Source organism: Homo sapiens, chromosome 8, assembly GCF_000001405.40.
Source record: "Homo sapiens chromosome 8, GRCh38.p14 Primary Assembly".
Taxonomy (NCBI): domain Eukaryota; kingdom Metazoa; phylum Chordata; class Mammalia; order Primates; family Hominidae; genus Homo; species Homo sapiens.
In genome coordinates this window covers 48,780,301-48,852,389 of record NC_000008.11, presented here as the reverse complement: position 1 = coordinate 48,852,389, position 72,089 = coordinate 48,780,301, and the positions used below count along the sequence as shown (strand labels likewise).

The 72,089-nt window shown below is 42.0% G+C and overlaps 1 long non-coding RNA gene across 2 annotated transcripts, besides 4 other annotated features; it reads right to left on the bottom strand.

Moving 5' to 3' along the window:
- Window positions 1–23,812: 23,812 nt before the first annotated feature.
- Window positions 23,813–71,782, bottom strand: LOC105375825 (uncharacterized). 2 transcript variants are annotated; one of them, XR_001745894.2, is made up of 6 exons: window positions 71,517–71,782; window positions 68,950–69,022; window positions 67,568–67,647; window positions 45,499–45,607; window positions 34,243–34,410; window positions 23,813–30,891 (listed from the first exon to the last, which is right to left on the bottom strand). It is a non-coding gene; the product is annotated as an uncharacterized LOC105375825 (long non-coding RNA). The 2 variants fall into 2 exon arrangements; XR_928859.3 differs by lacking the exon at window positions 68,950–69,022.
- Window positions 32,401–33,372: an enhancer, noted in NCBI's record as "H3K4me1 hESC enhancer chr8:49731577-49732548 (GRCh37/hg19 assembly coordinates)". NCBI's record gives its function as "activates a minimal SCP1, AML or CMV promoter by ChIP-STARR-seq in primed H9 embryonic stem cells {active_cell/tissue: H9 hESC(primed)}" and the evidence as "EXISTENCE:reporter gene assay evidence [ECO:0000049][PMID:30033119]".
- Window positions 52,772–53,334: an enhancer, noted in NCBI's record as "NANOG-H3K4me1 hESC enhancer chr8:49711615-49712177 (GRCh37/hg19 assembly coordinates)". NCBI's record gives its function as "activates a minimal SCP1, AML or CMV promoter by ChIP-STARR-seq in naive H9 embryonic stem cells {active_cell/tissue: H9 hESC(naive)}" and the evidence as "EXISTENCE:reporter gene assay evidence [ECO:0000049][PMID:30033119]".
- Window positions 62,825–64,024: an enhancer, noted in NCBI's record as "P300/CBP strongly-dependent group 1 enhancer chr8:49700925-49702124 (GRCh37/hg19 assembly coordinates)". NCBI's record gives its function as "activates an origin of replication core promoter dependent on BRD2, BRD4, P300/CBP, MED14 and CDK7 cofactors, with strong dependence on P300/CBP, by STARR-seq in HCT116 cells {active_cell/tissue: HCT116}" and the evidence as "EXISTENCE:reporter gene assay evidence [ECO:0000049][PMID:35650434]".
- Window positions 63,516–63,615: an enhancer, noted in NCBI's record as "active region_27333". NCBI's record gives its function as "activates an Ori minimal core promoter by ATAC-STARR-seq in GM12878 lymphoblastoid cells {active_cell/tissue: GM12878}" and the evidence as "EXISTENCE:reporter gene assay evidence [ECO:0000049][PMID:35858748]".
- Window positions 71,783–72,089: the final 307 nt, after the last annotated feature.

The window sequence follows — 72,089 nt, the reverse complement described above, 5'->3', positions numbered from 1 at the left end:
AGTTCCACAATGACAGATTCAACCAATCACAAATTGAAAATATTAAAAATATATATATATAAACACAACAATAAATACAAACTAAAACTTATAGAGTTTAATAACTATATAACATTTGCATTGTATTGGGTATTATAAGTCATCTAGAGATTATTTAAATTATATAGGACAATGTGCATAGTTTGTGCAAATACTATGCCATTTTATAGCATCGAGGATTTTGGTATCTGCAAAGGTCCTGGAATCAATACCCAGGGATGCTGAGAAAAGACTGTAATAATATGTATTTATATATACATATTATATATATACATATATATTTATAAAAATATATTTTTATATAATTTATTGTATAAAAATATAAATGCAAGTTTGAATTCAATATTATCACTTACAGGGTCTAAAGATTGACAGCCCAGACTGGACTTTGGAGAAGGCCCTAATTTATTGTATTAATGGAACCTTATTGAATGTGCTTGCAATCCAGTGCCAGTTACCACACAACAACATTTCTTCCTGGGATCATGGTATAGATAACGTTAATACCTAGCCTTTTCTAAGGATTATACTGCACTTCCCATCCTAACAAAAGGATGTTATTATTGTACTCATTGTGTCCATAAAGACATGAGGCACAGATGGGGTTAAGTAACTTGTGTAAGGTTCCACAGCTAAGACAGGAGAAAATGTGCTTATGTCCAGCAACAGAAATGCTAACTCTGTGGGAGGAACTTGAAATGCAATCATCTCCAAGAAAAGCTGTGTTAAAAGACCAGGCATGAGTGGAGACTAGAAGTTGGTTCTGCTCCAGGTTGGTAACCCCAGTTGTCCTCCTGAGTTGCTAAGAGCCCTTTAAGGAGTTCCCAGCTTCAGGTTTTAAGCTTCTATCCACCTCAGGTAAGCTTTTTACCTGAGGATGATGCTGTAATACACATAGGTTCACTTTGAGACTCAGCCTGGGTCAGTTACAATTTTCCTATTAGATTCTGAGTCAATACTAACTGCATGCCAAACACTAAAAGATATTTTGGAAAGGGATTGTTAGTAGTAGGGCATGATTTCCTGAAACAAACACTTTACAATTGGCTATGGCAAGGGATGTAGGGGTCTGCTGAAAACATCCTGTCAAGATAACATTGACTCATCCAGAGCCAGGTGTGAGCTACAACCCCAAATCAAGCTGACCTCTTCTCACGGCTGCCATTGTTTAGGGTGTTTCTTCAGTCCTATGTTAGCAACATAAGTCCTATGTAGGAAGCATGCATAGTTTTTAAATTCCCAAGAAGGAAAACCTGACTTATTTTTCATAAAACATGATTTGTTTATGGAAACTATTTTAGGACCTACCTATAAATTATCAAAACCCTGGGTTAGTGCAAAATTTGAGTTAATGCCAGTGATATAAAATCATTACTTTGAGAAAGTACGTAATTACATGGAACAAGCAATCTGCATATATGATATGCTGAAAGTGAAAATTCAAAAAAATATCTAAATAGCCAAAGTTATCACAAAAACTCAAATCCTAAGACCAACATAGGTATGCCCTTCAAGGCTAGTTGGACAATTGCAGTCTGCAACCCAGTTGTCCAACATATGGATTAGAAGTAAGACACAAATGCTCAGAAGGTCACCTTACATATGTTTGTCCTGCTCTGGTATTAGCTCAAACAATCCAGCCTCTTCCAGATCTTATCTTTTGTTTGTGAAGAGTCAAAATGCCTATTTTAATTTATTTGCTTTGTAGAGAAGGAGGTCTCACTGTGTTGCCTAGGCTAGTCTTGAACTTCTAGTCCCAAGCCATCCTCCCACATTGGCCTCCCAATATTCTGGCCTTAAAGGCATGAGCCACCATGCCTGGCTCTATTGTAAGTTACATATGCTCCAAGTTCTCTTAAATAGATATACATAAATCTTGTCTCTCTCCAGATATACTCAGCTCTTTACGGACAAGAAATATATTCTTTACTCTTCTTAACAGTGAATACAGGGCCTATAGCTGATGTACCAAAAAATGCTTATTTAACTCAACCAATAAAAAGGAGTCTGGGTTCCCTCTATAATCTGAACTAGAGAGTGAATATTATACTGAATACTGGAGACACCAGTTTTATGCTTTGTGGCAGTAATTCCCTGAGGAAGGTTTAATAAAAATAAGCCTTTCACGTATTTCCAGTTAAAGGAACTTGGGTACACACTGGTCACTTTAAGAACCACACAATGAGACTTCCTTTACAGAATGAGAGTCACGGAAGTCTCCTTTTCTTAGATCATTCTAAGAGAATGGTTAGAACGATAGTCCCTCCAGCAAAAAAGGAAAAATGGAACATCACAGAGAATAACACAGACCATGTGCATACGCATACACGCAAACACAGATTTAAAACACCAAACAACACAAGACGATATGTTTAGGCTTTAATGACTGGTACTTACGTAATAAGGTTTTTTAAAATTCTACTCCCACAAAGAGTAAAATCTTTAAAATACTTGTAGTTTTTCAGGATGTGGGTGCTGCAACATTCTCTAGTTAACCTACAACTTGTTCCTTCTAGCAGACTCAACAAGACACATCATGCCTGCCTGGTGGACATCACGCAGTTTAGATTTGCGAAACACTTGATTAGAACAAATGTCTATTCTTTCCCTTTGTATCTCGTGGTTCAGTTAATTATCACTTCTTGGCATGTTGTCTTACTTAGCACTAAAAAAGGAATCATGTGATTTTATTAAATCAGTGAAGGCCAAAATAGGTCCTCTCCTTAGAACTGTAAGCCTTTCTTATCAATATTTAAAAGGAACCATGCAGAGGAATTATAAAATTTTAACATTCTCTCTTATATTGCTCATGTCCAACTGATTGTAAATTATATCTTGTTCCTCAAATAAATGAGAATCTCCTAGCACTCTACAATATCAACAGATAGTTACTAGCTCTCCTGAAGTCAGTGAAGAAAATACATTCCGCAATGTCTATACTCATGGTAACAGATGTCCAACAATTTTGACCAACTTTGCAGTCTACAAAAGAGAGAGAGAGAGAGACAGAAAAAGAGAGAGAGAGAGATGCAGTAATAATTATTACTGTCATTACTTAATTTTAGTTCCTCCCCTTGTAAGATTGTACTTCTGACCCTCTGTTTGGTGGATAAATTCATACAATTGCTCTATCCTACAGATGATGAGTAGAACTGCTAACAAATGGTACTTGGTAACACAAGACTTTGCAGAGTTCTCTCTCCCTCTGACCCACAGCTGGCAACTGTCAAGAAGGTGACAGCTCCCTCAACCTAGTTTCTATGCAACAAAAATAAGCAGAGCCTTGCTGAACTGCAAAGGCATATTTCATGCCTGAGAAAGACTGCTGGTTCCCAGCATGGAGATTTGCGCTGGGAATTGGTTACTGTAGCAGATCACAGCCCATCCTGACTAATGCATGGTGGCACTGGTTTCAGCTGGGATGCAACCCCTTCCTCCTTGACTGGTCAGATGTGGGGCAAGGACAAGGACAGTGCAGGGACCTGCAGAGCAGCTGTGGGGAGTGTCCTCACATCCAATGTAAGCTCTATGCCACTTGGCTAAGAGGGACTGGGCCTCCTTTTATTATCTGAATAAGCATATACTGTTTCCACAATGTAGCCTTAAGTTAAGCCGAGGAGTTTGCTTCTTTGGGATAACATGTCTGCAAGAATTGGGCAGAAGGCTGGTAGCTGCACATCCTTTCAGTCACATAGGAAAGAAACTCAGTGATTGGGATTTCTAATTCCTTCTTCTGGAAGAAAATGAAACCTATCCCTCTCTCTCCAAACAGGACTCCAACACAGCTGCTTCAGAGGAATGGTGACCATGAACATATCCAGAGAAAGACCTCACAACACTCTGTGGTGAGCTATTTAACAATCTTGATAGCCAGTAAATCCTCAATGTCTAACTTAAGTCACTGTGCTATAATTTAAAGCCATTTGCTAGTATGCTAGATTTTATGGAACTTAAAAGTGACCCATATATTATCAGAATCTACTAATTCTATTATATATCTAAATGGCTACATACAAAGTTGGCACAGAAAATTATATAACATGTAGAAAACTAAATAATGGAGAAAAAAGTGAAAGGATAAAAAGAAAAGTAGGAAGAATGAGTTGAATGAGCCCAAAAAGCTGGTGCCATGGGGTCTGTATTTTTGTCAGAGATGGAGCAGACACTGAGCGCTGCAACTTCCAGCAACCAGCACAGCAAGGAAAAGCTCTCCAGGCGTGACTGCCATGGAAACACCCTTGCACAGAGGACTCCCATGTATTCAGCCAGGTGTTGGGAGAGCCTGGACTTCAGATCACATCCCTCACACACAGGAAGGTTTCTCTACCATGGCCCTCAGCACACCCACCCCTCCCCAGACCCACAGAGTAGGGGAATTTCTGGAAGGAAGAGGAATCCCCCCACCTCACAGGGAGCGACTATCCTCACATCAGAGGTTCACTCCCTGATGAGCTCACTCAGGAGCTCTGCAGTCCTGCCTTTTTTTCCTCTGGTGCAGAGACTAATTACAGGGTTATTGGTCCTCCCATTTGATGTACCAGTGGATCAGAAAACAAGACAAACAAAACAAAACATAAGCCAGCTGAGTGCTCAGAATTATCTCACACAACCTCTTCCTGCAATCCTAGAGAAGGCAATGCCTTTAACACACTTGGTGTCCATAAGCCATGCCATGAGTAACTGAATGAAGGAAGGAAGGTTCCGACATTCTCCCTTCACACTCTTCGCCCCAGCATGTGCTTTCTGAAACACTCACTCTCAGATTGAACCCCAGCCAGTGGGTGAAAATGATAGCTATTTGCATGGAAACTTGTGGGGGCTTTGATTTCATTAATCCTATATTATATTGTAGCTTAGTAAGCTATAGATCTTATTAAAGACAACCAGAGACTTCTGGCTATGTAGCATATTCCCTTGCAAGCTGCATTTGTGAAATACAGTTTACAAATTATCAAAAACAATCCATTTGGAAAATTTTCAGCTGCCATTTTGTTTAAAAATGGAGCACTCAAACTAAAATTAAATCTAAATTCAACCCAAACATCTTTTAACAGAGTACTCATGCTCCACCCAAATCAATCAACTTTTTAAGTTGCCATGGAGCAGAGATAAAATATGAAATACTGGGCAAGCAAGTTACAACAGAGCTCTCCCTTGTCCCTGGTATGGAAGATGACACTTCCCTGCTGGCAGCTGGCAGTTGGCACTGACTTAGTTTGGGGTCCCCCAGAAGCAGACCTTAAGACAAGGATTTAAGTTCCTGTAGTTTACTTGGAATGTGATCTCCAGAAACACTGAGGGAGTGGGGAATCGAGACAGGAGAGGAGAGAAAGTTAATAAAAGACCAAATTAACAGGCCACAGCGGGCCACTGGGGTTGACTCACCACAGACCCTGAAGAAGGCAATGTGGACCCATCCCTTTGAGAGGCAAGGAAGCTGAGTGAGTATCCACAGACCCCCTTTTTCCCCTTGTTGAGGGTCCTCTCGGGTGTAACTGCCCTTCAGGCCACCCCGACCAAGTGCAGGCAGCTGCCAGCTCTCCCCACTGAGCAGGGCTAGGCTGAGAGGAGATGGATAGGGTATCCGCAGCCTCTGCTCCAGGCCCTGGGAAGACTCGGACCTGCTGAGATCAAGGCATTGGTTATTTGAGGTTCCCTCATGAATAAAAATTTTGTATGATTTTTTTCTTTCACAGATAGAAAGCAATTTGTAGTTGGCTGTCAATCTCTTTTTTACCCACTACTTCATTTTTGTAACTTAAAAGTCTCCTGTTGAAAAAAATAAATAAGTTAATCTTGATCAAAGTACTCTCCCAAACATCCCCACATTTGAACTGACAGTGTTCTATCTCAGACGCTGTCTTCTATGCCGCAGCTGTTTCCTGAGGGATGCAGGATGCTGCGGGGAAGCTGGTCCATATCTCAGGTATGGGAGGCTGTTTGTGCACCCTATTCACTTGATGGTGCAAGGATCTCTTTTAGGATTCCTGTTGATCTCCTTCAGGAGATACACTTATGTCCTTACATCTGGATTTCGCTTCCTGGCCATGACTGTTTACTCCTCCCCACTAACTTGCTTTCTTACGTAAAACAGCATTAGGGAGTATAAAGATGTGTATGGTATATTTATAGGGCACTTTGCATGCTTATACATGTCAGGTAAAGCAAGAGGACCTTATTATCTCCACAATCAGTTGAAAAGATGAGACGGATAGATGTGAAATTCACTTACAGATAGAGAAGCAGAAGTTCACACAAGTTAAGCAACCCCCCACGCTGGTGCTGAGGCTGTCTGACCACTTGGCTCACCGGGAATGCCTTCCAAACATTTAAGGGAAAAATAACATCAATTTTTGCACAAATGTTCCAAAGAATAGAAATAAAGAGAATAGCAACTGGTTTATTTTCTGAAAGCAGCATATATTTCATGCCAAAATTCGACAAACATGTTACTACAAGGGAAATTTACAGACCAATCTCTCCCATAGACATAGAAGTTAAGATTTTCAACAACATATTAATAACTGTTAATATAAAGCATAATAACTGTACTTTCTTTTTAAAAAAATGATTTTCTTCTCTCTTCAATGTCAAGTTTAGATTTCTCATTGCATCAATGAGCTTGTGATGGATTAATGAATGGTAGTTTCGTTGATGAGAGGAAGCATATTATTAAAACCCATCAATAAATCTCCTATACCTAGTTTTTTGATGCATTTAAATATTACAATCTTCATTCCCTCTGTTTCACCTTCTCCCAAGTCATTGACTAAGGGCATATGTTTGAAAGATATTGCCAATCTTAATTACTTTCTCCATCAGATCATGCAATAAAACTGAATCTGGAAAGAGATTAGAACTCTCACCCTGTGAATAATACACTTGATGCCAGGCACACAGGCCTTAGCTTTTGACTTGAATGAGCTCTTGAAATTCTCTTAGTTTCTTTTTATTATAAACAGCACAATCCATGACAAGTGAATTTTTTTTTTCCACATTCAGATCAAATGTTTACTCAAGTCCCTGAGGCAAGCATTTAGGCCCTACCAATTTCCATGTACTCGCTAATGTGAATTTCTGTCATGGGAGCTTTGTTTTTGACAAACCTCCCAGGTAACTCTTCTCTCCTTTGACCTTGCCCGACTCCACCCTACCTGTCCCACCAACAGGGTGGACAGCATGTCTATCCTTCTTGTCCCGCCATAGTTTACAGATTGAAATGAAGGCCACCTTGGTTGGGTCACTTATCTATAGCTAAGTGTTGATAATGTTAAAATAAAAGCCCAGCTATCTCCCTTTCTCTCACTGCTTTATGGAAACACTTTGATTCTCACTTATTAGTTTGTACATAAATATCTTGCTGATGTTTTTAATATAAAGTGCAACTGTTTTTCAGCAGTAGGAAGTAGAAAGGAAGTAGCGTGCTGAATTAGCCTGAGTTTTCTAATGACGCATGACAATGCCACATTCAAATGAACGAAACAACACCAAATTTTCTGTGAGGCTAATTAGAAGAAACTTAGTATGCTTTGCCCATGGGGACTACACAGGTATGGTGCGTTTGGATCACAGACCTGTATTTTATTATCCATGATCAAAATCTCTGAGGCAGGACTTGTTACCATGAAAACAATATTTTAGATTGCATGTATGTGTGTGTTATCCCCATTGTCCTGTGATTGTAAACCTTTTATTTATAAACATGTACTATTTTGAGATGATCATGGGAAATTCAGTAAGCCATGGGATATATAAACACTTTTTCCCCAAAATTTGATTTTTATTCATTGATTTAATGGGGTTTTTTTTTGTGAAAGATGAACCCTATATATTTTAGGTAACATTTGATAAGGTGATACTCATCTCTGCTGATACACTGGATATAAGTTTCATCCACATCACAGATATTTCCACATGAAGAATGAATATAGAAACACTTCATAATATACATGTTATCCTTACACACAGAAACACATGTGAAATCATGGTAAGCACAGAGAATAAATTTCATATTTGTATTGAGGAAACTACTGAACATTCTAAAATCTAAGGTCACAATTGCTTCTCCAAGAGTAAAACTAATCCACAGAAAATGTTTGCAATATGCATTTGTATAAAATTATTATGTTTCTATGAAACTACCCATTCTAAATAAATCTAGAATTTAACTTTCTCCCATTAAAAATGCCAACAGTATTAGGTACTTTCTAAATTAAATGAATGTCTCAGAAAATCAAAGAAAATATATATATCAAGAGTTATTCTAGAAAAGAAAATAAAAAAGAAGGTGCTAATGTTTCCAGAAAATAAGCATTGTATACAGCCATGGTAATTAAATTAATAGAAGTCTGATGTAACAGTAAACAAAAAAAGCAGTATGGAAAACTCATAGCCTAAACATGTTTGGAAATATTGTATATAATACAGGAATCCTCTCATATTGAAGGGGAAAAATGGAGATTATTTAGTGAATGATGTTGGGATAAGTGAATAGCCAAATTGGAAACAATGCCACCTTCACAACAACACCAACATAATATAGATTAGTCACTCAAACAAAAAGTAAAAATGTAAAAGTTTTTTTACAAAACTTTGGGAGAAACATTGGGAGAATTATTTTATCATTTCAGAGAAGTTAAGGCCTTTAAATCTGTGAAACAAACTTAGAAGCCATAAAAAAATTGATGAATTCAATTACATAAAAATCGTCAATATCAAATTACAATATTAGTTATTTAAAATAGGCAAAAGACAAGCTAGAAAAAATATATTTGAAATTTACGCCATAAAGAAAAGACTAATTTTCGTAACATATAAAAAGATTCTACAAAATAATGCGAAATGAGAAAAGGATATAAACGGTTGACTAAAGATAAAATTCAAATGGTTCTTAAACATATGAAAAGTTCTTCAGTTTCATAATGAGAGACATACAAATAAAAGCTACATGGAAATTTATTTTTTTACCTATGAGATTAACAAACATAAAAATGCTTGATGGTACACAGTTTCAGCAAGCATACGCAGGAGCAGACACTTGCTGGTGAGAATATGAACTGGCCCATCCATCTGGAGAGCAATGACTGACTATATCAGTCCTAAGTAGAACAAACATACCCACTGACCCACAAATTCTACTTTTAGAAATTCATCTTACAGACACATTTGTGCATGTAGGAAATGGAATATGTCAAGGTTACTCATGGAAACACTGGTTGTAGTAGCAAAATATTGGAAATAACCTAAATGACCATCAAGAGGGAATGTTTCAGCCATATGTGGTGGCTCACACCTATAATCTCAGTACTTTGGGAGGCCAAGGCAGGTGGATCACTTGAGGTCAGGAGTTTGAGACCAGCCTGGCCAACATGGTGAAACCCCATCTCTACCAAAAAATACAAAAATTAGCTCAGTGTGGTGGCGTACGCCTGTAATCTTGGCTACTTGAGAGACAGAGGTTGCAGTGAGCTGAAATCTCACCACTGCACTCCAGACTGGGCAACAGAGCAAGACTCCATTTTTAAAAAAAGTGGGGGGAGGGAATGTTTAAATAAATTATGTTATATTCTGAAAATAAAATCCTTTGAAGCCATTGGGATTGGGAAGGCAGGAATGAAACTTTATATACACATCTGGAAGACGCTGAGAAAAGTGAGAAAAGACAAGGTACATAGTAGTACTGGTAGAACGCTTTCACCTGTGTTTAAAGAAGGGAAGATAGGATGCTGAGTGTGTGTGTGCATGTGTCTCCTACATGCACGAAGTGTTTCTGGAGAGACCCACAGACACTGATCAGTGGTATCAGCTGCCTTTGTTGGATCCATTCCATCTGAGTAGATATTGGCTGCTGTTAGCGAGGGGAGAATTTCACTACAACAATTTCTACTGTTTGAATTTCCAAATGTGAACACATGCTTATTCAACAAAGAAGTGCTTTTAAATACATTGGTTTTCAGGAATCTGTGAATAGTTAATTATCTTGTTATAAATCCTGAAACCTGCTTTTAAAAATGAATACTTTTAAAAAATATGCTGCTATTTTATAAACAAAACTACTACTACCAACAAAATAACAAAATAATTACCATCCAACAGCATAGGTCACAGGATAACATAGTCATTTTCTAATTTGGCAACTATTTCATGAAGGCCTACTGTGTACCAGTCATTGCCCTAGCTTTCGAGGTCAACTAGCAGAAGACAAGCCAGACCTCTCATCCTGCAGGTGACAGCATCACCCTGGCTTCCCTGCTGCCTCATTGGCTCCTCCTTTGCAGGGTACTGCTCATCTTCCCAATAAACACTGCAGCACTGAGGACTCATGCTTTGCTCCCAGGGGTACTCTCCCTTGTGATCTCATCTGATCTCAGGCCTTTCACTGCTGCCTATATAGCAGCAAATCCCATTTCCTCCCAGTCCAGCTCTCTCTCCCAAATTCCAGATCCTGACACTGCTTACTGTCTTCACTGGGATGCTGTATGAGCTCTCCAGGGCTGCCATAACAGTGTACCTCAACCTGGGCAGCTGAAGTGACAGGGATGAGTGTCTCATAGTTTTGTGGCTAGAAGCCTGAGATCAAGATGCATCCAGGACTGGTTCCTCCTAACAGTTCTGAAGGAGAAGCTGCTCCATGCCTCTCCCCTGTATTCTGGTGGTTTGCTGGTATCACAGTGTTCCTTGTCCTGCAGAAGCATCACCCCGACCCCTGCCTCCATTCTCAACGGGCTTCTTCCTGCGTGCACGTCCATGTCCAAATCCACCCTTTTATAAGGACTCCTGTCATACTGGATTGGTGACCACCTACTGCAGCAGGAACTCTTCTTAACTAATTACCTTTGCAATGACCCTATTTCCAAATACACTCACGTTCTGAGGTAGTGAAGTACTCAGGGTTAGGACTTCACATACACATTTCTAAAGGACACAGTTTAAAAGCATTTGTTTAATGATGGCAGATGTTTAATGATAACTCTAACTGAATACTCTGGCCCCTGCCCCTGCCCCTGCCAATTTCAGCTGCACTCAGAGTCTCACATCTCCATTGAGGCCATTCTATTCTTCTAGGACAAAACATGTCTTAAAGCTGGTCTTCACTCTTCCTTTAATAGGTAAAAAGGAACAGATGTTTAGATATGCTGAAACACCTAATGATCACTGAATCACTGATTCCATTTTAACGCCACTCTCGAAATGTTTGGGCTGATATAAGAGCACTGCACAGGCAAGAGCTGACTCCACATCCAGTGTGCAATCCCAGAGGCAGGTGGTCCGGGTAGCCTCCTAAAACAACTTCTGTTTAAAAGCTATGTTTTTACAAAGATTCCTTTCATTTTAGTAAATATTTATTGATAGTTTATTCAGCAGACACTGGAAATATAAATAGAGAGAAAACAGACATGGTCCTTTTCCCCACAGAGTCATGTTCTGGTGTCTCCACACTGAGCAGCCTTTAAAAATCTGCCACCATCTGCATGTCTGGCCATGGAGTCTGTCAGTGTGGAGGACAAGATCAGTGATAGAAGGAAATGGAAGGGCTCCATTCAGATCTGTCCATTAACACCAACCCGCCATATCCGCTACAGAAAGGTGGAAAGTGGAAAGGCTGTCTCTCTCAGAGGTTTCATGCGGGCCTGAACATGGGACCTCACAAACGCGGAGAGCCAGAGGAAGGCCCCATCAAAGAGACGCCGCTGACAGAAACGACAGAAGCACGCTGAACTTCAGCTGCGCGAGGGATGGGAGCACCCATCTTACCCAGGAAGATGGGATAACAGCAATAAATGGAAATGGAGTATTTCTTTTTCATCAAGGAAAGACATTATGAAGGAATCATAGGGAGAATGTTAGTATTTATTGCATTAGTTGTGTTTTCCTCTTCCCCCCTCTCCAGCTGTAAAGGCAAGAAGGGTGCAGCTTTGAGCACAAACAGCTAAACCTTTAGGGGGACTTCCTTATGCAGCAGCTCCACAAGCCGGCAGACACGGGCATGCCCCTGAGGTGCAGCTCCAGTGCCAGGGGCTCTGGTGTCCATCCACTCACCTCTCAAAGGATGTGTCTACTCCATGTTGGACTTTTGACTTAAAAGGTTAAGAACAAGAATATTTACCAAGTTTAAGATTTTCAAAGAACGTCCACATGTGCAGTCTTATTTGGTGATGCCCATTTCACTTTTACCATATGAAAAAACTAATGTTGAAAGTATTTAGGTAGATAGGCAGGGCATTGTGGTCATGCTTGTAATCCCAGCACTTTGGGAGGCTGAGGCAGGGGGATTACTTGAGGTCAGGAGTTCAAGACCAGTCTGGCCAACATGGTGAAACCCTGTCTCTATTAAAAATACAAAAATTAGCCAGGCGTGGTAGTGCGTGCCTCTAATCCCAGCTACTCGGGAGGCTGAGGCATGAGAATCGCTTGAACCCGGGCGGCAGAGGCTGCAGTGAACCGAGAATGGACCATTTCACTCCAACCTGGGGGACAGAGTGAGACTCCATCTCAAAAAAAAAAAAAGGTATTTAGGTAGATAATCCTTAGGGTCACAGGTTTGAAGTTTAAAGAACTATGCAATCTGGTTTAGAGTAGCCAGTAATGGCAATATGTAAGGATGACAAGTATGTGCCCTTTCTTCAGCGTTTAAGTGCTCTGCTGATAAGCAGAGTTGCTGTCCACTTTGGCTTGGTGGGAAAAGGCTCTGGCCAGTGTGATGACACCATGACACCATCATAGTGGCTAGCAGGGTGGCACATGCAAGTCCTTTGGGGAACTCAGTAGGGGAAAGTCTTAGCCTTGCCTGAAGAAGAAGCAGGAGATCTGCAGAGGAGCCACTGCTGAGGATGAGTTAAGAGGATGAGTGTTGAGTTGAGTCTGACAGTGACAGAGGAAAGTGACCGAGGTGTTGGGGCAAAGGAGCAGCGGGACACAGTCCAGGAGGGCTGTCTTCTCCCAGCTCTGCATGGATGCTGCTGGGAGAAGCAATGGAGAAGACAGGCAGGCCGGATCTTGTGCCTAGCATTTGTTATGCTGGAGAGCTTGAGGGACCACAGGGGAATTTTATTCAAGGGATAGATATGGGCAGATTTGAGTGGGTTTGCTGTTGTTGTTGTTGTTGTTGTTGTTGTTGTTGTTGTTGTTTTTCAGAGACTAGTATGACATTGGGGGGCACTGAGGGAGATGGCAGCCAATGGAGGAGGGATGTCTAGGGATTTCTAGCCCTCCTATGCCTCTAGCTCAGTTGTTCTCCACTAAGTGTATTTTAGGTGCATTCCTCCCTGAGCTCTAAGGAGCCTTGTCTGTCCATGTGGCCCCAGAGCCCTCCAAATCTTCATTAAACAGAGGTATCGAGAGACTCAGCCTCTCAAAGACGATAATTTCAATCACACAAGAAGTGGAATCTCATTTGATTTTCTAACTCAGCTTGGATTATTTTCTTAATACTTCTGCTGTCTTTCTCCCTCCCCCTTTGTGGTTAGTCATTCATGCTGCTGTGTTTAAATTATACGAATTAAGAATTATTTGGCTCCATTCCATTCTGAGAGCCCTGTGGCAGGGCATTATTTAAAAGCATATATTAGGACTGGTGCCATGATCTGCAAACATGCCTGGCGGTTGGGTTCAGGCTTTTTCATGTTGTAGCTTACAAGGTTAATCACTTTGAAGAGTGCAATGCAAGGAGGAAGTGCCTGGTGGACTGGATCATTTGCACAGGGGTGAACTTCTCCCCACTGACATTTTCAAAGGAACTGCCAAGGCAAGAGAGGATTTGAGAACTGGACCGCTGGACACCTTGACTAATAGCAATAAAATTAAAGGAAAACAACCTTACTGTATGAGCATTATGCTTGGTCTCTGCTATAGTACTACCATGAGCAGTGTTTCTGTAAGGATTTATTTCCTGAACAGCAGTATGCAATTAATCGATAGGTTTGCAAATTGTTAGGAATTCCCTCTAAATCCAAAACTATGAAAAATACCACACGCAATGCAGAATTCCTCTGTAATTAGTGGAGTTCTACATTTCCTGGAGCAGCATAATTTCAGGATTGCTAGGAAGGGATCACCTGTTCCTTGTAGTCTTAAATTTCTTTTGTAAAAATGCGTCCAACTGCAGAAAGGAAGAAATAATGAGTCCCACAAAGCTCAAGTTTGTTTACAGTCTCTAAGTAGCCACATATCTATGGAATACCCAGTGAATATGTTAACAGGGAGATTGAAATAATTCATATGAGGCAGACATACACATCTATTATATAGTCCAATGTAAAGTATTTTCAAGATTAGCAAAATAAATGTTTTCCCCACCCCACAAGGTCACCCTACTCTATAGGATTCAGTGGAAATTGACAATAATCAACCTACCTCTGTGCTATCTTCGATGTGGTGTTGAGGATAATTTTCAAGTTGGAACATTTCATTTACAAATGATTTCTAGGATAACTAATGTTCAAGCCACAATCCACAGTTTATATCTCAGCATAAAATTGGAGGTCAGAGTTGGAAGTTCTTTCTCCCACGGCTCACCTCATATCCTAAATAAGGAACCTCTGTTGCCACGGGAAGTGATGACCAGACCCCTTGTTGATCCACCCTGGACCTGCACTCTTTATAACAAATAAACCCTGTTGTTTTAAGCCATTCAGCTTTTCACATGGTTTGCTCTTAGACCAAAGTTTAGAATATCCTGACAGATACATCCCCACAGTGTAGAGTCATTGAGGGTCTGTGGAAGCTTGGAAGAAGAGTCTATTAGATTAGATAGAGTGGCTGTAGCTTCATTGGTAGCCTTGCTGTACTGTGGGAACAGTGTCTGGGTGCACTGGGGTGAACAGTGTCCTTCGTAAGTGATCAGTGTAAACATGCATCCCTTTCACACCCTTCAAATACTTGGCACTTCTCTCTCCAGGTTGTGGATATTTACTCTCTGCTCTCCACCCCACTGCTGGGCAGTCTGTTATTCCCTGTCATCAAATAGCTACTTAACTAGAAATGGCATCTCTCAGTGTCACCACCATTCCCTCCACACATCTGTCTTTCTCAGCATAGTCTCAACTTCACCCTGTTTCACAACCATTTGCCATCATGCTTCCCCTCAGTGTTATTATACAAGAGATGAACGGACGGTGCATTGCAGGCTGAGAAGTGAGGACCAGCATCCCCATAGCTGCCTGGGTTGCAGGGCTGCAGACACACAGAGACCGCAAGAGGAGGGGATACCATTAAATATTTTCAAGGAGATAGATAAGGTCGTACAATTATTGTTTTTCATATCAATGAACACTCTGAGGTTTGCCAAGGTTGTGAGTTTCCAACTAATCAAAACCTCCCTGAATATTAAAATACACACAATGTAACAATATGGAATTGTATTTGGATAGCTTAAAGTCTGGTACAAAGTAGATGCTCAATAAATATGGAATGCAAGGATGAATTTCCACTCCAGTGTCTGATTACAGTCTTCTGTTATTGTCATCTGAGGTATGATACCCTAAAGAAGAAGTGAACCATCCCTGAAAAGAGGACACTTTACCTTTGGCATCCCCATAGCAAACTGACACACCTAGCAAGCAATAGGTACTCAATGAGTGCTCAATGATTTGAATCAAGGCCTCTCTTACCTTTTTTGCATGTCTGCCTAAAGTAAATACCATATTCCATGCCATTTTGCGCTCAGTATAAAACCATCAGCATGGAGAACCCTCTGCAGGAAGTAACTATTCTGTAAATAAACACCCTTTCTCCACTTTGAATCCAAATTTTCTAAATTTTTGAACCTACAGTGGCTTGAATACTATTGCTCATTTCTTGTTTGATGACAAGATAATGTCGGAGGTTTCATGATAACTCCTATACGCAAAGGACTAGGGAAAAGTCACTCTCCATTACACTTTGGAGAATACATAAAACTCAGTGGCTTTTAAATTAATCATTTACATCTAAGAGAAAATATCGTGGAAAAAAGAGTAGAAAAAAGATAAGCAATTTCCTTATATATTATGCCAATAAAGCATTTTTTAAGAACTAGGATAGAATTATAATCTTTCAACAGAATTTCTAACAGTTCCAAAGAACAAAGGTGATAAAAGTTTCAGTAATTCTGGGCTTAATTGTTCATACCTTTAAAAAGAAAAATAGTAACGGGCCATATGGGGAGGACAGGAAGTAGAGGAAGGTCATTTCTGCAGAAATCAACATAATACTTTTTCATTTCATGAGAGATAATTGGCCAAGCCAACAGCTGCAGGAAAGAAGGCTGTCCTTCTTGCCTGGTAAACAAACTCATTCAAAGCACGGGCTTTTCTCAACCAGGAGCGGATTCTGGCTGTGTGAATCCCACACACAACGGGTGGGGGCCTTCCTGAGGCCGTGAGGACACCTCTCCAAATACTGATTGTTTTTGTGCCTGCACACACAAACACAAGTAACTTCCCGTGTTACTCACCTGCAAGCCACCCTTCCAGTACAGCACGCATCTGATGGTGCCTGTCGTCTGACTCACTCACGCTTGCAAAGGAGGAAATAGAGGCCCAGAAAACTTCCAGGAACAACCAAAGCCATGGAGCAAGTTAGAAGAAGATCTGAGACCACTACCTTTGCTCTCTACACCCCAATTCCTCTCCAGAAAACCTTCTTTCCTTGGGGATAATCCCACCAGTTAACCGACGGCTGTGTGCCTCTTATTTGAGCACTGCTCTCCTTGAACGAACTGAGAGCGCTCTGGCCTAACTTTGCCATCGTCTCAGGATTGCATTAGATGGGGTTGACCGCTGTAACCCTCAAATCCCAGGCTTGGCCAGACCCGGGTTAAAACCAAAATGGCATAGCCACCTTTGACTGTGGAACCAGGTACAAAGCATATAAGGTTTTTAAATGCCTATTTTAAAAACTGTTTCATTTTATGTGTCACATTCTTGGCTCTGAAAAGAAAGTACAGCGAGCCCTCGAGTCAGGGCTGGAGGCCGTGTGTGCAGCCTGTGCAGCGTTCAGCGCACAGCACACTTCAGCAGAGCCAGTTCCAGGGTCAGCATGCTCGAGGGGGCCGCAGAGCAGCTTCCCATTCCCCCTGCGAGAATCACACAGCCTAGAGCCCCGGATCCCATCCCACTTTGCTCCAGAGACAAAGTGTTAGCTCTGTCCAAGGACGTCCCCTCAAAAGCCTGCAGACGCCACGCCCGGGGCCCCCTGCATCCTTCTCAGTGAAGTGTGTCACCGGCTACATGTTAATGCCCATGTGTGAGGGTTACAGTTAATGCCTTTTAAAGCTGCTTTCCCTCCTTAGCAGGCCAGGAAAATGTTCACGCAGCAGGGTGGAGCGCGAGGGAGGCATGGAAATTCTACCTAAGCGTAAAGGCACTTCGAGGAGAGCCTTTGCCTGCCCCTCCCGGACGCTTGCTGCCAGTCGGTCCTCCCCTCGCACCTTCGCTTTTCTTCGTGCCCTTTTACCCTGCCCGGGGGTGCCGCCTGCTCACTGCTCCTCTCTGCTCTGTGCGCCAGTGTCCCTCGCTGCTCTTCCGCGAGCCCACGGCTCCTCTCCTCATCCCTCCTGATGAGGGGCCACCCGCATCTATGCACATGCATGCCAGTCAAGCCTGCTTCTAGAAATTGTGTGTGTATGTGTGTGTGTGTGTGTGTGTGTGTGTGTGTGTGTGTGAGCGCGCGCGCCTCATATCAAAGCAGCAGCCTAATACTCTAAGAGCGACCTCCTGTTGAGTGCAGATTTCAGCCAGGAAGCACTACACATGGTTATTGTGCCCTGCAGTGCGGCTTCTTCCCAAGCCCTGTTCCAGACGCACTTGCACACCGTGGCCCTGGGAGTGAGGCCTCGTCCCATTCCAAGACAGAGCCGGAACATCCAGAGGGACCCGCCGGCCGAATGCACACGGGTTTGGAGGTGGGGGCTGCCCTGTCCCTCCTGGGGTTTGGGGGTGGGGCTGAGGTACCCACATAGGTAGCTCATGAGAAAAGCGCCCCATCCCACCCCACCACACCCCAGGAAGCTGACGATGACCTGCTGGAGAGACAGGCGCTCTCGGAGAGCTCCAGTCATGCTGCGGAACACAGAGGAGGGAGGAACACAGAGGAGAGAGGACCACAGAAGAGGGAGGACGCTGAGTCCAAGGCTGTGCCGGGAAGGCGAGGTGAGCTCTCCTGCTCATGGTTAGGGGACACCAAAGAGTTGAGTTGTGCGACCCTCAACTTATAGATTAGAGAGTGTGAGGGACGAGGCCGCAGGTGGGCAGAGTCGCCTTGTGTGCAGCCACAGAACCTGGCTCTGAACTAGGCCTGCAGGCTCCAGAGCCCGTGTTCTTACTGCAGTGTGAGTAGGGCTCGCAGCCTACTCAAATCGCACTTCCCTCTGGCGTGCAACCTCAGGAGGTCAGGGAGAACTTAAAGGCCCATGAAAGCTGATGATGATGGACTTCTAAAAGAGATCGATTCGATCTCGGATTTTTTTCTCAGCATCCTTTTCCAAAATTTACCAATCAAGCTCTTAATTGTATTCACATGAAGGCTCTAGAAGTGCTCTGGTGATTTTCCAGAATATTTTCTTAGATAAATGGAATGACAGAGGAAATGCAAACCATTGTTCCTTGACTTTTTAGGGAAAAAGAAAGCTCACTCAGCTTCATCATTTAAACGTATTTTTGAATGGGAGGAACTAAATTTATTTTATTGTGTTGCTTAGCTGTGCCTTTAATAAGAACTAGCTTCTTAGATCAGTGAGCATAATTTACATGAAGTGGTGGAAAACTAACCTAACTTTATGTACATTTGGACTATGTGACTGTAAAACTTGTTTAAAGTTAGCTTAGTCATTAAAAATATCATTGAACAAAATGTCTTTTCTCTCTAAACTCCACTGTGCCAAGATGTTCAGCCAGTGTTGCTGAGTAAACAGAGTTAACTCATGCCACTGATCACCTCTGATGAGTGGATTTGCTCTTCACAGATTCCATTTTTCCTTAGAATGCATTGTCCCACGAAGCTTCCCCCTTCAAATCCAGATTTTCTATTTGATCTGTGTAAACATTGCTTGTTGTGTGTAAATGGGCATAAATATTCAGAAAATATATGCCCTGAATGAAGTTCCTGAAGAAAAATTGGTTTACAAAGTGTAATTACATTTCCCTGTTGTCTTAAATTCTTTATTCAGAATTAGAAATCAGAAAAGGAAGAATAAATAAATAAATAAATAAATAAATATGAGATGATATTCATCCATTTAGCCATTCAGCCAACAATGAGTATCTAACATTTGAGAGGTTCTGGGGATAGAAAGATAGATACATCATAATTTCTGCCCTCAGAAGTTCTGCAGTCTAAGGAAGTGAGAGTGTAAACAGGCAATTATAGAGAGTGTGCAATTGCAACAATGGGGGTGATCAATACAGAGCCTGCTCCATGGGAAATGATCATGTCAACAGAGCTTGGAAACAGAAAAGTAGGTAAGGCACTAGGAAAGGCCCCCAAAATGGCACCTTACCAACATGGAGGGATTTGGGAAGTCTTCTTTGGAGAGGTTATGCCAAGCTCAGTTTGTAAGGGTGAATCACAATTAGCCAGGGCAAAAAAGTAAAGAATGAACCACCTACCGGTAGAGAAAAACAGATTAAACAACATTTGGGGGAATTTCAGGCAGCTGGGTGTAGAGTTGAAAATAGGTGAAAGGCACCCCTGTGGCATTGGCCGCATGTAATGGTTTCAGCAGAAAGTATGGGAAGGTCCCAGGGTAGTGTGAGGCAGTGAGGAGGACAGACCGAGGGCACCATCTGAACAGTCAGAGTTCATGTTTGCAGCTGTTACTGTGGATTCAGGAGAAGTGACACAAGTGAAATGAGGCAGCAAAACTACAGATACAAGTGACAGACAGATTGAAGAGCTTTGGAAAGATGTAGAATTTCCTCTAGGTGAGTGTCCAAAGTAGACATTAAAGTATTAATGTAGCTTTTCAGACTTCTGGATGCCAAATAATGAATAGACCCATTCTCCTTGCTTCTGCCACCAAGCACAACTGTGAACCCAGCATGGCACTTGAGGTGACCCCAGGAGGACCCTGGGAGGAGGGGAAGGCAAGTGTGTCCAGAACCCAAGAGGAGTAGCACAGTGCCAGGTCTCAGTCCCCACCCAGCAAGGAAGGCCACAAGTCATGGTTTCCACCCCATCCCAGTACCAGCAGCTCCTCAAATGGTCTTCAGATTGCTCATTCTCTAGATGGAGCAGAGTTCCTCCAACAGCACCAGGGGAGCCACTAGCAGGGGCACATCAGAGCCCCACTAGAAATCCGTACCCAGGGGTCTACTTACCACTAAGCCTGAGATGCCCTTTCCCTGCTGAGACACACAGAAGTGAGGGGTAGAATCAGAAAAGGGGCCTGCCATAGCAAGCAGCTGCTCAGAGAGACTCTGTTGCCAAAGGTCTGGGATTCTCCTGCCCTGACCAGAGGCACTTGGGCAGCCCAGGACACAGGCACACGGATCCCACCACATCCTTCTCCCACCAACAGCCTTCTGGTGGTTGGCTTGGGGAAGCCTTTCCCACTTCCCAGGCCACACGAGCAGCCACGAATGGGAGCCCCCAGGGAACCAGAAAAACCAAGCAGACCAAACAACACAACAAAGACTCTAAAAATTAAGCTGCCATTGGAACCACAGTCCAGAAAAATACCCAAGACTTGTGTACTGAACCTAAACTGGGTGACTTCCTGCTAAAATATAAGATTTAAATAGGGCTCAGTATACAACTGAAAATCACCTGTTATACCAAGAACTAGGAGATTCACAAACTGAATGAAAAAAGCCAATAAACTGATGTCAACAGTGATATTAATCCAATGTTGAAATTGTCTGACAAGGTTTAAAAGCAGCATTATAAAAATGCTTCAATACTCACCTACACATCCTCTTGAAACAAATGAAAATATATGAGATCTCAGCAAAGAAACAGAAGCTATAAAAATAATCAGATGGAAATTATAAAGTGAAAAATGCAATAAAAAATTAAAAATTGCTAGAGAGCTTAAATAACAGAGTAGGAATCATAGAGTACATAATCAATGAACTTAAGGAAATAACAAAGAATTCACCCAATTTGAACAAAAAAAAAGACCAAATAAAAGAATACACTCTTTGATATCTGAGTGACAATAAGAAAAATCTGACACTTTTTGTTACCAGATTATCAGAAAAAGAAAACTGTAGCTGAAAGAGTATATGAATAAATAATAGCTGAAAACTTCACAAATGGGTGAAAGACACAAACCTACACATCGAAGAAGCTGAACAAGTCCCAAACAGTATAAATCCAATGAAATGCATACCAAAACACATCATAATTAAACTTTTGGAAACTAAAATCAAAAATCAAATCTTGGAAGAAGCTAGAGAAAAATGACACATTCCTGTAGGAGAACATGAAGTAAAATGACAGCAGATTTCTCTTTGAAACCATGACAGTCAGAAGGAGGTGAAAGTATTTTTGTGCTCAAGAAAAGAGTTGTGAAATTCTAATTCTATACATGAGAAAACGATATTTTAGGAATTAAAGGAAAATAAAAGCATTCTCATATAAATAAAACAAGAATTTGTTGTTACTAGACCTAGCCTTAATGAATGGCTAAAGGAAGCTATTCAAACACAGAGGAAATGATGACAGAAACAATCTTGGAGAATGAGAAAGGAAGAAGGAACAATGGAAAGATGAAAAATATGGGTACATAACATGAGCTATCCTTTTTCTTGTGAGTTTTATAAATCATAAATTATGACTAGAACAAAACGTATAGCAGCATCTGATATTCAAAGCAGTGATATGTAAAAGTGGGGATGGTAAAGGGTCTAATACAAAAGTGAAGTTTCCACACTTCACTTGGAATAGTAAGATGCTGACACCAGTAAACTGTTATAAGTCACATATGTATATAGTAACCACAACAGAAACCAGTATTAAAACCAAACAGAGATGCAGTTTTATAAACAAACAGTATAAACAAATCAAGATAGAGTCCTGGAAAAAATTTAGCTCACAGGAAGGCAATACAAAATAAGCAGGGGAAGAGAAACCAGCAGAAATAAAGAGAAAATAAAAAATGGAGCGATGAATTTAACTACCAACAAATAAATAATTACCTTAAATATAAATGATCTACTACACCAATTAAAAGACAAAGATTATCAGAGTAGATACAAATACAAGTCCCAATTATATACTACTTAAAAGAAAATATAATCCAATAATATAGGTAGGTTAAAAGCAAAGGATGGAAAGATATGTGCCATATAAACATTAACTTTTAAAAATCAGGAGTTACTATATTAGTATCTAATAAAGTAGACTTCAGAGCAAAAAAAAACTAGAGGCAAAGAGAGACATTAATAAGGATGAAAGGATCAATTCATCAGGAAGACTTAACAACTATAAATATGGACACACACAAAATAAAAACTTTAAGACTTGTAAAGCAAAAACTGTGGAGCTGACAGGAGAAATTGATAAATCCACAACTCTAGTTGGAGACTTCAAAACCTCACTTAGCAACTGATAAACTACTAGGTAGAAAATCAACGTAATCCATAACAAAAAAATTTAATAAGTAGGACCACATCAAAATTTAAAGCTTTTGTTTATAAAAACCCTTGTGAAAGGAATAAAATGATAAGCTACAGACTGGGAGAAAATATTTGCACATAGCCAACAAATAAAAAGTATCCAGAATATTTAACAAATTCTTAAAACTCAATGGTAAAAAGTCAAACAATCCAGTTAGACAATGGGTAAAAGACATGAACACACATATACCTAAAGCAGATTTATAGGTGGTTAAAAAAAGCACATCTAAAAAGATGTAGCCTCATTAGCTCTCAGAGAAATGAAAATGAAAATCATAGTGATGTGTCACCTATCAGAATGGCTAAAATCTGTAATTAGTTCACTAAACTTTTCAGTTAAAATAAAAACAGTTTCAGTCTATAATACCAAAATGAAATTTATAGTTGAAATGTGGAACACCTTGTCAGGGTTATTCCAGAAAGAACCAAGGATAGAAAAATACACAATATCCTAAAGGAAGAAGTTGAGGGAGGAGCAGTCATTTTGCCTTTTGGTGGACGGCTCTGGACGGCAGGGTTTTAAGTGCTCAGCTGAAGGGGACTGTCCTCAGCAATCTCCTTTTTTGGATCAGAACTAGCTAAGTTTCCCTAACAGTATTGAGCCTGGTGAAGAGGTAGAGAGGTCCCTATTTGAGTTGAGTTTATGCCAAGTTATTAAAGGCCATTTTCTGGAAGGCTTCTATTATTGCTTTTCAGAGAAACAGCCAGAGTCACTCGGGTCTTTGAAATGTTGTCAAGGGTCCTACTTTGGACAACATGAGGTTCTGAGCACCAGGTGAGGACGCTGGTCAGGAAAGAGGCCGCAAAGGCCTATTCTACGAAGAACGAGTAAGAACTGGAATTGGAAGTGGAGTCCCCTTGGAGAATTTTTGGCTTTCCTGTTTCTGTAATCTGATGGTTAATAAAACAGGTTGGGGAATAGATAGCAAGAAGACAGTGAGCTCACAAGCATTCACACGCTTGCCTTCCTGGAGTGCTTTGGTCTCCAAACCCAGATCCTCACAAGAACCAAAAAAGAAGACCAAGATATAATTAAATTGGACATAGAGATTTTCTAACATCTTATGAAGAATATCGAGGAAATATTTCAAGCACCAAAAAAACTCTCAAGGCAAATCAGAGTATTTCTTTTCAACCCCCATTTTTCTTTTCCTATTATTAGTCACAGTGCACAAAGATACTTCCAAAACTTTATTTGTATAATGTAGTTGGTTTACCCAAATGTGAGGGCGTCTCATTCAGCATATTTTATCAACCAAAATATGTAAAAGTCTACAATATTTGCACAGAACAGAACCACAGTCTGTGGGAGATATTTCTTCAGTTTTGGGCCTGGCTGTTAAATTTTCTCCCCAATTTTTTCTCATCAATTTTCTGTTTATTGTACCAAGCTCTATCAGTTAATTTCCCATAGATGTAGGTAATGGAGACATTTGTCATAACTTAGTGTCTTCATTATTAAGGAAAATGACAGTGATTGAAGTGAATAGATCTCTCATTCAACTCAGGGGCAATGTCTTCATTTGCAGCAATTCTGATTGCTCTATTCACCTGTCCCAAAAAGGACAACACATCAGAAGGGAACTTAAAAGTGGCCCCAGGAGCTACCTGTGTCAAGATCTACAATGATGCCACCTTGCTGTGGGAGCTAAACTCTAAAGCAGCCTTTACTCCAGATGCACCCTGCTTCCAGGCCCAGGACAGGTTTTTAGACAGCTGAACTAGAAAGTAAGCAGCTGTCTCTAGAATACCAGCAGTCCCATTTGCAGCCCTGAGCCTGCCTCCACTTCGCCTCCGACCACACTGAGTGCTGCCTCTCCTCCCAGTGTCTAATCACTGCCTGCATGCATTCCTGTCTCCTTTGGTTGGAACCCAAATTCCTTTACTGAGAGAAATTACACCATGTTTCACTGTGTCTTCGCAATATCACCCCAAAACTTTTAGCACTGGGAATTTTAAATAAATACCTGCACTCAGAATTTTATATTTTATCCAATTAATTTAGCATACACTTAACTGAGTCTCTTAGAAAAATATTCCTGTGTTATTGCACTTTAAATCGCAATTGTAATGTTTAAATCAAAGCCCCTTTTAAAGAATTTCCGGTGAGCATGTGTGTGTGATATCTTGTGTGTCAGGAACTCCTTCCCTGTCTTTGCTGTCCCGTCAGGCTCACAGGTACCAATAAAATCCTAATAATGTGTCAGTGTTCTTTACAGTCAAAGGAAGGAGAAGGACCAGTGTCATTATCATAAGATCCACAGAGTTGCAAGCCTACTCCATTTCGTGCTTAGGGACACCAGATTTTTTCAACTTTGAACAAAAATGGAGCAATGGAAATGGAATCACACAAGAAGTGACATTTGTTGCGGAATGAGCTAATGACAATGCTTGTCCTGTGTACCCTGAGATATGCATGATTTTTTTCCTTGTAGGGATTTTAAGCAGTTCTGCCTGTTTCTTTTCCTCTGGAGCTTGGTGCTGCTGCCCATGATCACCGTCCTTCTGCACACCCTCCCTTCCTGTACAGTCCCCGCCACCTTAACAAATGCTGTTCAACTTCTTTACAACTGTAAGCTAACAAATAAAAGTATTTAGAGTCACCTCAAGTCTTTTTCAACTACTTTTTAAAAAGGAGAGAGAGGTGGGGGAGGAAGAGATCTGTAAACCTCAGGACAATCGTCTTCCTATTTCTTGGAAATCTGGGATTTGTTCATGAAATACGGAGATCCACCTGAAGTCTCCTGAAGTCTTCCCTGTTGCCCACTGTATCCTCTGACATCCTTCTCTTCTGTCTTTGAATTGCATTGATTATGATTCAGACTATACCCACATTTACAACTGATTTGGAAGTTTTAACTAAACAGAATCTCTGTTCTCAGTTTTCAGAAAAATTATTATTGTATGATATCAAGCAGTGTAGTTAGAATTCTTAAGAAATGAGAGACAAAAGATTCATAAAATCCTTAAAAAAAAAAAAAGAAATAAATGTTAACACCCTTCCACTGTCAAACTGGTATTGATCATTGTGTTAGTCCTACAAACTCAGATTCTCTCAAAATTGAAATAAGCTCCCATCACTTTGTTTCTCTTGATGCTGGAGAGAAATTGTCTAATATTTCTGGACATGGGAGGAAGGAACAGATGTCTGAAGCCCAGAGGGACATGTAATGCTGAGCTTCTCTTTTTAAGTTAACAGGAAAATTACACCACTGGAAAATGACTTCAGCAGCATGCAAGATAGCATCACAGAGATCCAACTTGCTTTAGGAGAAACCAAGGTAAAAATGTTTCCAGAACAGTTTCCTTCATTTTGGATGGGTGTAGGACTGCTATGCCTGCAGTGAAGCAGAAAATAAAGTTAATAATAAGAAAGTTAAAACAAAGATTAAAATGACCCAACAAGGGCATATGGTCCCGAATGTATGTGAATATTTTGCAGATGTGGAGACTCAGATGAGCTGTTCAGGTGACTCAGGCCAATATGGGCTTCCATCCAAAGGCATTTGGACATAACAGTCAGCAGTCACTCTCATGTATCCATGGTGTGCCCACCAATGGGCTAGGCCTTGGATTCCAATATTGCTCAGAAATGAAACACTGCAGGCATCATGCCACATAAACCATACTGCAGAAGTGAAAGTCAGTTCAACAACCTAGCTGCCCATCACATGCCAAACACGTTCCTGGGCACCAGGGCACAAAGGTAAACAATGCTGGCTTCCTACTTTGGAAGAACTCACAGTAAGATTGAGTCCAAAGTAAGCCTGGAGGGTTATGATTGGGTCCCTAGGAAAGAATCAGTGTGGGGACTTCCACAGATACCCTCAGAACTGAAGATCACCTTCTTTTTCTCGCACTTTCCAGAGTAGAAACTAAAAGGAATGTGAAGCTTCAAAACACAGATACACACTTTTTTTCTCTGATAGATCTGAGGGCATCTTTCCACTGCCTTGGAAGTGGACGTGGACATAGCACTTGTACAGGGACCAATCTTAGGGCAGAATAAAGAGCAGGCCTGGGAAGCTCAGCCCAGCCAGTCTGGGGACCACTGACACCCAAGTGTTCACAGTACCAGGAAAGCCTGTCAAGAGGTGGGTGCACCTCATCTCTGGTCAGTTGTCAGGCTGTCCGATGCACAGGAGGATGTTTAGCAGCATCCCACAATGTTTTCCATGATCAGTTGTGACAACCCAAATGTCTCCCAGCAAGGCCAAGTGTGCCCAGGGGTCAGACTCATCCCGGCTGAAAGCCGGCCTGGGGAGGACACCATGGGGACTCGCCTGTCCCTCCCACCCCACTCTGAAGTGAAGAAAAGGCTGTGCCCTGACTGCTGCCAGAAGCCATCTGCCCCTGCAAACTGACCAGCTCCACCTGCCAGGTAGCAACACTGAGGCAGCAGATTGGGCAATAGGAAATGACCTGTGGGCACCCGGGAATGCTGTCCAGTCTCTCCAGTTCCCATTATGTGAGGTGAGGGCATTTCTTGGTCAAGCCAGTTTGTGTAAAGCAACTCCTGTCACTTGCTGGTGAAGCCATATTAAATGAAGAGTGGTAAATCCAAGGAAGGCCATGGCACATGGCATACATGGGTCAGTATCAGCTGGATGGGTCTGCAAAGGCTGGATTCACCCAAGGCCAAGGCTCTCCATCTGTGTGCAGCTTTTGCCAGACTCAATGTTTAGCAGGCAGCGTGTCCCAAACCTCCCCCAACCCCCAACCTGAGTGCCTGGCACTGCTTACAAACCTGCTCCTCTTGGTCTTCCCCATCTCTGTAAATGGCAGCTCCATTCTGCTAGGTGCTCAGGCCACACACACACTTAACTCCTCTCTCTCCCCAGTGCTGCTGTCTCATCTTCAAAATGTATCCAGAATCCTTGGCCCAAGCTCCCGCTTTGGGCCAAACCAACATTGTCTTTGGTTAAGTCTATTCCTAAAGCCCATAAATGTCTCCCTCCACCCACAGAGCAGCTTCAGTGACCCTGCTGAAAACACATGGCACTGAATACAATGTGATATTTCAAATAGACAAGAGAACAAAAAAGAGACACTACTGAAATAACTAGTGAAATCTCAATAACATCTGTAGATGAGTCAGTCATAACCAATGTTAATTTCTTAGTTTTGAAAAATGTACTGTGCTTATGTAAAATATGCACATTAGAGGAAGTCAAGTGAAGGGTTTATAGTAATTTTCCATACTTTGTGTTGTAACTTTTCTGTAAATCTGAAATTAATCCAAAAGGAAAATTTTAAAAATTAAAAAGAATGTTGCATAATGACACTTCTCTGCAGAGAGTTCTCCAGCGCCACCTCATTCATGCGGAATCAAGACCCAGTCCCTTACAGTCATGCCCAAGGCCTCCTGCAGTGTGGCCTCCGTGTCCATTCTGACCATATCCCCCACTGAGGCATGCTGTTCCGGGCACAGTGGCCACTCCTGCACTTCAGTAGCCAGGCTTGCAATTGCACATGATGGTGTCTCTAGCAGCTGCAGGAAAGGAGCTACAGATGAAGAATAGAGAAGGCAAGAGAAGGGAGAGGATGGCTGAGATGTGCGAGATGTGCGAGTGAAGTTGGCTCCCTGTGGAAGCAGGCCTCCCTGTTACAACTGTATACACTGTGGTAGAGGAGGGAATCTGATCTGATTCCACCCTTCCTTTCCCCCTGTTGACAGCAGGAGCTTGCATGTCTGGGTCTTGCATTCAATGACTGTCGAACTGTGTGAACTTTGGCAAACCTCGGCAATTCTAGACCTCCCTTTATTCTCTGTAAATGGTGTGATACCTCATAGGCTGAGGAAGCCAGTGTTGAAAAGTGTGAAGATATGAAGAATGATGTTTCCACTGTTGCTGTCTCTTGTCCCTGTCTTTCTCTGTGTGTGTTGTTTTGTCCTCTCTTAATGGAACGCTCTCTTTCTTTTCCAGTTCCTCCTCTCCCACATGCAGTTAAGCCAAGCATCACTTCTCATGTAGTTATGCTTTTGCTATTCCTAGATATTAGTGGAAGCAAAAGGACAAGAGGAGGAATAGATGGTAGAAACAGTATTTAAGAAGTATTGTGTCCCACCTGCATTTAAATTTTGGAAATAAAACCATATTTTAACAAGTTTGTCATTAAGAAGTCATGGAACCGGAGACAGAAAGCAACAGTCTGGGCTATGTTAGCATTATGGTGGAATCCACAAAACAAGATCCCATCCTCACCATTTTGACAGTGGCTCTGGTGTTCTGTCTTTTCCTAAACAGAAAGGAGATTAGGAGACAAGACAAAGACATGTCTGCAGGCCTCAAAGGAATAGAATTAGAACTCAGAGTCTCCAGGTCACACGTCTGAGTGTAACAAGCTCCCATCACTTCTAGCATGTCTTGTTGGAGATGTAGATGCATGACAAGCAACCCTATGATATCTGGGTTCTGTTCAGAGCTGAATCTTTAGTAAAAGTCACCCCTTATATTCTCTTTTCCCAGAATAAGCTTCACCTGGGGCTCCTCTCCAGCCTGCTCATGTGTTTGTCTTGATGCTGTGGGTCCCAGTCAACATTTCCCTTCACGTTGGTGCATCCTCTTTTGACCCCTAGCTTCCATCCTCTCATCTCCCTCAAGGATTCCCTCACAGCCTTGCAATGCGTGCATGTACCTGCCTGACCCTGGTTCAGCATGTGGCATTGTCTCCTCTTGACTTACGGTGCCTCGAGCCTCAGATAGACCTGAGATCAGTCTAAATAGGAAGCATCTTTCAAAGCAGGGTGTTAGCAACATCTTTGCTTCTATTCCCCACTCATACAAGAGCGCCCAACTCAGCCAGTGGCTCAGAAAGGGGATGTGGAGTCCTGTACCTGAGAAGGTGTCATTCTGCCAGAGGCCACCATGGAAGCACCTCCCAGGATGACTTTTTATTCCCCAGGCAGGTGCCCTGGATTGCCAAGCCACATGTGGGCAGAAGCAGCCTTTTCTCTGAGCTGTGAGGAGAGTCTGTGTGCATCCACTGCAGGAGGAGGACTTCCCCGCCTGGTTCACCAGAGGGTGGGTGAGGCGGATGCAGTGGGACCACCCGACATGTCTTGTCTCAGCCTCAGGCAAGAGGATATAGTCACTTTTCGAGACCACAGACATCTCAGTAATGACCCTTTTTCTTTTCTTAAGAATCCTCAAGTAGGCTTGTTTTCCTTTGTCACAATATCTTTCACATGCATTTTTATACAAAACATACCTAACAATTTCATGTGAAATGATTGAAGAACACCAGCTATATAAGCTTACTTACTTTCAAGGCTAAATGTGCGCAGCCAATGAGAAAAGTCTAGGAGGCACCAAAATCTGTTCTCACTGCTTTTCACTTGTTTTCAAGTCTTATTCTCAAATTACAAGTCTTCCAGGCCCATTTATTTTTAACATTTCTGAAATCAAGATTGACCTGGGAAATCACATGTTATCACTGCTTGAGAGAAAAGTAGGAGCTGTTCCCCGGCCCCTCTGTGATGAGTGATGGGCCGAGGGGTTTCTCTCAGGACACGTGTCTTTCACCTGGGCACCATCTCCCCGCTGTGGGAGGAGGCTCAGCCTCCTGTGGTGCATCCTCAGGTCCAGCAGCCAGCTCTGGTGTCAGGAAGCCTGTCCAGCTTTAGAGCAGGCTGAGAATGCTTAGCCTCCAGATCCAATCTGAAGTTCAAATCAGAGGCTGCTGGTGATCTTTGGTCTTGACTCTCAGGGTGCTCTGGAAGTGGCAGCCCTGATCACATCACGTTTACTGGGTGTTAGTCTGTCTTCACTTTTTTGTTTTGTTTTTGAAAATGGAGCTTGATCACCTTCTCTGAGCTGCTCTTCAGACTGGCCCCCAGGGCATGTCTGCCTGCAGAATAAACAGCCCAGGCAGCTGCAGTCCTGGACCCACCCTGACAGTGCCCATGGGCATCATCTGAGACCACATCACCTTCTGGAATGTGCGGCACCACCTCAAACCTTTCATGCAGGTGACCAGGGGTCCTGGCCTCCTGGGTGCACATTCCTTCATCCACGAAGAAGCAGGTCCAGATTTTCAGGTGGGTCTATCCCTGTTCTCCATGCCATAGCTTGCTCCTAGCCAAGCACCAAGAGAGCGGCATCTTTTACAAGCACCTCAGGTCATTGTGGTACCTGGGGATGAGCTCACCTTGGCGTTACAGGTGGGGGCCTCTTCCATCTGGGCCTTCATTTTCTTTAAAAAATATTTTTAATTTTTTTTCCTTGAAGAGTTAACACTCTTTACAATCAAGCTTCTGAAAAAAAATATAAAACATTAGAAGTAGGATTTTCCCCACAACAATAGTTACTTAATATACCTTTTCAACTTTTAAGATTTACTCTCTTATAATTAAAGATGGACATGGAGATGATGGTAGAAACAAATGAGATGGTTGACCAAGTCATCCCCCCTCCCCCACCCTTGTGCAAGTTTGAACAGATGGCCTGGAAGGGCTCAAGCGAATCTCTCAGCCCAGACAGCTTCCGTTTGCACCAGGACAAAACCTTAAGACCTTTCCTCCTCTGTCATGCTGCAATTGCCATGACCTCTCATAGGGTAGGTTTCTAGGTGTCCCTTCTAATAATCGCCTCCCATTTTTACTGGCATCTTTTTCTTTGAATTGTCTCTTGAACATTCTGCCACTGTGCTTTGTAAGACCCAGAAAACAAAGATACATTGTTGAGAAGTGCAGGGCTCTGAAGACCCAGAAGAGGAGACAGGGAGAGGCAGACTTTAGGAAAGGAAATCTACCTGGAGCAGAAGCGACAGAAGAGGGTGGGGACCTTCAAAACACAAACTAAGATGCATTCCATCAAATCCCCTTCCACGAACTTATTGACAAGGAGTCCTAAGTTGAAAAACTGCTTTTCAAACATTAATGATCATGGTAGAACACATAATAAACAACCAGGTGACTGGCCAGGAGCCACAGGGGAGAAAAGAAACCATTTTCATGACACTTTCAGTGTGGCTCAGCGACAAAAATGACACCTTGAGGTCCAGACCACGGTGCAAAGTGCAACTCAAGACTCCACATCTATCGGGGGCACAGCTTTTCAAAGGCTGCACTCTCCTCTTCCCGCTGTCTTTCTCTCGCCTTCTTTAATATTCCACAAAACTAATTATAATAATGACTTGGATCAAGTCATGCAAAACTTCATGATTCAAGTTCTACTTCCTGAATATAAACCCCTGCCTTGTGCAAGAAAAGAAGGAAATGGATACTCCTTCCCTTTGTTTAACTAATTCACCACCAATAAGTCAAGCAAAACCAAAACAGATTCAGTGTACAGAATATACTAAAAGGATACTGCCTCAAAAGTACAATCATCTTTAAGAGTATATTTTGAAGGAGATTGCCTCTGTTTTCATTTAAAATGCAAACTTGAATTCGAAAGAAAGGCCTAAGATAGAGAAGCACTGCCTAGAGTCCTGGGGAAGAAGCCATCCCAGGACTGGCACTAATCCGTTAGTGCTCCTCCCTGCCAGGCCCCTGTGCTGCTCTCCACCTTGGCTGAGCCCTGGGGCTGTGTCCTCATGCCACGCCCTGCAGTGCCTGCACGTCCTCTGTGCCTATGCTCAGAGCTCCCTGGATGTCTCTGGTTGCTAGTTGCTATTTCTGACATCCCCAACTCCAGCCTCTGCTACTCACCAAGGTCTCAGAGTTCCTCTGAAAACTGCCTACCTTCTGCTCTGGCCTGGAGTTTCCTCCAGTCCTTTCAGCAGCGAGGCCTGATGCTGGAGTCCAGCTCTGCCCAACTCTGTGACAGGCCTCGGTTTCCACATGTGTGAAACTGGACTAACACAAACTCACTGGACCTTGTGGGATTAAATACGTTGTACGGAAAACACCAAGAACAGAGACTTTTGGTAAATGTTCATTCCCTTTTTTCCTATGCCCCTTTCTGGCCCTTTCTTCTCCCAGAGTCCAGGGCCAGCTTTCCTGCCTTCCTAGCTCCATAGCTCCTCTCTCCAGGGTACAAAGCCCTCCAGTCACAATCAGGCGAGCAGAGGGGCTGGGGAAGCCCCTGAGGGCCAGCGCACTAACGCACAGGTGACAAGTGGGGTCTGGACCAAGATCCTGGCCTGACCTGGGCCCAGCCTCCCAGCTGCCGGCCTTTGTTGCCTCCCTCTGTGCAGAAGATTCTGCACCTGGAAAGTGCCTCCACTAACACCAGTGCCTCCTCTCTCCCAGAGTTAGCATCGAAATGGAAGAATAACACGAATTGGGACGCACACTGCAGGTGGCAGGCACTGTACAAATGCAGGAATATTCCTTAGACTGGCTCTTCCCCACACAGTAAGAAAAGCGGCTCTTATGCTGAGGCGGAAAGCAACACTCAGGACTGGGTGGCTCCGGGGCCCGAGCCCAGCCCTCCCCGAGTGAGCAGAGCACATACCAATAACAACCCCCTCTTCCCAGATGCACCCCTGCAGACATCCCAGCGGCAGGCTGCCTGGACAGATTTGAGAACCAAGCAGGGGGTGGTGACTGCCCGGCTCAGCAGCAGGTTCCCAGAGCTTGGATCACCTCCAGGAATCTGGCTCTGACCAGGTGATCTTTCCACCTTATCATAGCATGTTTATCTCTGCCACTATAATCTCATTAAATGCTAAATGAAGCATTTCATTCCACTCAAAACGCCTCAGTAAGGGAAGCCGAGCTTCATTGTATCCCTAACAACTGGGCTGCTATAATTCTTTGGAATAATTTGGTCCTCTTTGGTTCCCTTTGGCACTTTGAGATCACACAACGAAAGAGTCCAAAGCTGTTCATTTAAAAGTGAATATTGTTCCAGCCATCCCAAGCCATTTCCTTTAAAAACAGATCAATAACCTGAAAGAACAGGTTGCACCTTGGCACCTCTGGCCTCTGTGTGCTCCAAACAGCACGTGCAGCCACAGGGGTCAGAAGGGCTCCCGCCTGCCCATCCCCCACCCCGCATCCCCTGGCTGGTGTCCTGCCCACCTGCCCCGTGTCCCCTCAACCCACCACCCCGTTTGGTGCCCTGCTCCCTGCCCCACAGCCACCCACCCCAACCTGCACCCCCCACACCCAGGTGGGTGCCCCCCCACTATCACACATCCCTTGATCTCCTCCATCTGCCCTGCCACCTGCTGGGTCTGTGACCCCTTCCTGTTGCACAGCCCACCTGTCAGTTCCTGACTGCCCCTTCTGTTCTCTCCTCTCCCACTAGGTCATGGCCAGGATCGCTTTCAGGGCTGACTCATCCGCCTCACTGTCTGGCAGTCGCCCCCTGGCCAGGCTCCACTGGGAAGCAGCTTCCACCCACACTCTCTGGACGTCCTGGCAGGTCCTGCTCTGTGGCCCACTCCTGAGCTGCCCTGGCTGGGCTGCCTGACAGGGTGATTTGGTGCTGCTAAGAGAATCCGCCACCTGCTTCAGGCTTGAGCTTCTCAGTCAGCTGTTCACTCCATCTGCTTAGAAACCCGGAGTCTGTTCCCCCTACAATTCTCTCCCTTTGTCACAGTGTCTAATCTCCAACGTCAGAGTCATGGCTCAGGCCCAAATGCAAAACTACTGGATATTTGATGTCCTCTGAAAACAAGAGTATGTAAATGTTGTAGAGTGTTGGGCACCAACCTGCCTGTGCACACCGTGGTCCTCAGAGCTCCCAGAGTGGGGTCTAGGCCTTCCTGTGTTCACTGAGAAGCTGCCCACGAGAAACTCGGATGGTGAGGCTGGTGAGGAAGAAGCTGGCTTGATGCTCTATAGAGAAAGAAAAAGAAGGGGGAAAAGAAGAAAGAAGCCCTGCTGGGCAGAGGTGTAAGGAGCAAAGATGAGTGAGGAGAGAGACAGGAAAAGGATTAAATACAGGGGCTAGGATTATTTTAAAATAAAATACATACATTTCAGGGGATTGCCCCCGTTTCCAATTTAGAGCAAAAAAAATGTATGAAAACATTGAATTTACTGACATAATACTAAGCACTATTTCCATACTCTAATTTTTTAAAAACCATGTAATCAGAGGCTATACTCTTTGGCATCTTTGATAAAGAGTAAACACATGGCTTTATCTTTTTTTTTTTTTTTTTGAGACAGAGTCTCGCTCTGTCACCCAGGAGTGCAGTGGCTCTAACTCGGCTCAGGCTCACTGCAAGTTCCGCCTCCCGGGTTCACGCCATTCTCCTGCCTCAGCCTCCCAAGAAGCTGGGACTACAGGCACCGGCCACCATGCCCGGCTAATTTTTTGTATTTTTAGTAGAGACGGGGTTTCACCGTGTTAGCCAGGATGGTCTCGATCTCCTGACCTCATGATCCACCCGCCTTGGCCTCCCAAAGTGCTGGGATTACAGGCGTAAGCCTCCGTGTCCGGTCCTTTTTTGAGACGGAGTCTCGCTCTGATGCCCAGGCTGGAGTGCAGTGGCATGATCTCGGCTCACTGCAACCTCTGCCTCCCAGGTTCAAGTGATTCTCCTGCCTCAGGCTCCTGAGTAGCTGGGATTACAGGTGCCCACCACCACACCCAGTTCATTTTTGTATTTTTAGTAGAGACAGGGTTTTACCATGTTAGCCAGGCTGGTCTCAAACTCCTAACCTCAGGTGATCCGCCCACCTCGGCCTCCCAAAGTGCTGGGATTACAGCATGAGCCACCATGCCCCGCCATGGCTTTATCTTAAAGGCGAGCTTCCCCATGGCTCACATGCAAGACACAGAGGATTTGCTGTGGTCCCCAAATGTGTGTCTGGGCGCTTCCAGGTGCCCCCAGCAGTAGTGACAGACACAGGGCCGTTACAGTGCAGGCACAGCTGAGGAAAGCATGGCTTCTCCCTTACATGCTGAGTGGACAAATGCCTCTCCAGAATCACAGCACCTGCCAACAACAGTGGTCACATTAGCACCCAGCCCAGAGTCACCCTTTGACTTACTTTAATGGGCTTGCAGAAGCCCAGGGTAATCAATCTCAAGAACAGAGAGAACATGACTGGTTTTCCTCACACCCAGGCAGCAGGCCCGACCCTCGCCCGGTGTGTGAATGTGTCACTGTGTGCAGGCCGCACGCCCCGAACAGCCGGAGGTGGTTGTGTTGCCGCTGCTGTGAGTGAGCAGTCGGCTTTCAGCTGGAGGAGAGAAGGCTCCGGAATGTGTGCAATAGCACAACAGCTGGAAAAGTCATTGAAATATAATACCAGTCCCCAAATAGTCATATTTTATTGTTTGAGACTTATAAACGGTTAAAGAAATGAAATCCACCTTTGGGAAATGATGTTTCTTTAGGTCTCATCATATCCCATTTTCCCCTAAAGGTTAAAACAAATAGTGCTATGCTGATAAATCGTGCTAGTCAGGGCTGAGCAGCCCTGAAGCTCTCCTCTCCAGGCTGTCGGAGCCCACAAGCTCTCCCAGCTCTTGGAAGGGCTCTCTGTAACTTGTCTTTGGAAAGGAAGCAACAGCAAAGAAGGGGGAAGCAACGCAGCTCATGAGAACGCAGTGGCCACCCGTGTTGTGACCATCGCAGCTCCTCTCCTGCTGGCCAGAGCCATGCTGTCTGGACACACCCAGGTGGCCTCCTCTTGGGGAGGTCACTGCCCTGTTGGAGAACAGACTGAGAACTCTGAAGCCTTCATGAATCATGGTGGTCTCCCAGCTCTTAGTCTACCCGACAATCCTCCGTCATTGCAGAAGTATATAACTGATCTTATTACAAATAAATTATTCCATTCCTTCTTTTGTGTATTCATTCAACAAATATTTGTCACATTCCTATCACATGCCATGCACTTTGCCAGGTATGGGCACAAACCCAGTGAACAAAATGACAGGGGCCTGGTCTCTTGTAATCAAGCAGAAGGGAAAACATCACTTTTTTTATTTTATTTACTTATTTTTTGAGACAAATTCTTGCTCTGACGCCCAGGCTGGAGCGCAGTGGCACGATCTCGGCTCACTGCAACCTCCACCTCCCAGGTTCAAGCAATTCTCCTGCCTCAGCCTCCTGAGTAGCTGGGATTACAGGCACGTGCCACCACGTGGGCCCAGCTGATTTTTGTATTTTTAGTAGAGACAGGGTTTCACCATGTTGGTCAGGCTGGTCTCTAACTCCTGGCCTCAAGTGATCCATCCACCTCAGCCTCCCAAAGTGCTGGGATTACGGGTGTGAGCCACCGTACCCGGCAACATAACTTTTTTAATGACCCAGAGATTTATTTATTTACACCTGTGATGAGTGTTTTGAGGAAAATAAGGGTGTTGTGAAAGTGTAAACCACAGGTTCCTCACTTGGCTTGGAGGTCTGGGGATGGCTTCCCTGAACAATGACATTTAAACTGAGACTAGAAGGGGAGGAGGAGGTGTTGACCAGGCCAGGAGGGGGTGGGGTGGGAAGTAAGAAAGCATTCCAGATAGAGAAGCATTGTGCAGACTTAGACTCTGTCTTCATGTAAAGACAGAGACAAGCACAAAAAAAGACCAGCATCACTATCAGGGCCACCAGGCACCACTGGGCAGGGTCCCTGCACAGATGACATAGTCCACACTGGGAACAGAGTCCTGCACAGCCTCACCCTGCAGAATGGAGTGCAGGAAGAGTGAAATGAACATGAAGGCAAGGACTATTGTGCAGGGCCTCCGTGCCCATTCAGAGTGTGTTCAGCTGCAAGGAAGAGAACACCAAGGAAGGGTGGCTTAATCCAATATGAATTTCTTTCTCACACAAAATCATCTAGGTTTGGGCTGCTCCAACAATGCCATCAAAATATCACTCTTTCTGTTTTCTCTTCTCTGCTATCATGAATATATTGACCTTTTTTTCTATGGTATGAAGAGGATTTCTGCACCCCCAGGCACTTCCTCATTCCAGCAAGTAAAAGGGCAAAGGGAACTGGGGAGAGGGTTATGGGCCATGCAGCCAATCTGCTCTTTTTTTCCTCAGGAAACCACAGGTTTTCTGGAAGCAGTATCTACGGACAGTGTCTAAGGAGAAGAACTTCCAAATGGGCTGAGTTGACCAATCAACAGTGCCTGCCACAACACCATTCCATGTTAGAAATCTAGGGTTACAAAATGTGAAGATCTCAAACCATTGCTCACTAATTCAACTCTCAGCATCACATTTCTCATAAATGTACAAGGTTCTTGGAGATGATCAGCATGACTGCGGCCCCTGTATTCTACCTCCACTCTGGTTAGTTGTATTTTTCTTAAGTCGCACAAGAAGGGACTAACTTTCCTTCACCTTTGTACCCCCAGCTTCGAACACTCAGTACATAAGCATCATTCACGGAACAAATTATGCATCAGCTGCCAATAAGTGCCAGGTTCTAGGTGTAGGGTGTTTACTTTGACTCACTCATTGAGGAACTGTCTCAGGGAGGCATATCACTCTCCATAAACATGTCAAACTTACTCAACTCTTTCAAACTAGCAGCTGACTGGTTACAATTCCTCTATGGAAGTGGTATACTGCATTCTTCGTCATTCCCTTAGACTGGGGTTAAAGGAAAAAATAAACCCACATTTCTGCCAAAGCTCACAATCTCATTTTTGTTAGTCTTATGGACTTGTCATAGTTATTTTTCTTCTTTTACACAAATAGCAAAATTGAAATTGGTTCAAGATGGACATGTATCATTAGGCATCATAAGAAACCACATTCCCTAATAAAAACAGGGGATATCAGATCCTCACCTCCCCTACTTGCTCCTGGCCCCTTGATGGATCTGATGAATTTCTCCCAAATGCAGACAAATCTCAATTTCCACCTGTGAACATTCACAGAAAAGTGATGGACAGCTTGACATGGCTGCAAGCCATAGCCTACACAAGAGTGAGTGAAACTGGCTGAGTAGGAAGCATATTTTCTCTTTTTAATAGTCTATAAAATGGAAGTATTTTATGTCTTGAGAAAATATGAAATTATACCAGAGTAATGCAGTAGGAAGTTAGTCTCTGAACTGTTTGACCAATACACTTTACCATTCCCCAGGTGATTTTTCTGTTTCCAATAAGATAGCAATTAAATACACAGTTACGCTGAAAAGATCAAGAATATGCAAGCTATACCTAAAATGAAAATTACAAATCTAAAAGCTAGAATAAAATCAGGTAAAAGCACAGATGAATTAGGTCAAAATGCCGAAACATCAAGGTCAGTAATATCAACAAAGGAAACATATGAAATAAGATTTTTTACTGACATTAGTTGCTATGGTACAAATAGGTAAAAAAAAAATTATTTTAAATCTCACAGTGGTAGCAATAGTAATAACAATCATGACTGTTGTGTGTCCCCTTCCATCATCATGGCAAGCCTACTATGCATTCCAGCAGCCACTGTTTGAAACTCACAGAGTCAGATGACTTGCAGTAAGTTACACAGTTGGTTGATGGGGAGGCAGTTCTTGAAAATGGTTCTTTCCATTACAACACTCATGCTAGACTACATTTCAAAAGAAGAAATATTTTCTTCAACTTTGCTTCTCCTCATATTTCAATAATTGATAATAAAATAATAAATTGAAAATTATAACAAGCCTACAATAATAAAATTTGATTGTTTTTAATGAAAATTAGAATGTCCTTGTCATTGTACAGCACATCATACTTATGAAACCATCCTGATTCAACCTTACCATGAAGAGACAATCTGTTGCAGGAATCCAATCCATTGTAGCTGATACAAATTAATAATTACAAAGTCTAGAAAGATGAGTTATTTGATAAGAAACCTTAAGGAACACAAACATTTGTTAGAAGGAAAAATTGTGTGTGTGTGTGTGTGTGTGTGTGTGTGTTGCTAGATGAGTTTGTAGGGGATGAGCTGATTTAACTTCACATAAATATGACCTAAATAGGTCTTTTTCTAGCCAGACTCTGTAAGTACACTAGTTCTGCAATCTCTTTCCATTTACCCCTCACCTAATAATACTATTCCACATGATTTGAGTAAAGGGGAATATCTGTTTTTTGAAGTTCCTCTTTTTAAAAGCCAGTCTTTCCATTGTCAGGGCCAGCAGTCCATTTTGCCCAGGTAATACAGACCTGGTGTGGTCTCAACCCTGAATCCTAGTTGCAATCTATGGAACTCAAAGGATTCTCCACTCGTGTGCATGTGTGTATATGCAAACACACACACACAATTTCAACAGGACTGAAGTAGAAGTATCTTATGTAAATATTTGGAACTGAAGAAATGCTAGTCTGAAAACACTTTCTAAAGATGTAAAATTAGAGCTAAAAATTATATCTGAAACATACTAAATACATAAAGATAATTGGGAGGCCAGGTGCAGCAGCTCACACCAGTAATCCCAGCACCTCGGGAGGCTGAGATGGACGGATCACTTGAGCCCAAGAGTTCGAGACCAGCCTGGCAAACATGGAGAAACCCTGTCTCTATAGTAAAAAAAAAATAGTAAATAAATAAATAAAATCAAAAGAAAATAAATAAAACAAAAATAAAGATAATTGGGACAACTGTCATATCTAACTCCCTAGCCATATATAGGAGAAAATAATGGTTTCAGTTCTCTTCAACAAGAAAAAATAGTGTAACCTTCAGCAATATAGAGGTGAAATTGAAAACAAATGGCAAAATATATTTCGTTACTTGTATTCAATATTCAACATTGTCTCTATCTAATGATCAGAACAACAATGTAAATTGCTGAACAATTTACAAAGCACGTTCTCATGTACATCCCATTTGATAACATCTGCACAACACAAAGCCTGGGCACAGACGGACAACTGTTGCCATCCCCATTCCACACTGGACAATCTGAGGCTCAGGGAAGTGAAGTGACTCACCCTAAGACCTGCAGAGCTGCGTATTCAGTCCCCTTTCTGTTACATCACACAACATTAAACCAGAAATATACCTTTCTATGAAATTAAAAAGCTTCAGCCATTACATTTCCTGCTTCTCTAACATAGAAAGGAGAATGTATTCCATCTCATACAATCAAAGACAATGGAAGAGTTGAAATAATATGACTCAATTAAGCTCCAGACATTTGCCTTAAGGAATCATGTTTTGAAAGATTTTACTACTGATGAGAATAAGGAATGCTAAAATGTTTAAAGCAAAGACAGACCCATTCACTAACCAAAAGCTCAAACCAAATTGATTCTATCCAACAGTTCAGCTTCATTATATTCCAACTGACAAATGCCTTTCACTTGCATGATGCTCCATAGCCTGAATTAAAGCTATAATTTTTATTTTAGGTCTCTTCAACTTTAGCTGATGTCTGGATTTTATCCCAAATTGAATGCACTCTCTCTAAGGTTTTAAATACACATTTGCCTCCAATTTCTTTCTCTTTTGCCTCCCTTTCTTCCTCCACCTTCTTCTTTTCTCTTCTCTTTTCCACATACCACATTAGCTTCAGGCCAGTAAAATGTTTAAAAGTCAGGTTCCCAGGGAATGCCTTAGGGAGGAATCTACTCCAGCACAGTAACCCAAAAGTGCACCCACGCACCTCGTTAATCCACAAAGCCCCAAAACACTGGATAGATTCCTCGGGCCATAGCTACACCTAGGATCTGAAACGTTTTCCCTCTACCACCAAACAACATCTACGGGAATCACAGGCTTTCCCATCCTATTAAGGAATGAACTCATGTAGACAGATTCATTAGACTCACTGACAAACACCAGAGTAACTCTTGAGAAATACCAACTAAGTGTATTTAATAAAAAGTAGTTATGATGATAATGATGATGAATTCTCAGCACTGTGGCCAGATACTCTGCCAAGCACTTTTCATGTATTTGTATATTTAATTTTGGCAACAACCTCATGAGATTAGTACTATCATTACCCATTTTAACAGATTAAAAAAACTGAAGTTCTGAAAAATAAGTGACTTGCCCAAGCTTATCTTCAAAGTAGTAATGCTAGGATTCACATTCAGTAAATAGAAGAATATTTAAAGAGGCTGGGCGCAGTAGCTCACACCTGTAATCCCAGCACTTTGGGAGGCTGAGGTGGGCAGATCACCTGAGGTCAGGAGTTTGAGACCAGCCTGACCAACATGGTGAAACCCAGTTTCTACTGAAAATAAAAAAAAATAGCCAGGCATAGTGGTGTGTGCCTGTAATCTCAGCTACTCAGGAGGCTGAGGCAGGAGAATCACTTAAACCTGGGAGGCAGAGGTTACAGTGAGCCAAGATCGCACTATTGCACTCCAGCCTGGGCAACAAGAGTGAAACTCTGTCTTCAAAAATGAAGAAGCAGCAGAAGAAGTAGAAAAAGCAGAAGAAGCAGAAGTGGGAGCGGGAGCAGGAGCAGAAGCGGAAGAAGGAGAAGGAGAAGGAGAAGGAAATGGAAGAGATTTAGAGAAAGGAGAGCAATAAGAAGTGGGAAGAAAAAACAACCCATAGTGGAGGGAAGGTGGTTACTAGTCATAACAATTCAGAGGTTATAAATTCAAACCCTTATTCTACAAAATATTAGCAAATCCTCTGAGATTCCAATTCTTTATCTTTCAAGTGAACAGAATAATATTATCTCAAGGGTATTGGTCTTTAGTTTTCTTTGTTGGTACTGCCTGCGTCTGTTTTTGGTATTAGGGTCATTCGTACTAGCTTCATAAAGTGAACTTGGAAGTGTTCATTCCTTCTCTAAGGTATTCCCTTGGAACCTGTCATTAATTCTTTTTTTTTTTTTTGGTAGAATTTTGGTAGAATTCTCAAGCTATCTAGATGGGCCGGGAGATTTCTTTTTTGAGAGATATTATATCTGCAAATTGAATTTCCTGAATAGTCACAGGACTAGTCAAGTATCTATTTCATGTCTACTGAGTTGTGATAGTTCGTGCTCTTCAAGGAATTGTTACATATTATTGAAATTGTCAAATGTATGTGTATTGAGTTGTTTGGCGTATTCCTTTATTATCCTTTTGATGACTACAGGGTCTGAAGTAATAGTCTCTATTTCATTCTCAGGAATTTGTGTCTTCTTTTTTCTTTGTCAGTCTTGCTAAGGATTTATCAATTTTACAATATTTTCAAAGAACCAGCTTTTTGTGTACTTGGTTTTTTTGGTTTTTCTGTTTTAATTTTTATTAATTTCTGCTGTTACCTCTCTTATATTCCTCCTTCTTGCTTTGAGTTTATTTTGCTCTTCTTTTTCTAGATCATTGAGATGGGATCTTAGGTTGTTAATTTAACACCTTTCCGTATCTAATGTAAGCATCTAGTGGTATGAATTTTCCTCTCACCACTGCTTTAGCTGTGTTCAAAAATGTTTGATACGTTGTACTTTCATTTTTCCTCAGTTCAATGTGTTTTTTACTTTCTCTTAGACTTTTTTGGTCTATGAATTATTAAAAAGCATGTTGTTTAGTTTTCTAGTGTCTAGATATTTCCATTATCATTCTGTTGTTTGTTTCTATTTTGATTCCATTGTGGTTATAAAATATTCTGTATCATTTCAGCATTTTTGTAATTACTTAGACTCTTCCTTCTCCACCAAAATATTTTGACAAATGCTCCATGGGTGCTTGAGAAAAAAAAAAATGAGTGTTCTGCTGTTGCTCCGTAAGTGTTGATTAGACCCTGTTTTTCTTGTTGTTGTTGTTTGTTTGTTTTTCTGAGACGGCGTTTTGCTCTTGTTGCCCAGGCTGGAGTGCAATGGCACGATCTCAGCTCACCACAACCTTTGCCTCCCAGGTTCAAGTGATTTTCCTGCCTTAGCCTCCCTAGTAGCTGGGATTATAGGTGCGTGCCACCAGGACAGGCTAATTATTATTATTGTTGTTATTATTATTATTATTATTATTGTATTTTTAGTAGAGATGGGGTTTTGCCATGTTGGCCAGGCTGGTCTCGAACTCCTGACCTCAGGTGATCCACCCTGCCTCAGCCTCTCAAAGTGCTGGGATTACAGGCGTGAGCCACCATGCCAAGCATATGAGAGCCTATTTTGAATTGTTCTATATCATTGCTGATTTTCTATCTAGTTGAGAAAGGGACGGTGAAATCTCAAACTGTAATCGTGGATTTGCCTGTTTCTCCCTTTGGTTCTATCAATTTTTGCTTCACAGTTTTTATGTCTCTGTTGTTTGGTGCATACACAATTAAGATTGACAGGTATTCATGGCAGATTGACTTTTTGTCATATTACAATAACCTTCTCTGCCTCTGATAATTTTCTTGCTTTTGAAGTCTGCTTTATCTAATAATAATATAACTTTTTCATTTCTTTTGATTGATATTTTCATGATGTATCCTTTCTATCATTTTATTTTTAACCTGCCTATATTGTTATATTTGAAGTGAGTTTTTGGTATACAATATATATTTAGGTCATATTTTATAATTTACTGGCCAATTTCAGCTTTTTAATTGATATGTTTAGATCAATTACCTATAATGCAGTTATTGTATGTTAAAACCTAAAGCTGACATTTAATTTTTTTTTCTGTGTGTTCTCATCTTTTGCTTGTCTATTTTTTTTTCTGCCTTTCTGGGGGTGACTTGAACATTTTTTAGAAATCAATTTTGATTTATCTATAGTGGTTTTGAGTATGTCTCTTTACATAGCTTTTTTAGTGGTTCTTTTTTGCATTACATTGTATGATATTACAACTTACTGCTGTCATCATATTACCAGTTTATTGATAAATAGAAACATTATTTCACTGTACTTCTATTTACTGTTCCTTATTACTGCCTTACATATTTCCTCCACATGAATTTAGAATTACATCAGACAATATTACATTTTTTGCTTCGAACATCAAACTAATTTAGAAAACTCAAGATAAAAGGAAACTACATAGTATTTGTTAATGTTTTCCCCTCACTCTGCTCTTGTCTTCCTTTCTCGTATCCCAAGATTTCTTCTTGTATCATTCCCTTTCTACTTAGAGAACTTTCTAGAGCCATTCTTTTAGGATAGGTCTGTTGGTAACATATTCTCCCAGTTTTACTTCCTCTGAATATGTCTTGATTTCCCCATCATTCTTGAAGGAAAGTTTTGGTGGATATAGAATTTGTGGGCAACATTTATTTTTTGTGATGTGCCAAATACAATCACAATCAAACCCCAGCGAGTTATTTTGTGGATATCAACAAACTGATTCTATAGTTTATATGGAGAGGCAAAAGACCCTGAATAGCCAACTCAACGTTAAAGGAGAAGAACAAATTTAGAGGACTACCACAATTCGACTTCAAGACTTCAGTCAAGCTACAGTCATCAAGATGGTGTGGTATTAGTGAAGGAATAGACAAATGGATAAATGGAACAGAAGAGAAAGCCCAGAAATAGACTCACATAAATAGTCACCTGATCTTAGACAAAGGAGCAAAGGCAATACAGTGGAGCAAAGATAGTCCTTTAACAAGTTGTGCTGATTAACTGGACAATCACACACACAAAAAATAATAATAAATCTAGACACAGACCTTATACTCATCACAAAAATTAGCTCAAAATAGAGCATAGGCCTAAATGCAAAACATAAAACTATGAGATTTCTAGAAGATAACAGAAAAAAAAACAGGTAACTTTCACTCTGGCAGTGACTTTTTAGATACGACACCAAAGGTATGATCTACAAAAGAGACAATGATAAGCTCTACTTCATTAAATTTAAAACTTCTGCTCTATTAAAGACTGTCAAGAGAATGAGAACACAGTCCACACACTTCGAGAAAATATTTGCAAACACACACCTAGTAAAGAACTGTTATCCAAAATATACAAAGAAACTTAAAATTCAACAATAATAAGATGAATAACCTGATTTTTAAGTGGGCAAAAAACTGATATGACACCTCACCAAAGAAGATATAGAGATTATAAGTAAGCATGTGAAAAGATGTTCAACAGTATATGTCATTAGGAAACTGCAATTCAAAACAGTGAGATACTGCTACTCACCTATTAGAATGCCCAAAGTCAGAACACTGGCAGCACCAAACGCTGGTGAGGATGTGGAGCAACAGGAACTCTCATTCATTTCTGGCAGGAATTCAAAATGGTATGGCCACTGTGGAAGACAGAGCGGCGGTTTCAGACAAAACTAAATATATTCTTACCACATAAACCAGGAATAGGCCAGGTGTGGTGGCTCATGCCTGTAATCCCAGCATTTTGGGAGGCTGAGGTGGGTGGATCACCTGAGGTTGGGAGTTCAAGATCAGCCTAGCCAACACGGCAAAACCCTGTCTCTACTAAAAATACAAAAATTAGCCAGGCATGGTGGTGGGCGCATGTAATCTCAGCTACTCGGGAGGCTGAGTCACGAGAATCGCTTAAACCTGGGAGGTGGAGGCTGCAACGAGCCAAGATCACGCCACTGCACTCCAGCCTGGGTGACAGAGTGAGACTCCGTCTCAAAAATAAAAAAAATAACAATAAACGAGGACTAACCCTTTGATATTCACCCAAAGGAGTTAAAAAATACGTTAACACAAAAATCCTCACATGGATGTTTATAACAGTTTATTCATAATTGCCAAACCTGGAAACAACCAAGATGTCCTTCAGTAGGTGGATGGATGCATAAGCTGTGGTACAAACAATAAAATACCATTCCATGTTAAAAAGAAATGAGCTATCAAGCCATGAAAAGACGGAGGAAACTTAAATGCGGAACACTAAGTGAAATAAGACAATCTTGAAAGTCTACATACTGTATGATGCCAGCTATACGACATTCTGCAAAAGTTAAAACTGGAGCTAGCAAAAAAATCAGCAGTTGCCAGGGGTTAGGGGGAAGGGAGGAATAAATAGGTGAAGCACAGGGGATTTTAAAACAAAACTACTCTATATGACACTGTAATGACAGATCTATATCATCATACATTTGTCCAATATACAACACCGAGAGGGAACCCTAATGTAAACAATGGACTCCGGGTGATGATGATGTGTCAGTGGAGGTCCCTCAATTGTAACAGATGCTCCACTCTGGTGGGTGAGGCTGATAGTGGAGAAGGCTGTGCATGCCAGGAGACAGGGCATATATGGGAACTCTGTGCCTTCATCTCAATTCTCCTGTGAACCTGAAACTGCTGTGAAAAATTAAGACTATTAGAAACTCAGTTCAACTTATTTGTGTGGGTCTGCTGGTGCCTCTTGATTAGGGGAGGCGAGTCTCGGGTTGTGAGACACAGAGCCTGCTGGCTGTGGCCGGGACCCTCGGGTTGGTCATGCCAGCCCACTCCAGTGTGTCCTCATGGGGCAGGGAGTCTCAGGCTTGTCGGAACGAAGAGGCTTTCCTGGCCCGGGGCTTGTTGTAATGAAATCCTCCTATCGGTATTTCTGGGTGGAGAGGGAATGAAGGAGCTGCACTCCCTGGCCGGTCAAGGAAACCCTTGTTAGTGGTGCTGTGAGAGAGCCCCTCCCATTCCAGGGAGGAATGGGCCCATGTGGGCTGCCGTTTGCTGTAAAGCCCAGGGTCTGGGCTGCCTTCTGTTGATAAAGGAGCTGTAGACATCCTGCTGCCACTTTTTTCCCAAGCCGATTCACCTTTCTTTTACTACCTTCCACTGTTTTCCTTTGGTTACTTCCGCAGTTTATAGGTGAACTTAGTGGGGGAGAACAAAGATAAATGTGTTCACTGCATCCTGTCAGGACCGGAAGCGTATTTCTCCAAGCTTTGAGCACATAGCTGTACTGTACATGCAAAAGAAATTTGTTTTGCTGGATGGCTGGTACATTCTTTACAATGTGCTATTTGAAAAATATTCATACTCATTTCCTTCGTTATTGTAGACATGCATTGGGTTCTATGGGATTTTATTCACCTATGAAATTAAGTCCAAAGATGAGAGGAATGGGGAAAAAAAGTCACAGGTTTAAAGCAGTGCATTGGATTATTTTTCTGGTCCACAATTGCGTCCGACCCAACACTGCTTTACTAGACTGAGAGGCTGCCTTGTAGGGGAGGGTGGAGGGCTGGAGCTGCCTGAGGTGGAGTGGAGAAGACACACAAAACAGTGGTGGGGGCACAGGAGTTTCCCCAGCATAGCATCTACGAAGCCTCCAGGAATACACCCCAACCTGACACCGGGGCACACCTGCGTTGAAATCAGACAGGAATTGCCAGCTTGAAGACGGAAGTCACAAGAGAAGCCCTCAGCTTCAATGATAAAGATTACTTCAAGGCAGAGCAAAGATACTCATCATTTGTTTGGTCCTTCTTACTTTAAAATAACAGTAAAATCTAATCGAGCTTAATGAGCATTTTCTAAGTTTGTAATAAAATATGCTTATTCCTCCCATCTTCACATGTTATATATATTTAAATTAGCTTTATGTAACCTTTTTTAAAGCAAATTATTTTGAAGCACAAGACGAATAAACAAACATCCATACAATATGGATAGATGGCATACTGAGTCACCATAACATCATCACACCATGTTCACCGCCTGAGTCTAACCACTCCCAGGCCCCTGTAAACTGCCAGGCCTCCACCCTCCCTCTCCTCTGAAGGACCTTACTTGTGAGTGGTGAGGGTCACTCACCTGCTGGTATGAATAATTCTCATACATAAGTATGCATCTAAATATTACACTTCATTTTGCTTGCTTATGGACATTCTATAAATGAAATCCCACAAATTTGTTATTTTGTATCTGACTTTTTTTTTTAACTAAACACTATGCTATGTATTCATGTTGTCTTAATTGATCCTTTGCATTTAAGGAAAAGCATGCCCACAAATGGAAAGATGAGATGTGAGCAAGGATCCATGCAACAGAGTGACATAGCATGCAATATTCATGTTAAAGATGTGAAAACACCAAGGGAACAAAACTTGTAAACTTAAACAAATACCTGAATAAAAAAACAGCTTATGAATTGGCACTTAGAGAGTGCCTATGAGAGACAGACTTCTAATTTCTTCTAATTTATATAGTGACTTGATGGGACAGCATCATAAGCCACACTTTTTAGGGCAGAAGATAGAAACCTGGAAAAGCCTGGTCCCCCGCTCCAGGGCAGCGGTCATCTAGTCCAGGTGCACACTTCAAAGCCATGTTCTTACCCACTTAAACTATCATACGCTGTCCTCATAGAATCAAAGGGAACTGAAAAGATAGATCTCCTGCCAGAGGTCAGTGAGGGAAAGGCTGATGAATGATAAACAGAAACCAAAACTCAATTTTTATGTTAATTCAGTCTTCCCCATCAAACTAAATCATTTTGGACAGAACGGGCAAAACAAATATTGTTAAGAGGAAATTTAAGCCCAACAAGACCATAAGAAAAATGTGATTTGCTTCTAACTTTTCTCAATAGTAGTTTGAGCCTCTTGGCCAAAATAAATTATATACCCAAATAGATAAACTGTCTACACTTGTTGAACGAATGGGTGGCCAGGACCACTGCTCCACTGTGGGTCATCATGACTGCCTGTAGACAGGGGAGGAGACTAGAAAGATGACACCAAGAGCAGGAACGTGGGAAGTGAGTGTCCAGTTTGACTACAGACATGAAATCCTGCTGCAGAACTTAGGCAAGAATCCAAGGATGCTGTGCAAGTGCTTAGAAAGGAGACAGTGATCACTCAAGTCACCAGAGGTTTACAAAGAATAAGGAGCTATGCCAACAAGCCTGATTTCCTTTGTTGTCCAGCTGGCAAATCAGGGATACATGGCAAACAGGATTCCAAGAAGGCGTCTATCGGGGTCTCCTTCTGTCCTTTGGCATGTGGGTTGAAGAATGCAGGAGACAACGAGTGATAAATGTGATCAAGGGTACTGTGGAGGGCAGCTTCCAGTGTGAGTTCAGGCCTGTTTTCAGCTCAGGCTTGGCCACTCTTTTCCTTAACCATCTGGAGGAAGGAGTGGAAAGAAAACGTATTAAATTGCTGGGTGACCGGAAGCTGGGTAGGGAATGTAGCAGGCTGGATAGCAAGATGAGGACACCAAAACACCCCAAGTGTCTAGACTGGTGGGCTTCATTAAATCTTTAAATCTTAATAGAGATTTAAAATGCTTTACATTTGGTTAAAAGTTAAGAGAAAAAACAGAAAACAATGTTGCTAATATGTACATAGGGACACAAGGCCCAGCTTCAGCTCTTGGTAAAATATGTTAATGGTTGAATGGAAATTAAATATCAATCAATTTAGCCATGTACCTCCTCCTTGGATATTTCCAAGTCATATCCACTCATCAAGATTGATTCAAAAAGCCTTTTACATCATAAAACTTTTTGTGTCTTCCTGGCCAATGTGATCCTTCTGTCCTTTGTGTTATTAGGACATTTGTTACCATTTTCTTCCTAATACATTGTGGAAAACACCTTATGGGATCCCTAAAACCTCTGCCTGGTTTGAGGCCTTGACTCCCATTTTGAACATCTCTCAGTAAAGTAGCTGCTCAATAAATAGTTATTAAACGAAAGCTATTGTATGAGTGTAACAAAACAGTAGTGTGGTCTTGGGTCAAGTTGATATAAATGCAGTGTCTGGACATGGGCCAAGAGGGTGAATTGAGATTAGGGCACTTCCAAATGGAGGTAATTGGGGTTTGAGATCAGATGGGGGCAGAATTTGAAATCACTCCATAAGAGGAACAGTAGAAAGAACCAGAAGATAAGTTTGTTGGTGTTTTGGGTGTTTGATTTTAGCTGGAAAATAGAAGACTTGGGACAGAGAGAAGTGAGATATAACATGATCTTTATCTGAGCCATTTGAAGGACTTTCATGTGAAGGAGGGGTATTCTTTGCTCTGTTTTGATTAAGTGGGCAAACCAAAGGAAACCATATACACATAGAAACTTTCTAAAACTTTAGAATGGGTCAAGGATAGAATACGGTGTCTCAGTAAGTCATGAGTCCCATTTACTGGATGTTTTCAGAGTTGAAATACCATCTACAGATGGCATTATCTAGGCAATTGACTAGGATTTATTGTAGAACAAGAGCATATAACAGCCTATCATACAATCACCATCCTCCAACAGAGTGGCACATTTGTTACAAATCATGAACCTACAATGACACATCAGTATCCCCGAAGTCCATAGTTAGCCTTAAGGTTCACTCTTGAAATTGCATTCTATAGATGTTGACAAATGTCAAAAAAGTCTGTGTCTGGATTTATTGATTGCTTGATTGCCAGTAAATATCCAATTGTTCCAGCACCGTTTGTTCAAAAGATTATCATTGATTCATTGTGTTGCCTTTGCTCCTGTGTCAAAGTTGAGCTGACTATATTTATGTGGGTCTATTTCTGGGTTTTTCTATTCTGTTTCATTAATTTGTCCATTCTTTCCAATAATACCATGATATCTTGATATCTTGATTACTGAAGTTTTAAAGTAAGTCTCGAGGTCAGGTAGTGCCAGTCTTTCAATTTTGTTCTTCTTCAATATTGTGTTGGCTATTCTGGATCTTTTGCCTCTCCATATCAACTTAGAATCAGTTTGTCAATATCCACAAAATACTGGGATTTTGATTGTAGGATTTAAAAAGAAGTGACATCTTGCCAATATTGAGCCTTCCTATACATGAACATAAAATACTTCTCTATTTTTTATTTTTTTATTTCTTTTACCAGATTTTTCTAATTTTCCTCATAAGATGCTGTACATATTTTGTGAGATTTATACCTAACTATTTAATTTGTTGAGGTCCTAATATAAAGGATATTGAGTTCTTAATTTCAAATTCCAATCATTCATTCCCAGTATATAGAGAAACAATTAACATTTGGATCCTAACCTTGTATCCTGCAAACTTTCTATAATCGCTTATTAGTTCTAAAAGGGTTTTTGGTTGTCGATTCTTTGGGATTTTCTACATAGATGATCATGTCTTCTGTAAACAAAGATGGCTTTATTTCTTCTTTCTCCATCTATACATCTTTTATTTCCTTTTCTTGTCTTACTGCACTAGCTAGGACTTCTACTATGATGTTGAAAAGGAGTGGTGCCTGACAAACACTATTTCAACAGGTGACCAAGGTCAACATCTTTTTTTTTCTTTGAGACGGAGTCTTGCTCTGTTGCCCAAGTTGGAGAGCAGTGGTGTGATCCCAGCTCACTGCAACCTCCGTCTCCCAGGTTCAAGTGATTCTCATGCCTCAGCCCCCTGAATAGCTGGGATTACAGGCACAGGCTACCATACCCAGCTAATTTTTTGTATTTTTAGTAGAGACAGGGTTTCACCACATTGGCCAGGACGGTCTAGAACTCCTGACCTCAGGTGATCCACCCGCTTCAGGCTCCCAAAGTGCTGGGATTACAGGTGTGAGCCACCGCGCCCAGCTCAAGGCCAACATTTAAAGTGATATATCTTATTGATAGTATGTACCCTTGATATGATGTGATGAAAATGGCATTTTACCTCTGTGATCTTCGTCCCAAAACCCATAACGTCAGTCTAATCATGAGAAAAACATCAGACGGCATCTGCCAAAACAACTGTCCATTATTTCTCAAACCTGTAAATGTCACTAGAGAGAAGGGAGTTTGAGAAATAGTCAATCAAAAGCAGCCCAAGAAGACATGCTCACTAAAGGTAGAGTGTACCTAGTGTACCCTTGTAGACAGGATCCTGGAACAGAAAAGGGGCAGTAGGTAAAAGCCCAAGAAACCTGGATATAGTATGGACTTGTGTTACATAATTTATCAATATTGTGATAAATCATAATTTATCAATATTGTGATAAATCATAATTTATCATTAATTTGTGACAAATAAACCACAGCTACATAAGATGCTAACAGTAAAAGAAATTCTATATGGGAGCGGGAGAGGCATATGGGAAGTCTCTGTGCTATCTGCTTAATTTCTTCATTAATCCAAAGGTGTTGTAAAAAAATAAAGTGAATTAATAAGAAAGGTGGGATCTCTGAAGTAATAGAACTGCTCAGCATGGGGGGAGGAGCCAAGATGGCCGAATAGGAACAGCTCCAGTCTACAGCTCCCAGCATGAGCGATGCAGAAGACGAGTGATTTCTGCATTTCCATCTGAGGTACCGGGTTCATCTCACTACGGAGTGCCAGACTGGGCGCAGGTCAGTGGGTGCGTGCACCGTGCACGAGCCGAAGCAGGGCGAGGCATTGCCTCACTTGGGAAGCGCAAGGGGTCAGGGAGTTCCCTTTCTGAGTCAAAGAAAGGGGTGACAGACGCACCTGGAAAATCGGGTCACTCCCACCCGAATATTGCGCTTTTCGGACTGGCTTAAAAAACGGCGCACCACGAGATTATATCCCGTACCTGGCTCGGAGGGTCCCACGCCCACGGAGTCTCACTGATTGCTAGCACAGCAGTCTGAGATCAAACTGCAAGGCAGCAGTGAGGCTGGGGGAGGGGCGCCTGCCATTGCCCAGGCTTGCTTAGGTAAACAAAGCAGCCGGGAAGCTCGAACTGGGTGGAGCCCACCACAGCTCACGGAGGTCTGCCTGCCTCTGTAGGCTCCACCTCTGGGGGCAGGGCACAGACAAACAAAAAGACAGCAGTAACCTCTGCAGACTTAAATGTCCCTGTCTGACAGCTTTGAAGAGAGCAGTGGTTCTCCCAGCATGCAGCTGGAGATCTGAGAACGCACAGACTGCCTCCTCAAGTGGGTCCCTGACCCCTGCCCACCGAGCAGCCTAACTGGGAGGCACCCCCCAGCAGGGGCACACTGACACCTCACACGGCAGGGTATTCCAACAGACCTGCAGCTGAGGGTCCTGTCTGTTAGAAGGAAAACTAACAAACAGAAAGGACATCCACACCAAAAACGCATCTGTACATCACCATCATCAAAGACCAAAAGTAGATAAAACCACAAAGATGGGGAAAAAACAGAACAGAAAAACTGGAAACTCTAAAACGCAGAGCGCCTCTCCTCCTCCAAAGGAACGCAGTTCCTCACCAGCAACGGAACAAAGCTGGATGGAGAATGACTTTGACGAGCTGAGAGAAGAAGGCTTCAGACGATCAAATTACTCTGAGCTACGGGAGGACATTCAAACCGAAGGCAAAGAAGTTGAAAACTTTGAAAAAAATTTAGAAGAATGTATAACTAGAATAACCAATACAGAGAAGTGCTTTAAGGAGCTGATGGAGCTGAAAACCAAGGCTCGAGAACAACGTGAAGAATGCAGAAGCCTCAGGAGCCGATGCGATCAACTGGAACAAAGGGTATCAGTAATGGAAGATGAAATAAATGAAATGAAGCGAGAAGGGAAGTTTAGAGAAAAAAGAATAAAAAGAAATGAGCAAAGCCTCCAAGAAATATGGGACTACGTGAAAAGACCAAATCTACGTCTGATTGGTGTACCTGAAAGTGATGGGGAGAATGGAACCAAGTTGGAAAACATGCTGCAGGATATTATCCAGGAGAACTTCCCCAATCTAGCAAGGCAGGCCAACGTTCAGATTCAGGAAATACAGAGAACGCCACAAAGATACTCCTCGAGAAGAGCAACTCCAAGACACATAATTTTCAGATTCACCAAAGTTGAAATGAAGGAAAAAATGTTAAGGGCAGCCAGAGAGAAAGGTCGGGTTACCCTCAAAGGGAAGCCCATCAGACTAACAGCAGATCTCTCGGCAGAAACCCTACAAGCCAGAAGAGAGTGGGGGCCAATATTCAACATTCTTAAAGAAAAGAATTTTCAACCCAGAATTTCATATCCAGCCAAACTAAGCTTCATAAGTGAAGGAGAAATAAAATCCTTTACAGACAAGCAAATGCTGACAGATTTTGTCACCACCATGCCTGCCCTAAAAGAGCTCCGAAGGAAGCGCTAAACATGGAAAGGAACAACCGGTACCAGCTGCTGCAAAATCATGCCAAAATGTAAAGACCATCGAGACTAGGAAGAAACTGCATCAACTAACGAGCAAAATCACCAGCTAACATCATAATGACAGGATCAAATTCACACATAACAGTATTAACTTTAAATGTAAATGGACTAAATGCTCCAATTAAAAGACACAGACTGGCAAACTGGATAAAGAGTCAAGACCCATCAGTGTGCTGTATTCAGGAAACCCATCTCACGTGCAGAGACACACATAGGCTCAAAATAAAAGGATGGAGGAAGATCTACCAAGCAAATGGAAAACAAAAAAAGGCAGGGGTTGCAATCCTAGTCTCTGAAAAAACAGACTTTAAACCAACAAATATCAAAAGAGACAAAGAAGGCCATTACATAATGGTAAAGGGATCAATTCAACAAGAAGAGCTAACTATCCTAAATATATATGCACCCAATACAGGAGCACCCAGATTCATAAAGCAAGTCCTGAGTGACCTACAAAGAGACTTAGACTCCCACACATTAATAATGGAAGACTTTAACACCCCACTGTCAACATTAGACAGATCAACGAGACAGAAAGTCAACAAGGATACCGAGGAATTGAACTCAGCTCTGCACCAAGCGGACCTAATAGACATCTACAGAACTCTCCACCCCAAATCAACAGAATATACATTTTTTTCAGCACCACACCTATTCCAAAATTGACCACATAGTTGGAAGTAAAGCTCTCCTCAGCAAATGTAAAAGAACAGAGATTATAACAAACTATCTCTCAGACCACAGTGCAATCAAACTAGAACTCAGGATTAAGAATCTCACTCAAAACCGCTCAATTACATAGAAACTGAACAACCTGCTCCTGAATGAATACTGGATACATAACGAAATGAAGGCAGAAATAAAGATGTTCTTTGAAACCAATGAGAACAAAGACACAACATACCAGAATCTCTGGGACGCATTCAAAGCAGTGTGTAGAGGGAAATTTATAGTACTAAATGCCCACAAGAGAAAGCAGGAAAGATCCAAAATTGACACCCTAACACCACAATTAAAAGAACTAGAAAAGCAAGAGCAAACACATTCAAAAGCTAGCAGAAGGCAAGAAATAACTAAAATCAGAGCAGAACTGAAGGAAATAGAGACACAAAAAACCCTTCAAAAAAGTTAATGAATCCAGGAGATGGTTTTTTGAAAGGATCAACAAAATTGATAGACTGCTAGCAAGACTAATAAAGAAAAAAAGAGAGAAGAATCAAATAGACACAATAAAAAATGATAAAGGGGATATCACCACCGATCCCACAGAAATACAAACTACCATCAGAGAATACTACAAACACCTCTACGCAAATAAACTAGAAAATCTAGAAGAAATGGATAAATTCCTCGACACATACACTCTCCCAAGACTAAACCAGGAAGAAATTGAATCTCTGAATAGACCAATAACAGGAGCTGAAATTGTGGCAATAATCAATAGTTTACCAACCAAAAAGAGTCCAGGACCAGATGGATTCACAGCCGAATTCTACCAGAGGTACAAGGAGGAACTGGTACCATTCCTTCTGAAACTATTCCAATCAATAGAAAAAGAGGGAATCCTCCCTAACTCATTTTATGAGGCCAGCATCATTCTGATACCAAAGCCAGGCAGAGACACAACAAAAAAAGAGAATTTTAGACCAATATCCTTGATGAACATTGATGCAAAAATCCTCAATAAAATACTGGCAAAACGAATCCAGCAGCACATCAAAAAGCTTATCCACCATGATCAAGTGGGCTTCATCCCTGGGATGCAAGGCTGGTTCAATATACGGAAATCAATAAATGTAATACAGCATATAAACAGAGCCAAAGACAAAAACCACATGATTATCTCAATAGATGCAGAAAAAGCCTTTGACAAAATTCAACAACCCTTCATGCTAAAAACTCTCAATAAATTAGGTATTGATGGGACGTATTTCAAAATAATAAGAGCTATCTATGACAAACCCACAGCCAATATCATACTGAATGGGCAAAAACTGGAAGCATTCCCTTTGAAAACTGGCACAAGACAGGGATGCCCTCTCTCACCACTCCTATTCAACATAGTGCTGGAAGTTCTGGCCAGGGCAATTAGGGAGGAGAAGGAAATAAAGGGTATTCAATTAGGAAAAGAGGAAGTCAAATTGTCCCTGTTTGCAGATGACATGATTGTATATCTAGAAAACCCCATTGTCTCAGCCCAAAATCTCCTTAAGCTGATAAGCAACTTCAGCAAAGTCTCAGGATACAAAATCAATGTACAAAAATCACAAGCATTCTTATACACCAATAACAGACAAAGAGAGAGCCAAATCATGAGTGAACTCCCATTCACAATTGCTTCAAAGACAATAAAATACCTAGGAATACAACTTACAAGGGATGTGAAGGACCTCTTCAAGGAGAACTACAAACCACTGCTCAAGGAAATAAAAGAGGATACAAACAAATGGAAGAACATTCCATGCTCATGGGTAGGAAGAATCAATATTGTGAAAATGGCCATACTGCCCAAGGTAATTTATAGATTCAATGCCATCGCCATAAAGCTACCAATGACTTTCTTCACAGAATTGGAGAAAACTACTTTAAAGTTCATATGGAACCAAAAAAGAGCCCGCGTCGCCAAGGCAATCCTAAGTCAAAAGAACAAAGCTGGAGGCATCACACTACCTGACTTCAAACTATACTACAAGGCTACAGTAACCAAAACAGCATGGTACTGGTACCAAAACAGAGATATAGATCAATGGAACAGAACAGAGCCCTCAGAAATAACGCCGCATGTCTATAACTATCTGATCTTTGACAAACCTGAGAAAAACAAGCAATGGGGAAAGGATTCCCTATTTAATAAATGGTGCTGGGAAAACTGGCTACCCATATGTAGAAAGCTGAAACTGGATCCCTTCCTTACACCTTATACAAAAATCAATTCAAGATGGATTAAAGACTTAAACGTTAGACCTAAAACCATAAAAACCCTAGAAGAAAACCTAGGCATTACCATTCAGGACATAGGCATGGGCAAGGACTTCATGTCCAAAACACCAAAAGCAATGGCAACAAAAGACAAAATTGACAAATGGGATCTAATTAAACTAAATAGCTTCTGCACAGCAAAAGAAACCACCATCAGAGTGAATAGGCAACCTACAGAATGGGAGAAAATTTTTGCAACCTACTCATCTGACAAAGGGCTGATATCCAGAATCTACAATGAACTTAAACAAATTTACAAGAAAAAAACAAACAACCCCATCAAAAAGTGGGCGAAGGACATGAACAGACACTTCTCAAAAGAAGACATTTATGCAGCCAAAAAACACATGAAAAAATGCTCATCATCACTGGCCATCAGAGAAATGCAAATCAAAACCACAATGAGATACCATCTCACACCAGTTAGAATGGAGATCATTAAAAAGTCAGGAAACAACAGGTGCTGGAGAGGATGTGGAGAAATAGGAACACTTTTACACTGTTGGTGGGACTGTAAACTAGTTCAACCATTGTGGAAGTCAGTGTGGCGATTCCTCAGGGATCTAGAACTAGAAATACCATTTGACCCAGCCATCCCATTACTGGGTATATACCCAAAGGACTACAAATCATGCTGCTATAAAGACACATGGACTCGTATGTTTATTGCGGCACTATTCACAATAGCAAAGACTTGGAACCAACCCAAATGTCCAACAATGATAGACTGGATTAAGAAAATGTGGCACATATACACCATGGAATACTATGCAGCCATAAAAAATGATGAGTTCATGTCCTTTGTAAGGACATGGATGAAATTGGAAATCATCATTCTCAGTAAACTATCACAAGAACAAAAAACCAAACACCGCATATTCTTACTCATAGGTGGGAACTGAACAATGAGATCACATGGACACAGGAAGGGGAATATCACACTCTGGGGACTGTGGTGGGGTGGGGGGAGGGGGGAGGGATAGCATTGGGAGATATACCTAATGGTGGATGACGAGTTAGTGGGTGCAGCACACCAGCATGGCACATGTATACATATGTAACTAACCTGCACAATGTGCACATGTACCCTAAAACTTAAAGTATAATAAAAAAAAGAAAAAAAAATTATTAATAAAATTATAACTTAATAAAAAAACAATTAATAAAAAGGCTCTAACAGAATTTTAGCTGTGTGGTGGGGTATAAACCTTACTTTAAAGGAATCCAGTTAATAAATACTCAAGCTTTTAAAAGCAAAAAAAAATAAAAGAACTGCTCAGTATCTTAACTGTGGTAGTGAAGACACAAACATATTCATGGGATAGAATTGCCCAGGGCTAAATACTTGCATGCACACACACACAAATAAGAATAAGTAAAACTAGGCAAATCTGAAGAACAGTGGGTTATATTAATGTCAACATCCTGGTTGTAATACTGCAAGCCTATAGTTTTGCAAGATGTTCCAATGAGGAAAACTGGTTAAAGGATACAACTACATGTGGATCTGTCATCATCTCAGCAAAAATTTCAATTAAAAAAGTAAACAGTTCCAAAAAGAACAGCTTTAAGGGCAGCAAAGAAGGCAGGAATTTGAGCAATTTCATGCCTCTGAAGTCAGTTTTTATGTGAATAAAGAAATATCCAAAATAGAAAGGATGGAGCAAATTCTAGAGGAAGCAATAACAATAATAGTAGTAGTAAGAAGAAAAGGAAGGATACAGGGAAGAAGAAGAAAAAGGAGTTGCAGAAGGAGGCATATTAGTGTCCCCGTGGATAACCAGATGTCAACGTTTGCCATTTGAACACATGACGCACTAACAGAAGATGTCAATAAATAATGTTTGGAAAAACAACAATAATCAGAAAATTTCGGAACTCTGATCTCAAGAGCTATTTAGTAAGGTTGACACTGGCCATTTTCAAGGTTCACTGTACAATGTTAAAACTCTTGTGTGACACAAGCTTGGGCTTCCTTAATAAACAAAGTGAAGTTTCCTGTGTCAGTAGGAGAGGTCAGGAGTAAGGAGTTCACCAGCCCTGCCTAACTGAGGCAGTCTCCCCTTAGCACCCTTCCAAAGACACCCAGCAGCATAAATACAGTCCTATCATCAAGGATGGATGTGGCAGCCACAAATGATGGGAGACTCTTCAGGTCCATCTCACAAGGAGGGGAGTAGAAAGACTGGTATTTGTATAATGGCCTTCAGTTTCCAGATGTCAAAGATTCCCTCAGGCTTCCTCTGCCAGAAAGCTTCAACAAGGTATAGCACAGACAAGATCTATGACACATAGAAGTTTGGATCAATAATGTGGAAAAGTGAGCCTCCCTGGAGGCTCTGGGCTTTCACAGCACTATGCCTCAGTGTCTGGGCTTTCCTCCTTTTTTTTTCTGCACCTGCACCCGTATTGAGTCAGCATCTGCTCCCATCACATGAGCCAGGTAAAGATGCATTTGGTCGAGCAGATTGCATCTCCTCATCTGGCCTGACATTTGTCTGTCATGCTGTGGCTGGAATGTGATACCTAGTCGACAAAACACAGCCCTCACACATGTCAGAAGGCCCTTTGTTCCACCAGCAAGCCCCTGCTGCTTGGGGTCCTCTGATGGCTCCGGGATTCAGGCCTGTCTCTTCTTGGTTCTTTCAAGACAAATGGCCAGATCACAAGAAAGGAGGTGCTGCTCAGTTCAACATCCGTACCTCCCCATACAAACACACCTCTGCCTGCATGCTTCAGAGTCAATCCTGGAGGCTTCGGAATCCTGTGCACACTCATGTGTGTGCCTGTGTGTGAGAGTGTGCTCAGCTCTGATCTTTTGTTTTTATCTTGAGCCTTGTCCTGAGAGTTCTTGGCATCTTGGATGAGGTGGCAAAATAACAGCAGGGGGCAATGGCTCAAAGGAAGGACTCTGCAAGCAGTCACAGATGCGAAGCATCTGCATCTAGGAGAGAGAAAACAAGAACTCCATAGTCCAAAAGTGCATCACAACAACCTCCCTGCTCCCTCTGAAGGAATTATAAACAGCGCTCAAGAATCTTAGGAAAAGAAGTGTGGAAAATGTCTCATTTACATTCTCTGAAAACTCCATTCATAGCACATATCCCATGTATATAACAGAGGATGTTATGTTTTTGAAAAAGACCTCCTTATCATTATCATTTCCTGATGCACTGGATATATCTGATGGATGCATCCGTCTCCTAAGGCCAGCAGACAGAGTTATGATGAGCTGGCTTCACCCTCTCAGTGAAGTTCTTTCTTCATCAACGCTCCTCTGAGCGAGAAACCCCTCAGTCAGCTCTGAAACTACCATGAATGAATTACTTACATCCTAAATGTCCTTGCATTTGTACTAACCCCTACTCATGCATAACAGCTTATGCTAAACTCCAGTCAGACTGAAAAGTATTAATCCTAGGCTCCTTACAAGCAGATTGGAAGATCTAACAATATGTGAGATTTTTAAGAGTGATTACAGAAATTTATCACTAAGATGGCTTTTTTTTTTTTTGGTCTTTTTTGAGTCTGAATGGAGTGCTGTCAGCATCTCACTCCTTCCTTAAGAGGAGGCATGCTGACTGGCACAGGGACAGTGGTACAGTGTCTCTACCAAGTTGCTGGACTCTTTTCAAGCCTTTCGTAAGATTTCCTCTATATATGGTCCCTTGACATTCTCTGCAAGGCCCCATGTTTGAGGGCCAGGCTGGTGAGGGGAAAGGGGCCTGATGTGTATGAGCCCTTCCTGGAAGGGGCATGACTCCAAATACCACAGTGCATGCTGCTGAAGGATGCATGGACCCGATGAAGAGACCTTAGTATTGGTTGGGAATTCGAACAAGGTCATCTCCTCAGTACCTTCCAATTCTAAGATACTGCTATTCTAAAATTAAGTCAATGCTGGATAAGAGGAATGGTATTCGTGGGCCCAGGCAGGGGGTCTCAAAGCAGGGCTCTCTGCAACATTTGGTTCCCTGAATACAATCTGGATGATGGCTGTGGCTTCTACATTTTCTGCAAAGCAATACAGGGCAGTCCTGATCCCCGAATCCTTCTATTTCCTTGACACCAGACCCTCATCAAGCAGGCAGGTGCTGTGCAGCCACACACCACTTCTGAACCTGCTAGTACCCTGAAGTTCATTTTGCATCTGAGCGGCTCGTTCAACAATTAAAACCTGTCTTTTTTTTATAGGCTCAGTTTCTTGTTAAACTGGATCCTGAACCAACAACTCCAACCTAGCCACTGCGTTCAGTGCAACAGAGTGTCCAAAGACGAGCACATCAGGGACCTGGCCATCAAATAACTTTGATGGTGGGCCAGGCAGAAGACGTTATCATCATGACGTCTCAGGTCATGATGCCAGGGAAGAATAAATAAATGCAAGGTGCCAGGGAAGAATAAATAAATGCAAGACTTACATTGTCTTAATGGATTGGGGGCACTTTTGTGGAGTAGATAAATAGCCTTTGAAAAATGGTTAGGATTTCAACAATTAGAAGGAAGGGGCATGGACATAACTAGAAAGCAAGTTATAGGCTAAGAGAGCAAAGTCAGCAAAGGAAAAGAGGCACAGAGGTGCAGCTGTGACCGGCTATGCAGAAGGTAGGCTCGGGCCCAGGCACGCTGGGGCCAAGGGAGCAAGAGGAGCAGGCGGATAGATGGGCTCCCTGGACACCAGACTGATGAGTTTGGACGCTGTTTCTCCAGCAGCGGATGATGACTGAAGGAGTCTGAGCAAGGGGTGCTGTGCTCAGGATACTCCTGGGTGTGTGACAGTCAGACCTAAGGTGTGGCTGGGAGGCAAAGGGTCAGGAACTAGGAGTGCTTTGCCCCTGGGAGCTTGTTTCCACTTGGGGCCTGGCGCCTACCCCTTATTCCGCCATCCACTCTACCCACAGCATCCGTCCTGAAGCAAAGTAGGAATCTTTTTCTAAAGAAACTCGTTTTAAATTGAAGACTCTTGAAAAAACCCTGAAAATCCAAAAGGCATGCCTCCGCCGCTGGAAGGGAGCCCTCCAGGAGGGAATGGAAGAGGCCTGGAGGAGAAGGCGAAGGCAAAGGCGCGCACCAAGCCTGCTTCTCAGAGTTGGCGCCTCCCCGGGAATCCCCCAACCCTGGACCTGGCCTGAAAGCAAGGCACCAGCTTTTAGATCCCCTGATGAGTCCTGTCTTTTTCTCAGGCTTCAGGATTCCATTTCGCTGCTCCGAATAAGGCGTCAGGTCTGGAAGGCCGCCGGGCGGAGGCGCAGAGCCCTGACACCACCCCATCCAGAGCACGCAGCCCAGCGCGAGGGAGCAGGGGCCCGGCCACCTCACCTCCGCCACACCCGCGGCTTCTTCCTTCCTGCCAGAGAATCGCAAAGGCTCTCTGCTCAGAGTCCGTCACCCACATTCATGTCTTTAATTGCCTTGTATAAGGAGTCATTTAATTTTTGACCTGTTTCTATAGGTTGATAAACGAAACAGAGAACAAAAGAAAGTTGCCAACAACAAAACAACAACTTAAAGCCAAATTCTTGGTAAGTATAGACTTTTCAAAACCATGAGAAAATGGAAAACGTTTTCAAAAATTCCATTGGCCAAATCTAGTGATAGTGATTTAGATACATCTTCCTTTTCTAGTGACAAAGCACAAAGCGACCAGCTAAGGACCCAGGGGGCAGGCACAGAGCTGGTCAAATCTCTCCTCTCACAAAAGCTCCATGGGCAAGCTTATGATTTTTTAAAGTCAAGAGAAAACACACACAGAAAAGGAACTTTCCTACATTTCTCTACTAGCAAATGGCCTGGCCCCGCCTCTCACTTTCCAGGTTCAGGGTTTGCCTCCAGGTGGTAGAAGGCTCTGGGGCTGGCCACCCCGCTCCTGGAGGGGCCACCTTACAAGGGGACCAGGCATTCTCCTGCAGATTCCGCCCAGCAGGGAAAGGGCTGCACTCTCAGGAGCTTCCTTGCTGACCTGCTCTCAGCAGAGAGGAAATGGCCTCCCTCCCATCTTGGCTGCAGAGCCGGCAAGCATAAAGGGCTGAAAAGGAGGGTGGAGCATGATTCATTCTTAGCTGAAAAGTGACTCAAAAAGGAAATTGCCTGGTGTGCCGGATGACACAGTGCATCGTAACCTGCTGTGACCAGGCCTGTCTGTCATGCAGCTGTCTACCTTTCCCTTGGAAGCCAGTCAAGTGGACACCGGCACACTCCAACCTCCAGCCAGCACACGGTGACTAACAGGTCTCTCCTCGGCTGAACCTCTCACTCTGACCACTCCCAGCTCTGCACCATGGCTGCCATGCAGTCACATTAAGGCTGGAAGAAAAGTAGAAACCATTTCCATACAAAGGAGGGACCTGCTGGGGTGCCCAGGAGGAGAAAAAGAGCCACACTTAGAATTCTCAGAAATGATGTTTTAACTTCCCCACCATAAATGTTTCCTGTCTCATGCTCATAACTGTCCCTAAGTCACCTGCAAAAAAAGGGGAAAATGGTACTTTTGATTTTACAATTTCTTTCTTTTTATTTCTTTTCTCTTTCTCTTTCTTTCATTTCTCGGTATTTCTTTTTATTTCTTTCTGGGATGTATGCACCTTAAACTTTAAACACAGCAGGTACTAAAAAATAAAGATTAGATTGAAGTATATGAAACTGATATTTTGGTAAGTCAAAAATGGACAAATATCCTCAATTTATATCGTTCAATCTAACAGACGACATGAAAGGGTAGTCAAAGCTTCTAAAGCTGCTAAATTGTCTTTCCCTGGGCTTCACTGGCACTGGTGAGTTGCTGGCCTAGTTTGCTGCCAGGTGCACGCTAACCTCCTTACCTGGTCAGTCCCCACCAGCTGCTCCCTGAGGTGCCCAGAAGCTGGCCCATGGTCATCACTGCCTTTCTCCCCACCAAGGAGATGCCAGGCCCTTTCCACAGCTACACATAAAGTCGGTGTTGTGTTGAATTCTGGGCAAAGTTCACAACAAACTAGCCCCATGGGTTTGCCATAGAGTCTGCCACTGTCACTGTGGCCAGAGGAGCCCTGGAGCTCCTCCCACACCTCATGAGAATGGCCAGTGACATGCCAGAGCTCCTGGTGCTTCAGGTGAAGAAGACCCTCTTGTAAATCCATCTCAGTCCACTCCCATATTCCCTGAACTGGGCTGGGAGGGAGCCAGCTCCACTGGGACAGGGAATCCCTGCTGTACTCCCAGGTCACAGTGAATGTGTGTTGGCAAATCCCATCCTCCCAAGATGTCAAAGTGGATGCAGAAGAGGAACACGAGACACACACACACACACACACACACACCCCTTCTTACACCCAGGACAAAACACCACAGTTTTTCTGAAAGTTTTGTTGTCCTCTGGTGAGTACTGTTTTCCTTCCTTCCTTCCTTCCTTCATTGAAGATTTTGTTGCATGTTTACTGTATACCAGACATTGCACTTTTCCAACAAAAACAATCAAGACTCAGACGCCTCTCGGAAAGCTTAGGTTCTACAAAGAGGGAATGAGTACACACACAAGCAACCCACTAATGCCTCTGCTGTATGAATATAAAGGGAGGAGCCGTTTATGCTGCCTGAGGAAGTCAGTGGGTATGCATGGTGTGCGGTGATACTGCTCAGCCCACCAACAGTGAATGCATAATACAGACTGATTGATGATTGATTGATTGAAAATGAGGGAAGGAGCTGCTCACCCTCTAAGTGCCAGTCATTGTTCTAGGTGCTGGGAGCAAAGTTGTGAGTAAAACACAAATCTGTTCCTTCAAATGAAGTGGGTTTGACAAACATGATATTTAGAATTGCATTTGGGGGGAAAAAAAGAATTTTTAAAAGAGAAAGCAGAATAAGGAATTCTGAGCAGAAGGAACACCATGAGGTAATGAAAGTTCATGGGATGTACGGAGTCCGGATAGAAAAACTCCAGAGTCAGAAAGGTTCAGAATCTAATGAATTTTAGAGAAAAAAAATATGAAAAATGGTAGTATATCCTGGTCTCTGCTTTTGTCTCTATTAAAATTGTTATCAACATTTCCAGACCTCTCCCTAGTCACCAAAATAGGAAGGAGAAAATAAAGGAAATCAATCTGGCATTTTAATTTGTCTCTATTTCTGGCAATTTACCTCTAACCCAAATAGAATGGACAGTTGAAATGGGTCCTTAGGGGCAGGTGGGAGTGAACTGGGCTAGAAACAGCCTGTCATCAGGAGAGAATCCTTCCTCATGCCACACCCACTCGGCCCTTGGGGTTTGTTTCCTTGGTCTGTTTCCTGTCCCAAAGCTTAAACCTCTTCGCTCTCTCCAATTCCTAATAAAGTAAACACTGAAGAACAACTCAGCAAACTTAGACTTCTAAGATTGCATTTTTATTGTATTGTGGTGAAATGTACAGACAGGGAAATGCACAGACTATAAGAATACAATCATATCCCTTTCTAGACAATGCCACCCGTGCAGAGACAACCACCCTTCTGCCTGTTACCACCATAGATTAATTTTGCCTGTTCTCAAACTTAATACAAATGGAATCATGAAGTATATGCTTTTTAGGGTCTGACTTCTCTCCCTCTGCATAATGTTCTTGAGATTCATGCATGATGTTTTATTTATCAATAGTTTGTTTCCTTTTATTTTTAAGTAGTAGTCCATTTTATGGCTACCAAACTGTTTATCCATTCTCTTTTGACAGACATTTGGTTTTTTCCATGTTTTTGCTTTTATAGACAAAGCTGCCATGAATATTCTTATTTTAGTCTTTTTCGGTTTTTATTTCTCTTGTAAATACCTGGAAATGGAATGGCTGGGCTCTGAAGCAACTGTATGTTTAACTTTATAAGAAGCTGCCAAATTGTTTTCCAAGATGGTTGTACCATTTTACATTCCCACCAGCAGCATTTGAGAGTTTCAGTTGCTGGATAGCCTTGTCAACATTTGGTGCTGTCAGTCTTTCCAATTTTAAGTATGCTAATGCGTATAAAATTGTATGTCATGGTTTTCATTTGCATTTTTGTAGGATCTTGATCACTTTTTCATGTACTTGTTGACCATTCCTCTCTTCTTTAGAGAAGTGTCTTTTGCACATTTAAATGAATTATATATGTAATGTATTTATTTTTATAGAAGTCCTTTGTCACATATATGTATTGTAAATATTTTTATTTACATCTGTAGCTTGCATTTTCATTTTCTTAATGGTTTCTTTTGATGAGCAGTTTTAGTTTTGATGAAGTCCAATTTATCAGTCTTTGTTTCCTTTTTGTTTTTAACTTGCTCTGTCCTCCCTCAGAAATCTTTGCCTACTTCAAAGGTTGCAAAGATATTGTTCAGTGTTGTCTTACAGAAGCCTTAGACTCTTAGTTTTTGTGGTTAAGTTTATGATACATCTTAAATTAATTTTGTGTGTTTGTGAATGATAAAGATTGAGTCATTTTTTCACACTTTTATGTAGCTGAACAGGTGTCATTCTGATGACAACAATGGCCTTGAACGTCTGTCAAAAAAATCACTTGACCATGTATGTGTAGGTCTGTTTCTGAACTCTCCATTCTCTTCCATTGATCTACTTGTCTATTCTTAAAGCAATAACCCACTATTATAATTAATATAGGTCAATAGAAAAAAAACTGATGTCAGATAATGAGTCCTCCAATGTGTTTCTCTTTCTCCACACAACCCCCACCACCCAGCAATGTATCGGTTTTCTTAGGTGCTTTGCTTTCCCAAATATCTTTTAGAATCAGCTGGCCTTTTCTTTTACAAAGTGCCATTGGAATTTTGGTTGAGACTGTGTTGAATCAATAGATCAATTTGAGGAGAAACAACACAAGAAAGACAGTGTGTCCTCCAGCCATGAGCATGGTTATTACTCTCCATTCATTTAGGCCTCCTGTAATTTCTCTCAGCAGTGCCTTATAGTTTTCAATGTAGTAATCTTGGATGTCTTTTCTTGAACTTATTGTTTTATTTTGTATGTGTGTTATTATAGATGGATTATTTTTGTTTAATTTTTCAAGTCTTTGCTGCAAGTATATAGAAATACAATTCATTTTTGTATATAGTTCATGTATTTTACAACTACTGAATTCACTATGGTTTCTAGCAGTTGCTTTGAAGATTCCTTAGATAGCTGTGTAAACCATAATATCATCTGCAAATAAAATAATTTTACTTCTTCTCTCGCAATTATTATGCCCTTTATTTATATTTCTTACCTTGCTACAGTGGCTGGAGCCTTCGGTAGTATGTTGAATTCAAGTAATGAGAATGGATACCTTCACTTTGGTCTCAATCTCTGGGGGAAGATGTTCAATATTTCACCATTAAACATGATATCAGATGTAGGGGTATTTTAGATCAAGATCCTTCATCGATTAAGAAAATGCCTTTTTACTCCTAGTATACTGCAAGTTTTTATCATGAATGAGTATTAAACTTTAATGAATGCTTTTTCTGTATCTACAGCCATGATCAGATAATTCTCCTTTATGCTGTTAACAAAGTAATCTACATTGATTTATATTTAAATATTAAACCAACTTTGCCTTCCTAGTATAAACCCTGCTTGGTCATAATGTACTGTCCTTTTTGTAGATTGCTGGATTCAGTTTTCTAATATTTTATTTAGGATTCTTGCATTTATGTTCCTTAGAAACATTGGTCTATAATTTTCTTTTCACAGTCATTAGCAGAAATAGAACTCTTAATTGTAAACTATATTCATGAGATTTCTGATAGCATTTACAAAATTTTAGCAAAAATTACTCTAGTTGAATAACTTGGAAATTCAATGTGTTAACATCTTTTCTTATGCAAGATAAATTTCATATTCCTAAATGCTTAGATTACCAAAAAGTGAGACCATTCTATTACCTTTTATGACATAAGTCAAGAAACATGCACATGATTCCACGTCAAAAGAACAAGTTTCCAAAAGATAGGTTGTGAGTGTTCATTTCTATACAGTCTTTAAAAGTGAAGCAAGTCAGGTCACTCCGTAAGCCACTGTTTTTCCTCCAGGATAAGTCAACCTTGTAAATAAGTCTAAGTATCCCCTCCTACCCAAATGATGCCTTGCTGACTTCATCCCAACACAGAATGGTGGAGATTGGCTAGGATGGAGAAAAATCTTCCAAAATACTCCCCTTCCAGGGTCCCCAGGTTTTTCCCCTCCGGGCTGTCCTAGTGTGCACTGGTCTACAGAGTGAGACAGTGGAGCTGCTGGCAGCCACGCTCAGGCAGCAGCTTACACTGGCTAGAGAGGAGGTCCTGAATGTGAAGACCAGACTGTGTTTTCCATGTTTGTATAACTTTGCTCTGGTACTGTCTATATACCTATGCCATGTATAAATCAATACCATGGCACAAAGAGGCATACAGCCTAACCAAACAAAGAACTCCCAGAAAGTAGCTTTTCCCTCATGCAATGAATTACGTTTCCTAGCTTGACTTAGGAAATGAAGAACGTTTAAGGTGGTCATATGAATAAAGTAGACAAGAAAGCACAGAGCTCAAATAGGATTTGGGGGGATTTGGAGTATAAGCTGCATACATTTTCTCAAGCAGTTAATTAAAGAAAGGAAGACTGATCACTGACCTTGCCATGGAGTGTCAAGGGCGAACTCTGCTCCAAGTGCTTTCCTGTGCAGCAGACCGAATCCTCACAATAGCTAAGCACAGTGGTGATTAACATTTACCACTTAGTAAGAAACGCATGCCAATAGGTGCTTAGTAGCACTTACAAGGTGTCAATGCTGCAGGGAGGGAGTCAGGATTCTAGCAGATACAATTCTAACTTTGATGTCTTTCTCCTTCATCACATTTCTTTTTACAATGAGCTCTCAAGACCAAGCCAAAAATACTTAACCATTCACAGACACAGGCACCACATTGATGGCATTCCCCATGTAGTGAATAAGGAGCTCTGCAGAGTTTCCTCAGCCTGGGCTTGGCTTCAGCTGCACCATTCAATAGTCGTTGGAGGATGCAAAAGGAGTAGAGTTTACATGAAAAACTGTGGTGGAATTTTTCTACCTTAGTGGTGCCCCAAGTGCTGAAGCTGGGCCCACCAAGGATTCAGCATATAAATTAGTCACTTATGGGACGGTTTGCAGAGCAGGTCCGAACTGGGGGTGGTCCCCCTGGGGGTGCAGTAACATACTTTGACATCAATATGGGATATTTTGTCATTGTAGAAGAAGGATATTTTGACCATTATTACTTTGTCCTAAGAATGGAGAAATAAAAGGCAATGAGGATTACTGTGGGATTGGGCTGATGTCTCAGCAGTGGAGAAGTTGTTTGCAAGTAGCCTTTGTTCAATGGTCACAAGCAGGTGGTAGTCTGTGTATTGGGTGCAGAGACGGGACCCTTTTGAGTATCTGCAGCCTCAGGAATATCAGTAATGGTCATTACTTGACACCAGTCTTGCCTTTTCCCCATGAGCACCGCCAGTGGTGGAGGGCTGAGAGAACATCTGCCAAGGGTGACACTTTAACCACAAGGGGAGCATTTCAGACCCACAGAGGCAGTCCTTACAGTGGACAGAACCAGGAGTGGAGCTTTTCAAACCCACAGAGGCAGTCCTTACAGGTGATGGAGCTCTATAAGGGGCCTATCTGAGTTGGTGACGGTCAGAACCACAGTAATTTGGTCATTACTGTTACAGTGATCTTATTCATTCATTTTGAAATCTGTATTTAGCACACTCCACAGGTCTTAGCACTGTGCTAAATGCTAGAGATACAATAGTGACCAAATCTCCACTGCCTTCATGGAACTAACACTCCATTAAAACGGCATTATTCAAATAAAAATCAGTGTATAATTGCAAAATATGACCATTACTATGAGAAACAGCAATGTGTCTATGAAGGCATAATCGGAGCTCCTGACCAAGGCCAGGCGATCAGAGGAGAGGAAGATGCTGGAGGAATTTAAAAGGCAATGAGGGAGCAGAGGCCTCCATGATGCCTCCTTGGTCTAGGGTGTGCTGCGGATGGACAGCATGCCACCTGCTAAGACGCCATGGCCTGGCATGGCAAGTCACAGAGTTTGCCAACTGCATGGAAGCACAGCAAGCACTGTGGCTGGTCCTTCATTCATTCCACACACAGGAAATACTTAATTCATGCTCAGAAGGCACTAAGCACTTTGCCAGACATGCCTTCAATGTCAAACCTCTTTTTACTCACATTTTGGAGTTCCTTTTATGCAAAATCTTTAGATTCCAATAAAAGTAGCCCATTTGTAAAAATTCACCAGGCAGGCAGCTAAATTGCCTCTTTCTAATTTTTTGTCACATGCAGCCAAATCTCAGTGGAAGTGCTCTGAAGCACATGCACAGAAATAGGCTCTAAAGAAATAGATCCGTTTTTTGTTTGCTTGGTTTTCAGCTTTCTTCTGTTGGAAGGGTTTTGTGCTTTTCATTTTGTTTTGTTTTAACATCAAAAAGAAGCTGTTCAGCAAATGTATAACTTAGAGATTGTGGGGCTTATTGCTTGAGTAATAGTTTCTGTGTTTTTTTAATCCTGTGAGAGATTCTGTAAAATTCCAGACCTTTGAAAATCATTTTAATAAGTAGAATATTGTTTTCTTTCTTCAAATATACCCCTTAGATGTTTATTCTAACATGAAGGCTTTTCTAAGTTATCAAATAACCACCATAGAATAATTTCCATTGAGAACAGAAATGCTTATGCTTAGTCGCATCCCCACTGATTGTATTTATTCGTTCAATAAATACTTTTTAAGTGGCCTCTATACTGTGAGCCAGTCACTCTTAGGTAACTGAGCTAAATGCCATTCTTTTATGATCTTCAATTTATAAATGTGATTAGAAAGTTTTTCTTCTTTGTAATTATATATGTACATATATTAACGGTATAATGCATACATATGCATATAAATACACATATAACTGTATAGTTAGGAATGCATCAGCTGTAGATATTAAAAAGTTAACTATCTTACAGCATAGGGTTTTCCATGGAAATCTAAATAAGAGACGCAAGAGTTTTAACAAGAAAAAGAATATAATATCTATTTGACTTATTGTATCATAAATTACTTCATGAGACTTTAAACAAACTTGCCCTGAATTAAAACCAGAGTGTTAAAAGAAAAGAAAAACCATTGAGGAAAAAAGCAAAATAAATATCTCACCGCTCTCTTCTCTCAGCCGGATTCAGTGGCCCTGTGCATGGGAAACTGGCAGGCCCAAAAGTCACCTGGGAGTTCCATCTCTAGTGTGGATACGGACAAATGCCAGAGGCGGGTCAGCTTCTCAGTCGTCACCACTGGCTTCATTCTGTTTGTGTCTGTTTTGTGACTTCAGCCAAATGTCCAGTCCTGCAAGAGCCAATGTAACTGAGCATAGGCAATCAGCTTCCTAGGGTCCTCTGTGCCTTTGTTATGTCCTCTCAAACCCTTGCTGGAACCTGTGATATGATCAAACAAACAAAATGGGGCAAACACGTGGGTGATAGGTAGACAAAGTGACCGCACAGGATACATTGGGCTTCTCTGCTAGATTCCACCATGTAACCAGAGCACAAGTAAATCCTTTAGTGGTGCTCTCCAAATCAGAGTCCTGTGCTTGAGTTTCACACCATAGCTGTAAGGGATGATTTCTTTCCTGGAGAAGATATGAGGAGCTTTGAACAAAGTTTGTCTTGGTGACCTAAAGAAATGCATCTCTCAATAAGGTAAAAAGGGTTTTGAGGGACTCTTCACTGA